This window comes from Entelurus aequoreus, linkage group LG08 (assembly GCF_033978785.1).
Source record: "Entelurus aequoreus isolate RoL-2023_Sb linkage group LG08, RoL_Eaeq_v1.1, whole genome shotgun sequence".
Lineage (NCBI taxonomy): Eukaryota > Metazoa > Chordata > Actinopteri > Syngnathiformes > Syngnathidae > Entelurus > Entelurus aequoreus.
This window is the reverse complement of record NC_084738.1, coordinates 70,163,251-70,235,339: the sequence shown is the minus strand read 5'-3', so window position 1 is coordinate 70,235,339 and position 72,089 is coordinate 70,163,251. Positions and strand designations below refer to the sequence as shown.

The following is a 72,089-nucleotide window of genomic DNA, read 5'->3' as shown; positions in this document are numbered from 1 at the left end:
ATTTTTAACACTTTTATGAGCGGGGCCCTTTTGGATCCCTGATAATTTGACTGTTTGTTTTGTTTTTTAACTTTATTTGCTCTAAAAATAAATAGGACTCAAAAAACTATCACATCAAATATTCCATATATTATTTATAAAAATTTTTTGGGTGGGGGGCATTGCATATTTTGTGTTTTTTTGCCATAAAACAGAGTTTTCTTGAACAAAAATGGCATTAAACATACATTTTTTTATTGTTTTTATTATATCGACAGACCGATCAAGTTGATCTACAGATTTAAGCGTTGACAAAACAAACAAAAAAAATGTAAACATATAATCGACACATAGATCTGAAATTGATATAGAGATTTAAGCGTTGAAACTAAAATTAATTTTAAAAAAAATAACGTATGACTTATTTTTAACACTTTTATGAGCGGGGCCCTTTTGGATCCCTGATAATTTGACTGGGATTTTTTTTTTTTTTTACTTTATTTGCTCCAAAAATAAATAGGACTCAAAATGTTGTTATGAATTATGAACTATCACATCAAATATTCCATTTATTATTTAAAAAAAATAAAAATAAAATAAAATTTGGGGGGGTTAAGCATTGCATATTTTGTGTGTTTTTTTGCCATAAAAACAGAGTTTTCTTTAACAAAAATGGCATTAAACATAATTTTTTAAAATTGTTTTTATTATATCGACAGACAGATCAAGTTGATTTAAGCAGATTTAAGCGTTGACAAAACAAACAAAAATAAATAAATCTAATAATCCACAAATAGATCTGAAATTGATATAGAGATTTAAGCATTGAAACTAAAATTAATTTAAAAAAAATAATGTATGACTTATTTTTAACACTTTTATGAGCGGGGCCCTTTTGGATCCCTGATAATTTGACTGTTTTGTTTTTTTTTAAACTTTATTTGCTCTAAAAATAAATAGGACTCAAAAAACTATCACATCAAATATTCCATATATTATTATTTTTTTAGGGGGGGTGGGGGGTGGGGGCATTGCATATTTTGTGTTTTTTTGCCATAAAAACAGAGTTTTCTTGAACAAAAATGGCATTAAACATACATTTTTTTATTTTTTTTATTATATCGACAGACCGATCAAGTTGATCTACAGATTTAAGCATTGACAAAACAAACAAAAAAAATGTAAACATATAATCGACACATAGATCTGAAATTGATATAGAGATTTAAGCGTTGAAACTAAAATTAAATTAAAAAAAATAATGTATGACTTATTTTTAACACTTTTATGAGCCTTTTGGATCCCTAATAATATGGCTGTTTTTTGTTTTTTTTAACTTTATTTGCTCCAAAAATAAATAGGACTCAAAATGTTGTCATGAATTATGAACTATCACATCAAACTTTCTATATATTATTTAAAATATATATTTTGAGGGGGGGATTGCATATTTTGTGCTTTTTTGCCATAAAGACAGAGTTTTCTTTAACAAAAATGGCATTAAACATACTGTACATTTTATTTATTTTAAATATATCGACACAGATCAAGTTGATCTACAGATTTAAGCGTTGACAAAACAAACAAAAAAAATGTAAACATATAATCGACACATAGATCTGAAATTGATATAGAGATTTAAGCGTTGAAACTAAAATTAATTTTAAAAAAATAATGTATGACTTATTTTTAACACTTTTATGAGCGGGGCCCTTTTGGATCCCTGATAATTTGACTGTTTTGTTTTTTTTTTAACTTTATTTGCTCCAAAAATTAAATAGGACTCAAAATGTTGTTATGAATTATGAACGGTCACATCAAATATTCCTTATATTTGAATTTTGGGTGGGGGGGGGAAATATTGCATATTTTGTGGGGTTTTTTGGCATTAAAAACTGGGTTTTATTTAACAAAAATTGCATAAAACATGAAAAAAAAAAACAACAACTTTATATCGACAGACAGATCAAGTTGATCTAAAGATTTATGCGTTGACAAAACAAACAAAACAAAAAAAACATTAAATCTACGAATAGATCTGAAATTGAAATCAAGATTTAAGCGTTGAAACTAAAATAGATTAAAAAAAAAAAATGTATGACTTATTTTTAACACTTTCATGGACCCTGATAAATATTCCATATATTAGTATTAGAATTTTTGGGGGGGTAGTAAATCTTGCATATTTTGTGTTTTTGCCACAAAAATTGCATTAAACATGAAAAAAACAACAACAAAGTATTTTGACAGACAGATTAAGTTGTTCCAAAGTAGGGGTCCCTAAAATTTTTGACCAGGGGGCGGCATTGGGTTAAAAAAATTTGGCCTGGAGCCGGCTATATATATATATTTTTTTATTTTTATTTTTATTTTTTTTATTTTTTTATTTTATTTTTAAAATTTTTTTTATTTATTTATTTTAATTTAAAAAAATAAAAAATAATTCATGTTTTATGCAATTTTTGTTAAAGAAAACCCTGTTTTTATGGCAAAAACCCCCCCACAAAATATGCAATATCCCCCCACCCCCCCAAAAAATTCAAATATAAGGAAAATTTGATGTGATAGTTCATAATTCATAACAACATTTTGAGTCCTATTTATTTTTGGAGCAAATAAAGTAAAAGCAAAAAATCCCAGTCAAATGATCAGGGATCCAAAAGGGCCCCGCTCATAAAAGTGTTAAAAATAAGTCATACATTATTTTTTTGAATTTCATTTTAATTTCAATGCTTAAATCTCTATATCAATTTCAAATCTATTTGTCGATTATATGTTTTAATTTTTTTGTTTGTTTTGTCAATGCTTAAATCTGTAGATCAACTTCATCTGTCTATCGATATAATTAAAATAATTTTGTTTTAATGTTTAATGCTATTTTTGTGAAAGAAGACCCTGTTTTTACGGCAAAAACATGTATATATACATATGTATATATGTATATGTATATGTTTATGTGTGTATAAATATACATACATAAATATGTATATATATATATATATATATATATATATATATATATATATATATATATATATATATATATACCTATAAACATATACATATATACATGTACATATATATACATATATATATATAAATATATATATATATATATATAGCATATTTTGTGTTTTTGTCGTAAAAACAGGGTTTTCTTTCACAAAAATGGCATTAAACATAAAAAAACAAACAAACAAAAAATATATACATAATATATATATATATGGCTTTTTTAACCCAATGCGGCTCCCGGGTCAAAAAATTTGGGGACCCCAAACATGATGACGTCACTTTGTCGATGGGAAAATGTATTTTTAGAGAATATGATTTGCCGGAGTGGCTAGAAGACCCCGAGAATAACAAGCAATAGAAAATGGCTAGAAAGGACAGATTAAAATAAAAAAATGTATTAAATAAATAAAATAAAATACACTTTTTTTTGTTTTAACTCAGGTCTACCAGCAGGGGACCCCTGATCTAAATATTTAAGTGTTAACAAAAACAAACAAAAAAATTATATAAGACCTTTTTTTTTAGACCATTCCGGTCCCTGGGACCAAACTTGAGAGGAGCCCTAGAGGTTAAAAAAAGTAATGAATTGCATTGTTTTTGAAAGTTGGGCACCCCTGATCTAGGGCAGTGTTTTTCAACCACTGTGCCGCGGCACACAAATTACCAAACCAGTAATTATAGTCTGCAAATGATGTGTTGTTGTTGAGTGTCGGTACTGTCTGGAGCTCGGCAGAGTAACCGTGTAATACTCTTCCATATCAGTAGGTGGCAGCCGGTAGCTAATTGCTTTGTAGATGTCGGAAACAGCGGGAGGCAGCGTGCAGGTAAAAAGGTGTCTAATGCTTAAACCAAAAATAAACAAAAGGTGAGTGCCCCTAAGAAAACGCATAGACGCTTAGGGAAGGCTATGCAGAACCGAACTAAAACTGAACTGGCTACAAAGTAAACAAAAACAGAATGCTGGACGACAGCAAAGACTTACTGCGGAGCAAAGACGGCGTCCACAACGTACATCCGAACATGACATGACAATCAACAATGTCCCCACAAAGAAGGATAAAAACAACTGAAAAAATGTTGATTGCTAAAACAAAGTAGACGCGGGAAATATCGCTCGAAGGAAGACATGAAACTGCGACAGGAAAATACCAAAACAAGAGAAAAAGACACCAAAATAGGAGCGCAAGACAAGAACTAAAACACTACACACAGGAAAACAGCAAAAAACTCCAAATAAGTCACGGCGTGATGTGACAGGTGGTGACAGTAGAGACCAGTTTTTAGACCAGTTGATCTGCCGTTTCTTTTCTTCTCTCCTCTTCTCCCCTGTCCCTTGCGAGGGGGAGTTGCATAGGTCCGGTGGCCATGGATGAAGTGCTGGCTGTCCAGAGTCGGGACCCCGGGTGGACCACTAGCCTGTGCATGGGTTGGGGACATCTCTGCGCTGCTGACCCGTCTCCGCTCGGGATGGTTTCCTGTTGGACTGGACTCCCGCTGATGTGTTGGATCCACTGTGGACTGGACTTTCACAATGTTATGTCAGACCCACTCGACATCCATTGCTTTCGGTCTCCCCTAGAGAGGGGGGGGGGGGGGTTACCCACATATGCGGTCCTCTCCAAGGTTTCTCATAGTCATTCACCGACGTCCCACTGGGGTGAGTTTTTCCTTGCCCGTATGTGGGCTCTGTACCGAGGATGTCGTTGTGGCTTGTACAGCCCTTTGAGACACTTGTGATTTAGGGCTATATAAATAAACATTGATTGATGATTGATTGACAGTACACCTACTTTGAGACAAGAGCTATAGTGATGCATGCTTGGTTATGCTTTAAATTCATATCCAACAATTGCGACAACGACTTTTTCTTGTCTACTGAGTTTCCGTTTTTTAATGATTTCTGCCGGTGGTGTGCCTCCGCATTTTTTCGACGCAAAAAATGGTTGAACGACAACTGATCTAGGGAAATAAAAACATCGGTTGTTTTTTTTGCGACTCACCCGTGTGTATGACGGACTTGAAGGTGAGGTTGCATCGCTGCGTGTCGAAGGGGAACTTGTAGATGTGCATCCGACAGGTGCAGACCAGGACTTGGTCGTAATGGACCTCCACGAAGCCATTAGCGCTGATGGTCACATAGGGAGTGGGCGGGGCTTTGTCCTTCTCCGTCCTGTTGGAAGACGTCCAACGGAGTGGGTGTTTATTCTGGCGGTTGCTGAGGGTGGGTGGTGGTTACTTTTCTAATGGCTTACATCTCCTCGATGGTGAGGTCTGGCTTCCACAGGACCTCAGCGGGAAGAGACACATTATCTATCCCGCAGAACTCTTGGGGATCCCAGGAAATGTAGTCATTGCGCCACCTCTGCGGGAGAATGAGTGGACGCTTCGAAAACGAACCAGAATGCTTTCAGATGAAAGTCGGAACATTACCGTGGCGGTCTGGACGTAAGGGATGAACTTCTGCTCCTTCTCCACCTGAGCACAAACACACGAAGAGATGCGGAAACGAGACTTTTGTTTTTTGAGGGTTTCCGCCACATTTACCACGTCCAGGATGGCGTAGAGTAGAACCTCCAGGGACACCTGGGTGCGTTGCTTGTAGTTTCTCACCGGCCGCGTCATGATGTACAGCTCGTTGCTTCTGGTCAGGTTCAGGTGGTCCAAGACGTCCTGGTAACTGCAGGCAGGCTCCGACACATCGCCGCCCGCTGCAACGTAAACGTTTTGATTGATTGATTGAGACTTTTATTAGTAGGTTGCACAGTGAAGTACATATTCCGTACAATTGACCACTAAATGGTAACACCCGAATAAGTTTTTCAACTTGTTTAAGTCGGGGTCCACTTAAATTGATTAATGATACAGATATATACTATCATATATACCAGGGGTCACCAACCTTTTTGAAAGCAAGAGCTACTTCTTGGGTAGTGATTAATGCGAAGGGCTACCAGTTTGATACACACTTAAATAAATTGCCAGAAATAGCCAATTTGCTCAACTTACCTTTAACTCTGTTATTATTAATAATTAATGATATTTACACTTAATTGAACGGTTTAAAAGAGGAGAAAACACGAAAAAAAATGACAATTAAATTTTGAAACATAGTTCAATTTCGACTCTTTAAAATTCAAAATTCAACCGAAAAAAAGAAGAGAAAAACTAGCTAATTCGAATCTTTTTATGGAACATCACTAGTAATTTTTCCTGATTAAGGTTAATTTTAGAATTTTGATGACATGTTTTAAATAGGTTAAAATCCAATCTACACTTTGTTAGAATATATAACAAATTGGACCAAGCTATATTTCTAACAAAGACAAATCATTAGTTCTTCTAGATTTTCCAGAACAAAATTTTTAATAGAAATTGAAAAGACTTTGAAATAAGGTTTAAATTTGATTCTACAGATTTTCTAGATTTGCCAGAATAATTTTTTTGAATTTTAATCATGATAAGTTTGAAGAAATATTTCACAAATATTCTTCGTCGGAAAAAACAGAAGCTAAAATGAAGAATTAAATTAAAATGTATTTATTATTCTTTACACTAAAAAAAAAAAATTTACTTGAACATTGATTTAAATTGTCAGGAAGGAAGAGGAAGGAATTTAAAAGGTAAAAAGGTATATGTGTTTAAAAATCCTAAAATAATTTTTAAGGATGTATTTTTTCTCTAAAATTGTCTTTCTGAAAGTTATAAGAAGCAAAGTAAAAAAATTAATGAATTTATTTAAACAAGTGAACACCAAGTTTTTAAAATATTTTCTTGGATTTTCAAATTCTATTTGAGTTTTGTCTCTCTTAGAATTAAAAATGTCGAGCAAAGCGAGACCAGCTTGCTAGTAAATAAATAACAAAAATAGAGGCAGCTCACTGGTAAGTGCTGCTATTTGAGCTATTTTTAGAACAGGCCAGCGGGCTACTCATCTGGTCCTTACGGGCTACCTGGTGCCCGCGGGCACCGCGTTGGTGACCCCTGATATATACTATCATCATAATACAGTCATCACACAAGATAATCACATTGAATTATTTACATTATTTACAATCAGGGGTGTGGAGGGGGGGTGGGTGGGGGTGGGGGGGGGGGGGGTATGGACATCAAGTAGTGGACATAGAGAGAGAGAGAGAGATCAGAAGGCATAAGAAAAAGAAAAAGTATCTGCATTTGATTGTTTACATTTGATTATTAGCAATCCAGGGAGGGTGTTAGTTTAGGGTTGTAGCTGCCTGGAGGTGAACTTTTATTGCGGTTTTGAAGGAGGATAGAGATGCCCTTTCTTTTACACCTGTTGGGAGCGCATTCCACATTGATGTGGCATAGAAAGAGAATGAGTTAAGACCTTTGTTAGTTCGGAATCTGGGTTTAACGTGGTTAGTGGAGCTCCCCCTGGTGTTGTGGTTATGGCGGTCATTTACGTTAAGGAAGTAGTTTGACATGTACTTCGGTATCAGGGAGGTGTAGCGGATTTTATAGACTAGTCCATCGTCATCGTAGCATCGTGCTACTCCTATTTTGACCTTCTTATGCATGCTTGTGCAAACCCCGTTTCCATATGAGTTGGGAAATTGTGTCGGATGTAAATATAAACGGGATACAATGATTTGCAAATACATTTTCAAGCCATATTCCAGTTGAATATGCGACAAAGACAACATATTTCATGTTCAAACTGATAAACATTGCAACACGTGACAAAGAAGTTGGGAAAGGTGGCAATAAATACTGATAAAGTTGAGGAATGCTCATCAAACACTTATTTGGAACATCCCACAGGTGAACAGGCGAATTTGGGAACGGGTGGGTGCCATGGTTGGGTATAAAAGTAGATTCCATGAAATGCTCAGTCATTCACAAAAAAGGACGGGGCGAGGGTCGCCACTTTGTCAACAAATGCCTGAGCAAATTGTTTGAGAACAACATTTATCAACCAGCTATTGCAAGGAATTTGAGGGATTTCACCATCTACGCAAAAGGTTCAGAGAATCTGGAGAAACCACTGCACGTAAGCAGCTAAGCCCGTGACTTTCGAGCCCTCAGGCGGTACTGCATCAAAAAGCCACATCAGTGTGTAAAGGATATCACCACACGGGCTCAGGAACACTTCCGAAACCCACTGTCAGCAACTACAGCTGGTCGCTACATCTGTAAGTGCAAGTTAAAACTCTCCTATGCAAGGCGAAAACCGTTTATCAACAACACCCAGAAACGCCGTCGGCTTCGCTGGGCCCGAGCTCATCTAAGATGGACTGATGCAAAGTGGAAAAGTGTTCTGTGGTCTGACGAGTCCACATTTCAAATTGTTTTTGGAAGCTGTGGATGTCGTGTCCTCCGGACCAAAGAGGGAAAGAACCATCCGGATTGTTCTAGGTGCAAAGTGTAAAAGGCAGCATGTGTGATGGTATGGGGGTGTATTAGTGCCCAAGACATGGGTAACTTACACATCTGTGAAGGCACCATTAATGCTGAAAGGTACATACAGCTTTTGGAGCAACATATGTTGCCATCCAAGCAACGTTATCATGGACGCCCCTGCTTATTTCAGCAAGACAATGCCACGTGGCTTCATAGTAAAAGAGTGCGGGTACTAGACTGGCCTGCCTGTAGTCCAGACCTGTCTCCCATGTGGTACATTATGAAGCCTAAAATAGCACAAGGGAGACCCCCGGACTGTTGAACAACTTAAGCTGTACATCAAGCAAGAATGGGAAAGAATTCCACCTGAGAAGCTTCAAAAATGTGTCTCCTCAGTTCCTAAACCTTTACTGAGTGTTGTTAAAAGGAAAGGCCATGTAACACAATGGTGAACATGCCCTTTCCCAACTACTTTGGCACGTGTTGCAGCCATGAAATTCTAAGTTCATTATTATTTGCAAAAAAATAAATAAAGTTTATGAGTTTGAACATCAAATATGTTGTCTTTGTAGTGCATTCAATTGAATATGGGTTGAAAATGATTTGCAAATCATTGTATTCCGTTTATATTTACATCTAACATAATTTCCCAACTCATATGGAAACGGGGTTTGTATATAGCTGTCTCTTAAAACTGCCGACCTATCGATTGACCCGTTAAGAGAGGGCTCGGGTTAGACCTGCGAGTCCCAGAGGATCCGACCCCAACGGACGACCAATCATTTTCAATTGCATCGCTACAATCAATCTATAGTTGCCTATTCATTTATAGTGAATACAATCAATTAAAAGAGAAGCTTGCCTATTAGATAATGGTACATTAAATTGCAGGTATTGGAAGCCTTAAGAGATCACTCTAGCAAATCAGACATGGTGAACCTGCACACTTCCATTCAGTAACTCAAACATGGATGATAGTAGAGATTTGTCCTATAAAATCTAGGGAGGTCACTATAAAATAACTATGTCCTCCATAATGCAATTTGACCTACTATACGGACTACGTTGACTCACGCTTCTTGACTCACGCTATAAGGCTACTTTGAATCATGGTGCCGTTTAAAAAGTCATACCCAGATTGCAGAGTGTAGACCATTTGGTAAAATGACTGTTTTGTTGTTGTAATTTTCCAACACACCACCAGGGTGTGCACATCAGGGAATCGGTTATTACCACTCTCTCATGCAGTGCGTATGTAAAATTGCTGTCCTCCTGAAGTCTTTATTAAAGCCAAGTTATTCCTGCAACTCGGCATGGTTCTTCCTCCTGGTAACCACAAACAACAACACAGAGGATTTCAAAGATGGCAACAGTCAACCCATAATGCATTGCTGCAGATAAATAATAGTGGAAACCATAAGGTTTGAGTTTGAGTTTGAGTTTTGAGTTTATTTGGAACATGCAAGCATACAACATGATTACAATGGTTTGTTGAATACTGACGTCCCTGGCTTGAAACAATATTATCACACTGAAGAAGCGTGAGTCAACGTAGTCCGTGTAGTACAGGGGTCGGCAACCCAAAATGTTGAAAGAGCCATATTGGACCAAAAATACAAAAACAAATCTGTCTGGAGCCGCAAAAAATTAAAAGCCATATTACATACAGATAGTGTGTCATGAGATATAAATTGAATTAAGATGACTTAAAGTAAACTAAATGACCTCAAATAGAGCTACAAATGAGGCATAATGATGCAATGTGTACATATAGCTAGCCTAAATAGCATGTTAGCATCGATTAGCTTGCAGTCATGCAGTGACCAAACATGTCTGATTAGCACTCCACACAAGTCAATAACATCAACAAAACTCACCTTTGTGCATTCATGCACAACGTTTAAAGTTTGGTGGACAAAATGAGACAGAAAAAGAAGTGGCATAAAACACGTCCGAGAAAGTCGGAGAAAGTTATACATGGAAACAAACTAAGGTGAGTTCAAGGACCGCCAAAATTAGTAGGACAAAACGGCGCTCCCCAAATACTCGAATCAGTGAAGCATGTTTAAAGGCCTACTGAAATGAATTTTTTTTATTTAAACGGGGATAGCAGATCTATTCTATGTGTCATACTTGATCATTTCGCGATATTGCCATATTTTTGCTGAAAGGATTTAGTATAGAACAACGACGATAAAGATTGCAACTTTTGGTATCTGATAAAAAAAAAAAAGGCTTGCCCCTACCGGAAGTAGCGTGACGTAGTCAGTTGAACATATACGCAAAGTTCCCTATTGTTTACAATGATGGCCGCATGAAGTGAGAGAGATTCGGACCGAGAAAGCGACGATTTCCCCATTAATTTGAGCGAGGATGAAAGATTTGTGGATGAGGAAAGTGCAAGTGAAGGACTAGTGAGGAGTTGAAGCTATTCAGATAGGGAAGATGCTGTGAGAGCCGGGGGTGACCTGATATTCAGCTGGGAATGACTAAAACAGTAAATAAACACAAGACATATATATACTCTATTAGCCACAACACAACCAGGCTTATATTTAATATGCCACAAATTAATCCTGCATAAAAACACCTAGGTGTTTGTTATGCTAGCTCCTAGCTCCTATGCTAGCTCCTAGCTCCTAGCTCCATATAAGCCGCCAATACAATTCAAACACCTGATCAACACACACAATCACTCAGCCCAAAAGACCGTTCACCTAACCCAAGGTTCATAAAGCTTATATATTTAAACAAAGTAACGTACGTGACACGCACGTACGGGCAAGCGATCAAATGTTTGGAAGCGCAGCTGCTACTCACGGTACCTGATATTCAGCTGGGAATGACTACAACAGTAAATAAACACAAGGCATATATATACTCTATTAGCCACAACACAACCAGGCTTATATTTAATATGCCACAAATTAATCCTGCATAAAAACACCTACGTGTTTGTTATGCTAGCTCCTAGCTCCTCTGCTAGCTCCTAGCTCCATAGAACACGCCAATACAATTCAAACACCTGATCAACACACACAATCACTCAGCCCAAAAGACCGTTCACCTAACCCAAGGTCCATAAAGCTTATATATTTAAACAAAGTTACGTACGTGACGCGCACGTACGTGCAAGCGATCAAATGTTTGGAAGCCAAAGCTGCATATTCACGGTAGCACGTCTGGGTCTTTGTCATCCAAATCAAAGTAATCCTGGTAAGAGTCTGTTTTGTCCCAGTTCTCTACAGGCGTCTGTGTATCGAAGTCAAAAGTCCTCCTGGTTAGAGTCTCTGTTATCCGAGTTCTTCCATCTTGACTGCATCTTTCGGGAATGTAAACAATGAAACACCGGCTGTGTTGTGTTGCTGCTGACTTCCCTCGCAAAATACGTCCGCTTCGCACCGACTTTGTTCTTTGCTTGCTCAGCTTCTTTCTCCATAATGCAATGAACATAATTGCAACAGATTCACCAACACAGATGTCCAGAATACATCCAGAATGAGATGAAAACAGAGCTATTTCGTAGTGGCTTCAATGTGGAAGCCACACCCGTGTTCCCCGGGCTACGTCACGCGCATACGTCATCCTCAGAGGCGTTTCGAACCGGAAGTTTAGCAGCAAATTTAGAATTGCACTTTATAAGTTAACCCGGCCGTATTGGCATGTGTTGCAATGTTAAGATTTCATCATTGATATATAAACTATCAGACTGCGTGGTCGGTAGTAGTGGCTTTCAGTAGGCCTTTGAATAGTGACGTCCCTGGCGTGAAACCGTCTGTGACCAGCAAAGACTCCACTTGCGGCCACCACCGAGAGGGAGGACACTCCACCTGGGGCCTGGAGGACAAAGACTGCTGTCTGTCAGCCAAAGAGAGCAAGATGGCTGATCCAAAGCCAACAGATGAACTGAAAGTGGAGAGGGCCACAGCTAAGAGACAGTTCTCCCGCCTTGCCAACAACATCACGAGAACCTACATAGAGATGTCTAAGGAGGAGTTACAGGAGAACTTCAAGAAGCTGATGCTAGAGAGCTCTCGTGTCTTCGAGGCAAACGAAGAAGTGGAAGCCGCTTACATGGCAGACGCTGAGGAGCTGAGCGACCCCCAGAAAGCCGACATAGCAAAGACGGAGAAAGAATGTGAGCAGAAGACGAAAGAAGTCAAACTCCTAATCCGAGAGACGCTCTGGACCACATATGGAGAAAAGGAACTTTCCCTGGCTCTACAAGTTGCAGAGGCCGAATTCAGGAACGTCTCCTTCCAGCCAGACACAACTCTGGAGGCTTGTGAGTTCATGCTGACCCACCTACAGAAGTTGGTGGACAAGGCAAAGGAAGCGCACCAGAACTGGAACCACTGGGCTCCGCTTGCCGAGAAAAAGGACTTTGATTACCGTTTAAGAGAGCTCGAGGTGGTCCTTCCCAAGCTGGTGTCACAGAAGGCCCCCCTCATCCAAGCAGCAAGTATAAAGAAAGACGCTGGACCCCAGCCCATCTCAGCCCGCAGCTCAGCTCCAGTGGCAGCGATAAAGCTAAAGGCCACAGCCTTACCAAAGTTTGCCGGCAACCAGCGAAACTACTACAGATGGAGGAAGGAATGGGAGGCTCTGCAGAAGCAAGGTGAACCAACCGGATCTTCAGAGGTTAAGAAATTCCAACTACTGGATAGCCTTGATGAAAAGGTGGCCAGGGAACTACGTCTGTCAACGTACAGCTCAGCAGATGAGGTCTTCAGAGTCCTGGAAAACCGGTTTGGGAACCAAGCCAGCATTGCTCTTGAGATCATAGAGGAGCTACAAGCAAGACCATCAGCCAGGAGCGGCCATCCAAGGAAAATCGTAGAGCTCATCCAAACTGTGGAAAAGGCCCTTTATGATCTAAACGAACTGGATAATGCAGACGCCTTAAAGAACCCACTGGTGATTAGATCCATCGAGATCAAACTCCCAGAAACTCTGAAGAAAGACTGGCTCACCTATGCTGCTGACAGAGGAAACACTGTTAACCCCCAGAACCGCTTCGACAAGCTCATCACATTCCTAAAGTCCCAAGAATCTATATATGAGCAACTAGATCAACTGAGCAACGTCTTTGAACCCGCCAAGGAGCAGACTAAGCTCATCAAGTATGCCAGAACAAAGTCAGCCAAGTCCAGCAGTGAAACAGCAGGCTGCATCATTTGTGGTGACCCAAAGCACAGAAGAAGACTCTATTTCTGCAGAAGGTTTAGGATCAACCTAAAGCCATCGGAGAAGAGGGATGCAGCACAACAGCTCGGTGCCTGCAAGAGATGTCTCGAGGTCCACAGCAGCGACCCCTGCAGAAACACCACGTATCTGTGCGGGAACCCAGAGTGCAAAGACCAACACCATTACCTTCTCTGTCCAGTTGCCAGACCCCAGTCCCAAAGAACACCTAAATCCAGTCCAGTGAGAGCTGAGGGGAAAAGATACACCGAAGCTCAAAAAGACTTCCTATCCAGGCTTACCCCTGAGCTGGCGCAGCAGTGTCGAGACACCTTCTGCAACGTCACATCCAGAGCATATAACACCACAGCAGTTGAAAGAGGTCTTCTAGAGGAAAATGGCTTGCATGAGTATCCAGTGATCCTGATGCTCTTTGATGTCACTGCCAACGATGGACAGAGAATTGGGACCCTCATCGACCTGGCATCAGACACGAACTATATAACACATAGAGCTGCCAGCAAGTTGAACCTGAGAGGTGAAGATGTGACACTGGTGGTTTACGGCGTTGGAGGGATGAAGGTGTCTGTTGCAACTAAGCGCTACCTCCTCAAGATTCGGGTCAACACTCCGAGAGGGACCCTCAGGTCACATCAACTAATCTGCTATGGCCTTGATAAGATTGCAGAGTTTCACAGACATGTTCCAGCTATTAAGCTACAGAAAATCTTCCCAGATGTTCCCCTAAGAGACCTTGCTAGACCCAAAGAGGTGCAACTCCTGATCAGCCACAAGGAAGGCCAGCTAGTACCCCAGAAGGTTCGTTCTGTTGGCAACCTTGTGCTCTGGGACGGCCCCCTCGGCAAGACGATCGGAGGCACACACCCGGACCTCTTTGAAGAAGTCACCTTAATGGCCCACACATCAAAGACACACTTCGCAAGATCCATGAGAACTGCAGCAGTCAAATACAGTGAACTCATCTGTAGAGATCCAATCTCCTGCCAGTCTCCCGACAAGCCCCACACCCAGTCCAATACAGCCACTAGCAGCAGAGACTTTCTGAAGTGGTGGAAGTGGGAAAGTATTGGAGCTGCTTGTGAGCCAAGATGTGGAGGATGTCGCTGTGGGAATTGCCAACCCGGGGGAAAAGAAATGACACTGGCTGAAGAAAGAGAGATGGAGATAGTGAAGAACGGGTTGATGTATGTGAATGGAGACCATCACAGCCCTGATCCCCACTGGCATGCCAAGTATCCCTGGACAGAAGATCCAGCATCTCTACCCAACAACAGGAGAGCGGTTGAAGCCACATTCCTCAGGACAGAGAAGCAGCTGGCAAAGGAACCGGAGTTGAAGACAGCCTACATGTCACAAGTCCATGAAATGCTTCATCGCAAAGCTGCAGTGAAGCTATCCAAAGAGGTTCTGCAGAGTTGGACTGGGCCAGTGTGGTACATAAGTCACCTGATTGCACCAAATCCACATTCAGTCTCCACCCCAGTGAGGCTAGTATGGAACAGCAGCCAGAAGTACAGAGGCCTGAGTTTGAACGACATACTAATCAAAGGTCCTGACGTCCTGAACCCAATCAGAGCTGTCCTACTGAGGTTCCGAGCTGGTGTCTTTGCTGCCCTCGGTGACATCCGCAAGATGTACAACTCTGTCTGGTTGGAAGAGAGAGAGGTCCACCTGCACAGGTTCCTGTGGCGTGACACTGAAAAGGCTGAAATAGAAGACTTCGCCATAACAAGGGTCAACATGGGAGACAAACCTGCTGGTTGCATAGCCCAAGTCGCCATGAGAGAGACCGCCAACTTGCCTTCATTCAAACACTTCAAAGAAGAGAAACGTGTGATAGAGGAAGATGCATATGTGGATGATATCCTGACCTCTCACAACAACCTCCAGCACCTCAAACTCCTCACATCCAACATCGAACAGATCCTTAAAGCTGGAGGATTCATCATGAAGCCCTGGGTCTACTCCGATCAAAGTGGGAGGAAAGGGCCGAGAGGTGAGAAGATGGAGTCAAGGACCATGATCCTGCCAAACCAGCTCACTGAAGAGGATAACAAAGCCCTCGGCCTTGGTTACACCATTGAGGATGACACACTACATGTCATGGTTGCAGTGAACTTCTCCAAGAAGAAGAGGAAAATGCGCCTTGGTCAGGACTTACTGAGAGATGAAGTAAGAAGACAAACCCCAGATCCATTCACCAGAAGAGAACTGTTGAGCCAAGTCTCTGGTCTCTATGATCCACTCGGCCTCGTGGCTCCTGCAAAGCAGAAGGGAGCCATCCTCATCCGAAGAGCTTTTCAAGAAGCAAAAGTCATGTACTGCATAGAAGACACCTGGGATGCCGCCTTGTCCAAAGGACTCAGAGAAGATGCCATAAAGCTCCTAGAAGACTATGCAGAGCTGAGCCAACTCAGATTCACCAGACCCCTGACACCACCAAATCCACGTGCAAAACCAAGTGGCATCACCTTCTCTGATGGCAGTGAGCACGCATATGGCGCTGTGCTGTACCTACGCTGGAGCTGCAGCCATGGTGTTGTTGTGAGGCTAGTTGAATCTAAGGCCAAGCTGACCCCTCTCGACCGCAAGGGTGACCCTGTGAAGGCGGAGATGTGTGGAGCAGTCTTTGCCGCCCGGTTGAAGAACTACTTCCAGAGACACTGCCGAATCGATGTTGAGAAGTGGTACCATCTCGTCGACAGTCAGACCGTCCTAGGCGCAATCCAGCGGGAGAGTTATGGTTACCAGACCTTCTTTGCCAACCGAGTCGGCGAGATCCAAAGCAGCACAAATGTCCAAGACTGGTGGTGGATTCCAGGGCCCGAGAACATTGCAGATATCATAACCAGAGGGGCCAGTCCAAATGACTTAACTGAGGAATCCGAGTGGCAGTCAGGTCCAAAGTTCCTTCGACTTCCTGAAAGTGAGTGGCCGAAGAAATCAGCCAAAGACGTCGCCGCACAAGCAAGAGACAATATCACAAAAATACAGAAGAAAACATTTGTCGCCGTACTCACCCGAAGTCAACAGAAAGCACAGGACCCAAAAAGAGTCCAAGAAACAGAGTCCAGATTCAGAAGACCACCTGCAGCAGCAGCAGTCCAAAAGCTACTGGACGAAAGGCGCTTCAGCAATCTAAGACGGCTGGTCGGGACAATAGTATGGACTTGGAGAGCAGTAAAGAAATTCCTGTGCCCCGGCGATAAAGAAAAGTGGGAGGCAGTACCTTCATCTGGTGTCATCACTGTGAACGAAAGAGAAGATGTGTTCAGAGACCTATGCTTGGCAGCACAGGAGGGCGTACACTTTCCAAACACAACAACAGACAGACTGGTTGTTTACAAGGACCAAACAAGCGGACTCCTGATGTGTGGTGGCAGGATCCAGACCTTCAGAGAAGAACACAGAGCTGTTCCCCTGCTACCGTTCCAGGCCTGGATCTCCACCCTCCTAGCCCGGGAAGCACACAGTGAGGGACATGAAGGAGTGGCAGGAACTACACTGCGGATGCGAAAGAAAGCATGGGTCATCAAAGGAAGAATTATTGCCCAAAAAGTTGTTGACAAGTGTGTCGTGTGCAAGAAAGCAAAAGCAAAGACCTGCCAGCAAATAATGGGAAACTTGCCTGAGGAGAGATCGAATCCGGCTGCACCATTTCAATTCACATCTGTCGACCTGTTCGGACCGTACCAAGTGAAGGATGATGTCAAGAGGAGGGTGAGCATGAAAGTATGGGGCGTGCTCTTCTGCTGCATGTCCAGCCGAGCCATCCATGTCGAACTGGCAAACACGCTAACAACGGAGAGCTTTCCACTTGCTTACCAGAGGTTCACTTCTGTCCGAGGCCATCCTCAGAAGATCTGGTCCGATCCAGGTACGAACTTTATTGGAGCAAAACCTGTCCTTGAAGAGATGTACAGTTACCTGAGACGACAAAACAAAGGATCACTAGAAGAATATGCTGCCAGGAATGGGACCGACTGGATGTGGAGAATCCTTCCAGCCGATTCACCTCACCGAAACGGTGCCGCCGAAGCTGCTGTCAAGATCACCAAAAGAGCTCTACAAAGCCTTGGTAGAGGAGAAGGCCTTGCCTTCAGTGAATTCCTGACTGTACTCAAGCTGGCTGCCAACCTTGCCAACGAAAGGCCTATCGACGCTAGAGTCCAGTGCCGTGAGGACGGCATCCAATACATCACTCCAAACACCCTGTTGCTTGGTCGAGCCACACAAAGTGGAGATTTCAAAACATTCGACTACACAACTTACCCCTTCAAAAGGCTGCAAGAGATTCAAATGCAAGTCAGCTACTTTTGGAAGTCCTGGAGCCAACTCGCAGGTCCAAACCTGTTCATCCGCAGTAAATGGCATACTGCTGAAAGAAATGCTGCCATTGGAGACATAGTGTGGCTCTGCGACCAAAATGCACTGAGGGGTCAGTTCAAGCTAGCAAGAGTTGTCAGTGTGAACGCAGATCCCAAAGGCATTGTCCGAGATGTCCACGTGAAAGTCTCTCCAAGTGGGTGCGTTCAGGTGAAGACTCCAAACCCTGTCGTTAAAGAGTCCAGGTCTAAGGAGAAGGACTTCCAGGGCACCATACTGCATCGAGACGTCCGACGCCTTGTCGTCCTCATCCCGGCGGAGGATCAGGTCAGGGGAGACCAGCTCGCCTGAGAGGTGCGATCTTTCCAGGTTACACTGCAAAGATCGAGTGGGAGGTGTTGCGGCGATCTGCCTGGAGGTGCGGCTGAAGGTGTGTGTGTGACAGCGGCTGTGCTGCTGCATGCGCGTCACAGCAGAAGCGCTGCATGCGTGTCACAGCAGAAGCGCTGCTCCGCGGCGCGCCTCACCAGGTGCGCTCTCCAGCAGGTGAGCGCAATCAGACTGATGAGCAGCGCAGACAGGACAAAGCAAACAAATGCACCCGTTTCATTCAGTGTGCAGGACGGAGCTGAGAGCAGCAGAGACAGAGACGATCACTAAAACCACGAAAGCACTTCACAAACGCATGGGAAAAAGGACTCAAACCAAACGGACTACCGGTGAGCTCACCTCTTTCCACTGGACTGTTTAATCATGATCCGACTGTTGAAGTTTATGCGCTGTGATTGATGGCAGAGCTCAACTTCAGAAGAATGTTTATTTAGATAATTGAACTGTTAAATAAGGTACAATTGGTGCTTATTTTGTTTCTTTTCTTTATCTTATTCACCACAAATATTTGTTTTACTCGTAGAGACAAGAAATGGGCAATTAGGGCGCTTAAAGCCTTGTAAATGTAATTTGAAGTATATTAATATAGAGAGTGGATTTTGCTTTATTAAAAGGCAAAGTAAAACATTTAATTCATGTATAAAAATAGTATTTCTGTTAAAAGTGTTTATGTTAAAAACTACAGTAATATTGGTTTAAAATGCTTGATTTCATATGAATTAATAGAGAAGTGTCAAGTTAAACTTGTTGTAGAAATTCATGTCTAAAGTCTGTATAAAATAATTTAGGCTAAAACTTAAGGTAAAACACGTTGCTTTAAAAGTAGATGGTTCTAACATGTGAACTATATTTCTGTTTATTTAATGCCTAATTTACCTTATTAATCTAAGTTAATTAAGTTAAGTGAAATGCTGGTTAATGTGTATTAATTAATGTTAAAAATGTACTTACCTTTATAAAATACCTGAGTTAATGTACTTACTTTGTTTGTTGCAAAATGCTGTATTTTATTTAAAAGCTTTTATTCTTGTGTGTTTAAAGGTTTTTCACCTTCCAAGATTCCAGTTAATAAACTGAAATACGAGTGAAATCCTGAGCCTCATCGAGTCCTTCCTTTTCAAGTGTGGGAAGCCATGTTGTTATAAATACACCTGACAATGTCACACTGAAGAAGCGTGAGTCAACGTAGTCCGTGTAGTAGGTCAAATTGCAGTATGGAGGACATAGTTATTTTGTAGTGACCTCCCTAGATTTTATAGGACAAATCTCTACTATCATCCATGTTTGAGTTACTGAATGGAAGTGTGCAGGTTCACCATGTCTGATTTGCTAGAGTGATCTCTTAAGGCTTCCAATACCTGCAAGTTAATGTACCATTATCTAATAGGCAAGCTTCTCTTTTAATCGATTGTATTCACTATAAATTAATAGGCAACTATAGATTGATTGTAGCAATACAATTGAAAATGATTGGTCGTCCGTTGGGGTCGGATCCTCAGGGACTCGCAGGTCTAACCCGAGCCCTCTCTTAACGGGTCAATCAACAGGTCGGCAGTTTTAAGAGACAGCTATATACGAGTCTACTTTTAATCATGGTACCGTTTAAAGCAGGGGCGTCAAACTCCTTTTAGCGTGGGAAAGTCTATTCCCACGTGGGCCGGACGGGTGAAATCCTGGCGTGATAACTTAAAAATGCAACCACGACAACGTCAGATTGTTTTCTTTGTTTAACTGTGGCCCAAAATTCTGAAAATGTACACTACCGTACAAAAGTTTGGGGTCACATTGAAATGTCCTTATTTTTGAAGGAAAAGCACTGTACTTTTCAATGAAGATGACTTTAAACTAGTCTTAACTTTAAAGACATACACTCTATACATTGCTAATGTGGTAAATGACTATTCTAGCTGCAAATGTCTGCTTTTTGGTGCAATATCTACATAGGCCCATTTCCAGCAACTATCACTCCAGTGTTCTAATGGTACAATGTGTTTGCTCATTGGCTCAGAAGGCTAATTGATGATTGGAAAACCCTTGTGCAATCATGTTCACACATCTGAAAACAGTTTAGCTCGTTACAGAAGCTACAAAACTGACCTTCCTTTGGGCAGATTGAGTTTCTGGAGCATCACATTTGTGGGGTCAATTAAACGCTCAAAATGGCCAGAAAAAGAGAACTTTCATCTGAAACTCGACAGTCTATTCTTGTTCTTAGAAATGAAGGCTATTCCACAAAATTGTTTGGGTGACCCCAAACTTTTGAACGGTAGTGTATATATCACAAATAATCCTCTTGACAAAACACCTCAAGTTCGTTTAAAATTCTGGGGGAAAAAAAAGTAGTGCAGATTCAGAAACTGTCATAACGAAGGGGTTTTTCGAAAACTTACTGCGAGGATTGTTCTCCCAGGAAGCAAACGGACCATTCCGGCCAGGACTTGAAGGTAGGAACATGATTTATTAATGAATAAGTCCTACACAGGACAAAAGTCAGGAAGTAAAACAAAAGGAAAGCGTGCCGATTGCATGAGAGGCTCAGGGACATCAAACTTAAAGCGGGAAACATACACTACCGTTCAAAAGTTTGGGGTCACCCAAACAATTTTGTGGAATAGCCTTCATTTCTAAGAACAAGAATAGACTGTCGAGTTTCAGATGAAAGTTCTCTTTTTCTGGCCATTTTGAGCGTTTAATTGACCCCACAAATGTGATGCTCCAGAAACTCAATCCGCTCAAAGGAAGGTCAGTTTTGTAGCTTCTGTAACGAGCTAAACTGTTTTCAGATGTGTGAACATGATTGCACAAGGGTTTTCTAATCATCAATTAGCCTTCTGAGCCAATGAGCAAACACATTGTACCATTAGAACACTGGAGTGATAGTTGCTGGAAATGGGCAATGTAGATATTGCACCAAAAACCAGACATTTGCAGCTAGAATAGTCATTTACCACATTAGCAATGTATAGAGTGTATTTCTTTAAAGTTAAGACTAGTTTAAAGTTATCTTCATTGAAAAGTACAGTGCTTTTCCTTCAAAAATAAGGACATTTCAATGTGACCCCCAAACTTTTGAACGGTAGTGTACGCTAACACTTAGCCTGAACTATGGACATGAAACAAACAAAACTTACTGTGGCAAGAAACGAGCAGCATGAACCAATAAATGACGCCAGCACGACTAACTGGCAAAGACAGGCTTCAATTGTAGTCTCTGATTAGAGCAGGTGCGTGTCCCGAACACACGAGGCAGGTGAAACTAATCAGTCGTCATGGAAACCAAAACAAGCAAGGACGCACAAAAACAGGAACTAATGGAGTCTTATACGAACAGAAAATAACAAAAAAAACATGATCCAGACCACAGATCGTGACGAAAACACCGTAAAGAACACAATTAACTTGAATTAATCTCAGTGTGTCTGCAAAGCAATGACATTTGAAGTCACAGCCCATTTAGGAATGAACAAAAACAGAATAAAACATGAATAAAAATGCTTCTAAGTATCAACTACCTCATTTGTGGTTCACACTGTTCAATTTCTTTAAATTTGCACGGAAGACAATACTTTCCACAGAACTATATCAATGTGCAGTGTCTAATGCGGCATTTTAAGTGGGATTACCATTTGTTTATTGTACTCCTGTTTGTTTTAAGTTGGGTCAAGTGGGAGGAGTCACAGCCCGCTTGGTATACTTGGTATTACCCATTTTCAATGCTACTGGGACCCCCAGTGGACACATTTAGAACAGCAGTTTTTTTTAGTTTAAAAATGCAGCTCAATTTTACACTTGGCAAACTCATCTCGCGGGCCGGATTGAACCTGTTAGCGGGCCCGATCCGGCCCGCGGGCCGCATGTTTGACATCCCTGGTTTGACGTACAACGTTGAAACAACATGCTGTTTGACGACGTTTAATAGATGTTGGGTTCTGACGTTGAGTTGACCATTGAAATTTGGTCATTATCCCAACCAATATTCTACAACTCAACCATAACGTTGAAACAACATGCTTTTTGACAACGTTTATTCAATGTCTGGTTGAGACGTTGTTTTGACCGTTGAAATTTGGTCATTATCCCAACCAATACTCTACAACTCAACCATAACTTTAAAACAACATGCTTTTTTGACAACATTTAATAGAAGTTGGGTTCTGACGTTGAGTTGAACATTGAATTTTGGTCTTTATCCCAACCAATACTCTACAACTCAACCATAACGTTGAAACAACATGCTTTTTGTCGACATTTATTCAATGTCAGGTTGAGACGTTGTTTTGACCGTTGAAATTTGGTCATTATCCCAACCAATACTCTACAACTCAACCATAACTTTAAAACAACATGCTTTTTTGACAACATTTAATAGAAGTTGGGTTCTGACGTTGAGTTGAACATTGAATTTTGGTCATTATCCCAACCAATACTCTACAACTCAACCATAACTTTAAAACAACATGCTTTTTTGACAACATTTAATATAAGTTGGGTTCTAACGTTGAGTTGACCATTGAATGTTGGTCTTTATCCCAACCAATACTCTACAACTCAACCATAACATTGAAACTACCTTGTTTTTGTCTACGTTTATTCAATGTCAGGTTGAGATGTTGTTTTGACCGTAGAAATTTGGTCATTATCCCAACCAATACTCTACAACTCAACCATAACGTTGAAACAACATGCTTTTTGACGACGTTTATTCAATGTCAGGTTGAGACGTTGTTTTGACCGTAGAAATTTGGTCATTATCCCAACCAATACTCTACAACTCAACCATAACGTTGAAACAACATGCTTTTTTGACAACATTTAATAGAAGTTGGGTTCTGACGTTGAGTTGAACATTGAATTTTGTTCATTATCCCAACCAATACTCTACAACTCAACCATAACGTTGAAACAACATGCTTTTTGTCAACGTTTATTCAATGTCTGGTTGAAACGTTGAGTTGACCATTGAAATGTGGTCATTATCCCAACCAATACTCTACAACTCAACCATAACTTTAAAACAACATGCTTTTTTGACAACATTTAATAGAAGTTGGGTTCTGACGTTGAGTTGAACATTGAATTTTGGTCATTATCCCAACCAATACTCTACAACTCAACCATAAATTTAAAACAACATGCTTTTTTGACAACATTTAATAGAAGTTGGGTTCTAACGTTGAGTTGAACATTGAATTTTGGTCTTTATCCCAACCAATATTCTACAACTCAACCATAACTTTAAAACAACATGCTTTTTTGACAACATTTAATAGAAGTTGGGTTCTAACGTTGAGTTGAACATTGAATTTTGGTCATTATCCCAACCAATATTCTACAACTCAACCATAACGTTGAAACTACCTTGTTTTTGTCGACGTTTATTCAATGTCTGGTTGAGACGTTGAGTTGACCGTTGAAATTTGGTCTTTATCCCAACCAATACTCTACAACTCAACCATAACTTTAAAACAACATGCTTTTTTGACAACATTTAATAGATGTTGGGTTCTGACGTTGAGTTGAACATTGAATTTTGGTCTTTATCCCAACCAATACTCTACAACTCAACCATAACGTTGAAACAACATGCTTTTTGACGACGTTTATTCAATGTCTGGTTGAGACGTTGAGTTGACCGTTGAAATTTGGTCTTTATCCCAACCAATACTCTACAACTCAACCATAAATTTAAAACAACATGCTTTTTTGACAACATTTAATATAAGTTGGGTTCTAACGTTGAGTTGACCATTGAATTTTGGTCTTTATCCCAACCAATACTCTACAACTCAACCATCATGTTGAAACTACCTTGTTTTTGTCTACGTTTATTCAATGTCTGGTTGAGACGTTGATTTGACCATTGAAATTTGGTCATTATCCCAACCAATATTCTACAACACAAATACAACGTTGAAACAACATGCTTTTTGACAACGTTTAATAGATGTTGGGTTCTGACGTTGAGTTGATCATTGAATTGTGGTATATGTCAAGAACAGTTTTTTGGTTAAACAGTATTTTTTTATTGCAGAAAATAATGTTTTTGTGTCTAAAAATGTTGTTTATATGTCAAGAAGATTCAGATTCAGATTCAGATCAGATTCAGATAGGACTTTATTGTCATTGCACAAGTACAACGAAACTTTGTTTTCAGCACAAACCCGTTCAAGATTAGACAAACAAACAGTGTACAGGGTTACAGAACAGGGACGCTGGTGGGTCGCCATAAGGCGCCCCGTAAAAGTTGGGAAAAAGGTAAAACGCTGGGGAAGAAAAAGAGTAAAAAAATACAATCTAGACTGGGCTAGGGGGCCTAGTCTGGAGTGGGAAATAACCTCCATGAAATGCACACATAAACACGTTACATTTAATCACGACAAACTCGCAACAGAGGGGGGGGGGGAGTTGGGGACCTGGAGGTCGACTGCTGCTATGAAGCGCTGCCATCCGACCATCACCCCGAGGGGAAAGAAGCGGTGGTGAAGACGTGAGGTGGGGGAGGAGGTGTGTTTTTGTCTTGGGTGTGATGATGTAATGTTTTTTATAGACTGAGGCCGATCTGCAAAAGTTCGACTCCAGGTGTCGTTGAGGAGGGAGAGAGGTCAAGTCAAGTCAAGTCAAGTCAAGTCAACTTTATTTATATAGCACAATTACGACAACTTTTAAATTGAACCAAAGTGCTTTACAGGTTAAAAAAAGCATAGAGCAAAAAACAAAAACAAAACAAAACAAAAGAAAAAACAAACAAACAAAGAACATAAACAATGAATGAGCTGAACAAGAGAGTGCAAAAACAATACGGTAAAAGGGGTCGAATAAAAGTAAAAATTTGCTAAATAAAAACAATAATAATAATAAAAGTGCGACAAATTGAAAAATAAAACTAAAGCGAAAGGGGTGGGGGGGGGGGACTAGAAATGGTGGCCAAGTGGGCGTACTCAGCTCAGGTCAAAGGCCAGCGAGAAGAGATAGGTCTTAAGAAGGGTTTTGAAGACCCCCAGGCTCTGGGCTGACCTAATGTGGAGGGGAAGGCTGTTCCAGAGCTTAGGGGCGGCAACGGAAAAGGCTCTCTCCCCTCTGGTCTTTAGCCTGGATCTGGGGACCGCCAACAGCATTTGGTCAGCTGACCGTAGGGCTCAAAAGCGTCCATCATTGAGGTGTCCTCGGGGGTGTTTTTCAGAACGGCCTGGTCCTGCTTTTCACAGCGTCAAGGCCATTCGAGGGAGTCAAATCGTAGATTAGGATGTTTGTTTTCCGCGAGCAGACAAACAATGACTTGTCTGTTCTATTCGTCCATGCTGGCTGCTCTCAAATTCAATTCAATTTTCCTTTTCAGCAACCTTCTCCATGATGTGATCCATCTTGCGATTCAGTTCAGAAATCGCCACAGTCTGTGTGCCACAGCCCGGCCCAAACCTTCCATTGCGACGAACAGCCTTTGGGCTCCTTGAGTAGCTGCCATCGTCATACGAATTTGACGATACACCAGAGCAATGCCCAGCCCAATCAGCAGGTGCCCCGCGATCACCGTTCCAAATAGGTAGATGTCTTCCACGTCCTTGATGGAAAGGACTGAGAGGCACATGATTCTCCATTTATCCCAGAAATCTCTCACGTACCCCGCAGCAATGGTTCCATCATGGCAGCCAGGCTCCCCAGAACCTCTTTTCCTCGTCGAAAAGATTTTGTCAATAGCGTCGAGAGTCCAGCTGATCATTTCCATGTCTGATGTTTAGATTTGGAGGGCAGCGTCAAATGCTGTCTTTTCCCCAAAAAGTGTTTTTTATTGCAGAAAATAATGTTTTTGTGTCTAAAAAAGTTGTTTATATGTCAAGAGCACTGTTTTTTTGGTTAAACCGTATTTTTTTATTGCAGAAAGTAATGTTTTTGTGTCTAAAAATGTTGTTTATATGTCAAGAACGCTGTTTTTTGGTTAAACCGTATTTTTTTATTGCAGAAAATAATGTTTTTGTGTCTAAAAATGTTGTTTATATGTCAAGAACGCTGTTTTTTGGTTAAACCGTATTTTTTTATTGCAGAAAATAATGTTTTTGTGTCTAAAAATGTTGTTTATATGTCAAGAGCACTGTTTTTTGGTTAAACATTGTGTTTTTTATTGCAGAAAATAATGTTTTTGTGCCGAAAAATGTTGTTTATACGTCAAGAGCACTGTTTTTTGGTTAAACCGTATTTTTTTATTGCATAAAATAATGTTTTTGTGTCTAAAAATGTTGTTTAAATGTCAAGAACATTGTTTTTTGGCTAAACAGTGTGTTTTTTATTGCAGAAAATAATGTTTTTGTGTCTAAAAATGTTGTTTATATGTCAAGAACGCTGTTTTTTGGTTAAACCGTATTTTTTTATTGCAGAAAATAATGTTTTTGTGTCTAAAAATGTTGTTTATATGTCAAAAGCACTGTTTTTTGGTTAAACCGTATTTCTTTATTGCAGAAAATAATGTTTTTGTGTCTAAAAATGTTGTTTATATGTCAACAACATTGTTTTTTGGCTAAACATTGTGTTTTTTATTGCAGAAAATAATGTTTTTGTGACAAAAAATGTTGTTTATACGTCAAGAGCACTGTTTTTTGGTTCAACCGTATTTTTTTATTGCAGAAAATAATGTTTTTGTGTCTAAAAATGTTGTTTATATGTCAAGAGTACTGTTTTTTGGTTAAACCGTATTTCTTTATTGCAGAAAATAATGTTTTTGTGTCTAAAAATGTTGTTTATATGTCAAGAACATTGTTTTTTGGCTAAACATTGTGTTTTTTATTGCAGAAAATAATGTTTTTGTGCCAAAAAATGTTGTTTATACGTCAAGAGCACTGTTTTTTGGTTAAACCGTATTTTTTTATTGCAGAAAATAATGTTTTTGTGTCTAAAAATGTTGTTTATATGTCAAGAGCACTGTTTTTTGGTTAAACCGTATTTTTTTATTGCAGAAAATAATGTTTTTGTGTCTAAAAATGTTGTTTATATGTCAAGAATGCTGTCTTTTGGCTAAAGAGTGTGTTTTTATTGCAGAAAATAATGTTTTTGTGTCTAAAAATGTTGTTTATATGTCAAGAACGCTGTCTATTGGCTAAACATTGTGTTTTTTATTGCAGAAAATAATGTTTTTGTGTCTAAAAATGTTGTTTATATGTCAAGAGCACTGTTTTTTGGTTAAACCGTATTTCTTTATTGCAGAAAATAATGTTTTTGTGTCTAAAAATGTTGTTTATATGTCAAGAATGCTGTCTTTTGGCTAAACATTGTGTTTTTTATTGCAGAAAATAATGTTTTTGTGTCTAAAAATTTTGTGTATATGTCAAGAGCATTGTTTTTTGGTTAAACCATATTTTTTTATTGCAGAAAATAATGTTTTTGTGTCTAAAAATTTTTATATGTCAAGAGCACTGTATTTTTGGTTAAACCATATTTTTTTATTGCAGAAAATAATGTTTTTGTGTCTAAAAATGTTGTTTATATGTCAAGAGCACTGTTTTTTGGCTAAACAGTGTGTTTTTATTGTAGAGAATAATGTTTTTGTGTCTAAAAATTGCATGAAGTGTTTGCAGAAGGCAGTGTTAAGTATCTAGAATATTATCAGCCTGCTAATCTTGCACTTCCGCTGACAACACACGGCATGCTTTTGTAGTCAAACAGACGTCAAAGCAACACCCGATCAATGAATCAATACCTTCATGCATGGTGAGGCTTACCTGAGAGGATGGGGATGAGGATGAGAGCAGCAAACATGACCATGAAGTCACCGAGACAAGCTGGTCTTCCCTCAACTTTTTCCAGCAAATGAAGCAACAGGGTTTTTTTTTCCCCCCACAGAAAATATTCTGTGGCGTCACATCCAGTCAGCAGTGATGAGGATGATGATGATGATGATGATGATGATGATGACGATGCTTTCCAGGGAACAGCGACGTCCCCGAATGACCCAAGTGTTCTAATTGAGTTTCATAGTGTAGTTGGTACATTATTCACACACAGAATGAAGCGGAGGGTACTTATAGTAAGTCGCACAAACAGGACACATTTATACTATTTATTGTCATTTTATTACAAACCCCCAAAAGCAGTGAAGTTGTCACGTTGTGTAAATGGTCAATAAAACCAGAATACAATGATTTGCAAATCCTTTTCAACTGGATTGAATGGACTGCAGAGACAAGATATTTAACGTTCCAACTGAGAAACATTGTTATTTTTTTGCAATCATTAGCTCATTTGCTGGCACAAGTGGCAAAAAAGACCGAGAAACCAATATTCTACAACTCAACCATAACGTTGAAACAACATACTTTTTGTCAATGTTGGGTTCTGACGTTGATTCGACCATTGAAATTTGGTCATTTCCCAACTAATATTCTACAACACAAATACAACGTTGAAACAACATACTTTTTGACGACGTTTAATAGATATTGGGTTCTGACGTTGAGTTGACCATTGAATTTTGGTCATTATCCCAACCAATACTCTACAACTCAACCATAACGTTGAAACAACATGCTTTTTGACGACGTTTATTCAATGTCTGGTTGAGACGTTGATTTGACCATTGAAATTTGGTCTTTATCCCAACCAATATTCTACAACTCAACCATAACGTTGAAACAACATGCTTTTTGTCAATGTTGGGTTCTGACGTTGATTTGACCATTGAAATTTGGTCATTATCCCAACCAATATTCTACAACACAAATACAACGTTGAAACAACATGCTTTTTGACGACGTTGGTCATTATCCCAACCAATACTCTACAACTCAACCATAACGTTGAAACAACATGCTTTTTGACGACGTTTATTCAATGTCAGGTTGAGACGTTGATGTGACCATTGAAATTTGGTCATTATCCCTACCAATATTCTACAACACAAATACAACGTTAAAACAACATGCTTTTTTGATAACTTTTAATCAATGTTGGGTTCTGACAGTGAGTTGACCATTGAGTTTTGGTCCAGTAAATCACCAAAATGATTCCCAGGCCCGGCTACCACTGCTGCTCACTGCTCCCCTCACCTCCCAGGGGGTGAACAAGGGAATGGGTCAAATGCAGAGGACAAATTTCACCACACCTAGTGTGTGTGTGTGTGACAATCATTGGTACTTTAACTTGTTCACTTTAACGAACATCTCCTTTTAGGGTCAAGATGTTCAAGTTAAGTTAAGTTTACCCATCACCCTTGATCACCCCCTGGGAGGTGAGGGGAGCAGTGAGCAGCAGCGGTGGCCGCGCCCGGGAATAATTTTTGGTGATTTAAACCCCAATTCCAACCCTTGATGCTGAGTGCCAAGCAGGGAGGTAATGGGTCCCATTGTTATAGTCTTTGGTATGACTCGGCCGGGGTTTGAACTCACGACCTACCGATCTCAGGGCGGACACTCTAACCACTAGACCACTGAGTAGGTCTAGTGTTTTCCTGACTTAGCACACACACAGAGAGACAGGAAGGAGGAATATAAAACTGATGGTTTGGCTTCTCCAAGTTAAGATTGCCTCATTTCCTCGACCTGACCTCCTCCAGGAACTGCAGTCCTGTATAATGACACTCGCTTGTAATAAAGCAACTTTTGGTTCAGTAAAGCGTCTCCGACGTCTCTTTTGATCCGGCCGCACTGCCGTCTCACCCTCCTGTCCGGACGAGGATGACAAGACCAGAAATACACAGCAAGTGTTACTAATATCATTAGTTAATTAAGACATTTTATTTTGCGCTTGCATTTTTTTCTGTGCCCCTAAATGTTTTCATTTCGGGGCACCTGTGCTGCTAGTGAAGAAGCTCAGCGTATAAATATCCTTAATCACTGGTCCATGCGAAAAAGAGCAGCGTTAAAAAGACGATGACTAGAGTCACGTAGAGGATGAAGAAGATCCTGTTGACCCTCCTGGCCAGTCGGCTCCAGTATCCCAACTCCTCTTTCTGGCCGCCGTGCAGCAGCCTCAGCGTTCTCTCCATGGCCTTCAGCTCGTCCGACAGCTTCTCCAGCGTCTGGCACAGCACGCCGCTCTGACTCTGTGGCGAGGTTTTCATTTGTCAATTGGAATCCTTTAACATCCACACGTGAGTCTCAGGCTCACCTCTCTGGCTCCGGATAACATCGCGTTTAGAGCTTCGTTGGCAGGCGTGGAGCAGATGCCTCCGCAGTCGTTCCCCAGGAGCATACCTGGAAGCAATATCGAAATTTGTGCAAGGGAAAAAGAAAACATCCCTACATGCAGCCAAGACTTCATGCACCTTCATTACGACAGTTAGGTTGTTGGTTGAGGCCGTGGTTTTCGTCCCCGTTTAAGTGGCTTTTGTCGTCCTTCTCCATCAGGTACATCACACAGATGGTCTCCAGTAGGCTGAGCAGCATCAGACCAAAGATTCCGATGCAGTAGAGGGCTGAGGCGGAGCAGAAGACCCCCCCGGTGAGCGCAATCGTTTCTGGGGAGGAAAGTCGTCGGGTCCTTACCGATGAGCGGAATCCTGTTGGTGGAGGACGGTAGGATTTCGTTGAGAATGAGCTGCATCACGGTGACGGCCAACAGCACGGTGATCTTGAAGCTCAGCTTCTCTCCGCCTCTGTCCGAGATCAGGAAGGAGGCCAAGTCCAGAGACAGGAAGAACAGGACGGGCAACACGAAGTTGACGATGTAGAGGATGGGTTTTCTGCTCATGGTGATCTGAGAGAAGGTGGGACCGCTTCCAATGATGTTGTGGTAAATTATACCGTGTACCATTTTCTCATTTGATTGTGAACTAGCATGCATTTGTATTTGGTCACACAATTTTTTAGGAAATATGCCCTTAGATAGATTCGGGTGCAGATGTCCATCACAGCTCATCCAGGGAGCGGTGGCTCTTGCCCCCAGGACAATTGGAATCCTAAATTAATGCAGGCTTGGATTTTAGGATTAATTATAAGCACATTAGCAACATCTGGTAGGAACCCACACAAGTAGGAGTAGAGATCAGGGGTCGGAGGAAACCCGACTCAAACTGAGCAGAGGGATAAGGTCAGGAAATAGATAGACTGGTCAAACAACAAACTGGGCTTTGTCCAGACTGAAAGAGTAAGTATTTAAGGACAGTGGTCCAGAGGACATCAAAAGAGTAATCTGGCCCATACTCTTTCTCCTGGAAGCTGCAGTTCCAGTCTAAGGCTCGCCAAAACAAATAAAGCTTTTTGTTCGACGATTCCTCGTTGCCGTCTTCTTGGCTCATCACACAGGTCACTCTGTCCTGGGAGAGTGACACCATCAACAAATATACAACAATGACATCATGTATAACTACTCTAACGACGTTTTAATACCATTATTTGTCTCATTCGTCCATTTTTGTGTTCAGATCAATTGGCTCTCTAGCGCCCCGTGTGGGAAGTTACAGTATGCTTTAGAACCCCACCTATTCGCAGTTTGGCATTTGCACAGAAAATTGTGTTTTTAGACAAAATATGTTCTATTTATTCCAAAGACATTGCGTTAAAACATGTTGTTTTTATTGTAGGTTCTGTGTCGATATATTGTGTTGGACATAATAGTGTGAGAGTCCAGTCCATAGTGGATCTAGCATAATAGTGTGAGAGTCCAGTCCATAGTGGATCTAACATAATAGTGTGAGAGTCCAGTCCATAGTGGATCTAACATAATAGTATGAGAGTCCAGTCCATAGTGGATGTAACATAATAGTGTGAGAGTCCAGTCCGTAGTGGATGTAACATAATAGTGTGAGAGTCCAGTCCGTAGTGGATCTAACATAATAGTGTGAGAGTCCAGTCCATAGTGGATCTAGCATAATAGTGTGAGTGTCCAGTCCATAGTGGATGTAACATAATAGTGTGAGAGTCCAGTCCGTAGTGGATCTAACATAATAGTGTGAGAGTCCAGTCCATAGTGGATCTAACATAATAGTATGAGAGTCCAGTCCATAGTGGATCTAACATAATAGTGTGAGAGTCCAGTCCATAGTGGATGTAACATAATAGTGTGAGAGTCCAGTCAGTAATGGATCTAACATAATAGTGTGAGAGTCCAGTCCATAGTGGATCTAACATAATAGTATGACAGTCCAGTCCATAGTGGATCTAACATAATAGTGTGAGAGTCCAGTCCATAGTGGATCTAACATAATAGTGTGAGAGTCCAGTCCATAGTGGATCTAACATAATAGTGTGAGAGTCCAGTCCATAGTGAATGTAACATAATAGTGTGAGAGTCCAGTCCGTAATGGATCTAACATAATAGTGTGCGAGTCCAGTCCATAGTGGATCTAACATAATAGTATGAGAGTCCAGTCCATAGTGGATCTAACATAATAGTGTGAGAGTCCAGTCCATAGTGGATCTAACATAATAGTGTGAGAGTCCAGTCCATAGTGGATCTAACATAATAGTATGAGAGTCCAGTCCATAGTGGATGTAACATAATAGTATGAGAGTCCAGTCCATAGTAGATCTAACATAATAGTGTGAGAGTCCAGTCAATTTCCCAGAGCTGACCAAACTAGTAACCCAGCTGGCTGGGTTACTGGTTGGGTCACAAAAACTAGCCAACTCCTGAGAAATAACCCATAAATACGACCCAACGGGCTCAACCTAGCATTTGGGTAGACTCAATAACCCAGCATTTCAAGAGAGCAATAATGCCAGACTACGTGTGCGGTAGAGTGTGACGGACCGTGTAAACGATCTCGTCGAAGTCGTCGGCGGCGGCGGTGTGGGCGGTCACGGCCATGTTGAGGAAGACCCACTCGTACTGCGTCCTCATCACCTCGTGGGCCTGCTTGGTGGCCTGTCTGGAGTTCTCTCTGGGCTGCAGTCTGATGGCTTTGGCTGGGCAGTGGAAATGGTGCAATTAATTAGCGCGGCTTCATTTCCCGGCGCTGATGATGTAACTCCTCCCGAGCGAACATTAGCTTGAAAGCCATTTGGATCGATGCAAGCTCATTAAGGAACATTTCGTATTTCATACAGATTAATCCAAACATGCGTAAGGGTGTCTGTTTGACTTCCTGTTCCCGCTGGCGCTCTTTTTAGGTCATTTGTCTATGGGGCATCATGAATTCTGTCTAGCAACAAGCAACACGTTTTTAGCATCTACAATGTAAAAGTTGTATTGGTAGTTTTCAACCCAGCTGCTGGGGATCTATTGGACCAAACCAATGCTGGGTTAATTTAACCCAGCAAGATGGGTTTCTTATCTAACCCAACTAGATGTGTAATATATTCAACCCAAATGCTGGGTTATTTTAAAGGCCTACTGAAATGAAATGTTTTTATTTAAACGGGAATAGCAGATCCATTCTATGTGTCATACTTGATCATTTTGCGATATTGCCATATTTTTGCTGAAAGGATTTAGTATAGAACAACGTCGTTAAAGTTCGCAACTTTTGGTCTCTGATAAAAAAAAACCTTGCCCCTACCGGAAGTAGCGTGACGTTGTCAGTTGTTCACTCCCTCATATTTTCCTATTGTTTTCAACGCAGCTAGAGCGATTCGGACGATTACCCCATTAATTTGAGCGAGGATGAAAGATTCGTTGATGAGGAACGTTAGAGTGACGGACTAGAATGCAGTGAAATACATATTTTTTTTCGCTCTGACCGTAACTTAGGTACAAGCTGACTCATTGGATTCCACACTTTCTCCTTTTTCTATTGTGGATCACGGATTTGTATTTTAAACCACCTCGGATACTATATCCTCTTGAAAATGAGAGTCGAGAACGCGAAATGGACATTCAGTGCCTTTTATCTCCACGACAATACATCGGCGAAACGCTTTAGCTACGAGCTAACGTGATAGCATCGTGCTTTAACTGCATATAGAAACAAAAAAAATAAACCCCTGACTGGAAGGATAGATAGAAAATCAACAATACTATTAAACCGTGGACATGTAAATACACGGTTAATGCTTTCCAGGCTGGCGAAGGTTAACAATGCTGTGCTAACGACGCCATTGAAGCTAACTTAGCAACTTAGCAACCGGACCGCACAGAGCTATGCTAAAAACATTAGCTCTCCACCTACGCCAGCCAGCCCTCATCTGCTCATCAACACCCGTGCTCACCTGCGTTCCAGCGATCGGCGGAAGGACGAAGGACTTCACCCGATGCGTTTGGCGGCCCGGAGACGTAGGAAGTCAAGGTGAGGTCGCCGGCTAGCGCGTCTGCTCTCCAACAAAGTCCTCCTGGTTGTGTTGCTGTAGTCCGCCGCTAATACACCGATCCCACCTACAACTGTCTTCTTTGCAGCCTTCATTGTTCATTAAACAAATTGCAAAAGATGTCCAGAATACTGTGGAATTATGAAATGATAACAGAGCTTTTTGTATAGGATTCTACGGGGTACCATAACTTCCGTTAAACTGACTTCGTCACGCGCATACGTCATCATACCGCGACGTTTCAGCCGGATATTTCCCGGGAAATTTTAAATGTTTTTCAAGAGAGAATCACTCCACAATCACTTTTTTGGGTTGTTACTTGAATTTTGGGCATGGGCAATTTCCCAGAGGTGATCTAACCAGTAACCCAGCTGGCTGGGCTACTGGTTGGGTCACAAAAACTAGCCAACTCCTTAGAAATAACCCATAAATACGACCCAACAGGCTCAACCTAGCATTTGGGGAGACTCAATAACCCAGCATTTCAAGAGAGAATCACGCCATAATCTCCTTTTTGGGTTGTTACTTGAATTTTGGGCATGGGCAATTTCCCAGAACTCGTCACAAAAGCTAGCCAACTCCTTAGAAATAACCGATAAATATGACCCAACAGGCTCAACCTAGCATTTGGGTAGACTCAATAACCCAGCATTTCAATAGAGAATCACTCCACAATCTCCTTTTTGGGTTGTTACTTGAATTTTGGGCATGGGCAATATCCCAGGGCTGACCTAACCAGTAACCCAGCTGGCTTGGTAACTGGTTGGGTCACAAAAATTAGCCAACAGCTTAGAAATAACCCATAAATATGACCCAACAGGCTCAACCTAGCATTTGGGTAGACTCAATAACCCAGCATTTCAAGAGACAATCACTCCACACTCTCTTTTTTGGGTTGTTACTTGAATTTTGGGCATGGGCAATTTCCCAGGGCTGACCTAACCAGTAACCCAGCTGGCTTGGTAACTGGTTGGGTCACAAAAATTAGCCAACAGCTTAGAAATAACCCATAAATATGACCCAACAGGCTCAACCTAGCATTTGGGTAGACTCAATAACCCAGCATTTCAAGAGAGAATCACTCCACACTCTCTTTTTTGGGTTGTTACTTGAATTTTGGGCATGGGCAATTTCTCAGAGCTGACCCAACCAGTAACCCAGCCAGCTGGGTTACTGGTTGGGTCACAAAAATTAGCCAACTCCTTAGAAATAACCCATAAATACGACCCAACGAGAGAATCACGCCACAATCTCCTTTTTGGGTTGTTACTTGAATTTTGGGCATGGGCAATTTCTCATAGCGGATCTAACCAGTAACCCAGCCAGCTCGGCTACTGGTTGGGTCACAAAAACTAGCCAAATCCTTAGAAATAACCCATAAATATGACCCAACAGGCTCAACCTAGCATTTGGGTAGACTCAATAACCCAGCATTTCAAGAGAGAATCACTCCACCATCTCCTTTTTGGGTTGTTACTTGAATTTTGGGCATGGGCAATTTCCCAGAGCTGATCCAACCAGTAACCCAGCATTTTTTAGGGTGTAAAAAAAAACATAGTTTTTTTGTGACTCACACGGGTGTATGATGGACCTGTAGGTGAGGTTACATCGCTGTATGTCGAAGGGGAACTTGTAAATGTGCATCCGACAGGTGCTGACCAGAATTTGGTCGTTAATAAACTCCACGTTGCCATTAGCACCGATGGCCAGATATGGAGTGGGCGGTGCTTTGTTCCTCTCCATCCTGTTGGAAGACATCCGTAGAGGAGGTGATTATTCTGGCTTAAAACAAAGGGGACCGCCTTTCTAATGGCTTACCTCTCCGTGATGGTGAGGTCAGGCTTCCATAGGACCTCGGCGGGAAGAAAGACATTATCTATTCCGCAGAACTCTTCGGGATCCCAGGAAATGTATTCATTGTGCCACCTCTGCACCGCGGCGGCAGGAGAATTAGTGGACGGTTCAAAAAAAATTAAAAAAAGGAGCAAAAAGCTTTTAGAGGAAAGCGGGAACCTCACCGTGACGGTGAAGACGTAGGGGATAAACTTCTGATCCTTCTCCACCTGCGCACAAACACATTCAGCGATGACAAAAACAAAACTTTTATCGAACGCGTAAAGCGGGTTCGCCACATTTACCACATCCAGGATGGCGTAGAGATGAACCTCCAGGGACACAGTAGTGCGTTGCTTGTAGTTTCTCACCGGCCTCGCCATGATGTACAGCTCGTTGCTTTTGGTCAGGTTCAGGTGGTCCAAGACGTCCTGGTAACTGCAGGCAGGGTCTGACACATTGCCGCCCACTGCAACATAAACACCATCATAATAATAACTAGAAAATTCCCGCGGAAATGTTTATGGGCCTGCTATCTGTGCCCTGGACTTCTGGCCGGGGGTTGTCGGAAGCCGCCGTACTTTTAAGATGGTGCGGGGTGTCTGAATCCGTGAGTTTTAGGTGTAACTGTACAAAATGAGCTACAGAGTTAGCCTAAAACATTAGCTTACATTAAAATGTAACACTTAGCATGTGTGCTAACGATGGCATGCTAACAGTTAGCATGTCTCACATATCAAGTAACACGGCTGTAAGGTGTATGGCTGCGGAAGTAAAGAAAAAAGTGAAAAAAAACAGCAAAAAATTTAGCATGCTAATATTAGCTTGCTAACGTTTGCATGCTAACAGTTAACAAGTGTCACGTACCAAGTTATTTGACTCTGGGGTAAACAGAATCAAATTTAGCTAAAAAAATATCATGCTTATGTTAGCATGCAAGCCAGCTAACGTTAGCATGCCATCAGTTAGCTTGTGTTGAAAGTAGACAAGTGTGTGAGTAAAATGAGACGTTAAGCACCGAGATACGTGAAGGTATGGCTGAGCTACAAGAGGAGGTAATCATGTCTTTTTGGTGTTTGTCTCAGAGCAGTCGTCCATTAAAAGGGTATTGTTGCGTCGACCAGCATTCCTCCAATGGGGAATTCAAATTGCTAGTCTCTCCCAGATTCTTTTTATGGCAATAAGCTGATGTTCAAATTCAATCTCCAGGCAGTAGTTGGTATTTTGTAGTTTATTCTCAAAGCTTAGAGGACAAACCTGAGACCAACCCAGTACACAAGCGTTCCCTAGTCCGGTCCAGATCGGTCTGCCGCACATCACGAAAACATTCTGTTCTTCAATCTCTCCCCCCGCCCTCACGCCCGCACAGATGCCCATTGTGTCCGTTATCTCAAGTCGGCCCGAGAAGGGAAGCAGGGAGGACTCCTCTTCTCTGCCTCCTACTTCAAGGCCGTCCACAGTGCAAGCACCTTGTCATGAGACGATCAAAACAAGGAAAAGAGTACAAGATGGAACATTAGCTATTTAAAATATGACTATAGAAATATAAAATAAGTAACTCTTAATTATGGATAAATGTGGATATATGTAGATATCTGCATCCGTCAGTATGTACCCATTAAATTGGCCCATTTTATTTTTTTTATTCGTGATTAGCGTCACCATGGTAACACGAAATGTTGCCAACTTAAAGCACCGCCGTAGGCGCGAGTGAGACTTTTCCGATGGTATAACATATGTGGGGGTTTGTTGGCCGATCCGTCTCGTATTAATCGTAAGAGAAACATATAATAATAAAAGTTGAAGTATGCTTGCAGTGCAGCAGGCCCATAATGTCGTCATCATACCTTATGCATAGTTCAATTAAAACCTCACTCTAGAGTGTTTAAGGTAATTATTTGCTTATGTTATCAACATATTTTGAACGGGCTTTTCAATTAAGTGTATTGACATATTCTTAATTATAATTAAGCAACCTTAGGCTCTTAGAAAGGTGTTTTCGCAGTGCTGTTTTATGCCTGGCTTTGCCTTCCTGCCGTCTATTTAGCTGATTGCAAATGTCCCAGCCTGCCGCACCTGGCAAGGTACGAAAGAGACTTTGGACAATGTCGACTGTTCATCCACCGGTGTTTATTCAGTTTTTCTCAGAAACCTCAATCAATCAATCAATGTTTACTTATATAGCCCTAAATCACGAGTGTCTCAAAGGGCTGCACAAGCCACAACGACATCCTTGGCTCAGATCCCACATCAGGGCAAGGAAAAACTCAACCCAATGGGACAATGAGGGGACGTCTCCACCCCCCTGGGTCAACCGGTGCAATGGGCGTCGAGTGGATCTAGCATAATAGTGTGAGAGTCCAGTCCATAGAGGATCTAACATAATAGTGAGAGTCCAGTCCATAGTGGGGCCAGCAGAAGACCATCCTGAGCGGAGACGGGTCAGCAGCGCAGAGACATCCCAAACCGATGCACAGACGAGCTTTCCACCCCGGGTCCCGACTCACACCTACGCCTCAATTACTCACTCTTACTCTTTCCAATGACTGTCAAGTCGTCGGGGGGAAGAAGCAGCCAGTCTGCGCCAGTTCCCGCAGTCCTTAGTGGCCGTCCATAGCTCTGGGGCCGACAGGTCCGTCCATGTCTTGATGTTGTGACTGTCTGTCCAGGATTTCCGTGGTCTTCCTTGCTTGCTTCCACCCTCTAGTGTGCCCTGCATGATGGTCTTGCACAGGGTGTTGTGGCGGCATGTGTGGCCGAACCAGGCTAATTTCCTTCTTTTGACTGTTGCAAGCAGGGGTTTTTGGTGACCGACGAGTCTTTCGACCTCACACTCATCGGTTTTGTGTTCGTGGTATGTTATCTTGAATATTTTTCTGAGGCATTTGTTTTCAAAGGCTCGTATTTTTCGTTCTGATTCTAATCAGAATCAGAATAGTTTTTATTGCCATTGTTTGAGAACGGGTTCACAAACTAGGAATTTTACTTGGTGCAATGGTTCAACATAAAACACATATTACACAGAATAGGTAATAACATGAGCTGTAACTGAGCTATCAGATCTTGTTATTGTTCATGTGCCTGATGGCCGAGGGGAAAAAACTGTTCAGGTGGCGGGAGGTGTGGGTCTGGATGGACCGTAGTCTCCTGCCTGAGGGGAGAAGGGAGAATAGTTTGTGTCCAGGGTGAGAAGAGTCAGCTGTGATCTGACCCACACAGAACAGGTCCTGGAGGGACAGTCGTTCCTTATCCTGGACTGTGGCGCCGGGGAACCATACGGTGATGGAGGAGGTGAGGATGGACTCGATGATGGCTGAGTAGAACTGCACCAGCATCTCGGTCGGCACTGTTGTCTCTCCAGGATTTCCGTGGTCTTCCTTGCTTGCTTCCACCCTCTAGTGTGCCCTGCATGATGGTCTTGCACAGGGTGTTGTGGCGGCATGTGTGGCCGAACCAGGCTAGTTTCCATCTTTTGACTGTTGCAAGCAGGGGTTTTTGGTGACCTGGGGCCGTACTTATCAAGCTTCTTAGAATGACTCCTAAGAAGTCTGCTAAGAGTTGACTTAAGAGTAAATAAATTATTCGCTGAAAGCTGCACTTAAAAGTTAGTTATCAAGCGTCTTACTCACACTTTCAGCGAAGTGTAGGACTGAATCTTAAGTGTCACACTCAGAGCTGAATTACGACATTACTATGTGCCGTAAATGGAATTTTAGGTGACGTCATTTCTGTGTCCATAGAAATGACCAATCACGGAAGGGAATCCGTTGTCTAAGAATAAAGAAATATCTTGGAAATATTTAAGTGGACAATGGGAGTGTATATTTTGACAATAAACTACAAAATAATACAAAACAAACTAGTCCCCGCCGGCACTCACGCTACCGCTCCCTCTCTTCTCTCGCCCACACACTCACTGACGTCACTCACCTCACGGCCACACACATACGCTACTGTCATAACATTTTCTTTCCAATTCATTAATTAGGCAACTAATTTGAAACTGGTGTGGGTGGCTCTATATATACTAGCCCACTGCAGACACATGCAGAAATCAACAAGGAATCGAAAAGTATTAAATCTGTGACAAAAATAATATCCGCTCTGTCTAAACGATACCGTTTGATCAGCTGCTCGTCATCAAAAAAAACAACATTGTTCCGTTCCCTGAACGTTCGCGCACGTCTCTCTCGCCTCAGTGCCATCCCCTGCTGGCAACTCCTAACCACTTAAGACACCTCTGAAGGTCTCTTAAATATCGTGGAGAGTAGGAGTGATTCTTAGACTTAAGAACGTTGATAAAAAGCTTTTATTCTTAAGTTTGAGAGTAAGACTAAATTTCGCAAATTCTCAGGACTTAAGTGTAAAATGGCACTCAAAGAAGCTTGATAAGTACGGCCCCTGGCACACACTCATCGGTTTTGTGTCCGTGGTATGTTATCTTGAGTATTCTTCTGAGGCATTTGTTTTCAAAGGCTTGTATTTTTCGTTCTGATTCTACCAGGAGTGTCCGAGTACAGTACAGTACAGTACAGTACAGTGATATTGATAATATTAGAGATTTGTAAAATTTGAACTTTGTTTGAACATCGTTTTTTGGCCAAACAGTGTGTTTTTTATTGTAGAGAATAATGTTTTTGTGTCTAAAATTGAAGTTTGCATTGCATGAAGTGTTTGCAGAAGGCAGTGTTAAGTATCTAGTATTTTATCAGCCTGCTAATCTTGCACTTCCGCTGACAACACACGGCATGCTTTTGTAGTTAAACAGACGTCAAAGCATCACCCGTTTATAAGTCAAGAGCACTGTTTTTTGGTTAAACCGTATTTTTTTATTGCAGAAATAATGTTTTTGTGTCTAAAAATGTTGTTTATGTCAAGAACGCTGTCTTTTGGCTAAACATTGTGTTTTTTATTGCGGAAAATAATGTTTTTGTGTCTAAAAATGTTGTTTATATGTCAAGAACGCTGTTTTTTGGCTAAACCGTATTTTTTTATTGCAGAAAATAATGTTTTTGTGTCTAAAAATGTTGTTTATATGTCAAGAACGCTGTCTTTTGGCTAAACATTGAGTTTTTTATTGCAGAAAATAATGTTTTTGTATCTAAAAATGTTGTTTATATGTCAAGAACGCTGTCTTTTGACTAAACATTGTGTTTTTTATTGCAGAAAATAATGTTTTTGTGTCTAAAAATGTTGTTTATATGTCAAGAACGCTGTTTTTTGGCTAAACCGTATTTTTTTATTGCAGAAAATAATGTTTTTGTGTCTAAAAATGTTTATATGTTAAGAACGCTGTCTATTGGCTAAACATTGTGTTTTTTATTGCAGAAAATAATGTTTTTGTGTCTAAAAATGTTGTTTATATGTCAAGAACGCTGTCTTTTGGCTAAACATTGAGTTTTTTATTGCAGAAAATAATGTTTTTGTATCTAAAAATGTTGTTTATATGTCAAGAACATTGTTTTTTGGCTAAACAGTGTGTTTTTATTGCAGAAAATAATGTTTTTGTGTCTAAAAATGTTGTTTATATGTCAACAACATTGTTTTTTAGCTAAACCGTATTTTTTTATTGCAGAAAATAATGTTTTTGTGTCTAAAAATGTTGTTTATGAGTCAAGAGCACTGTTTTTTGGATAAACCGTATTTTTTTATTGCAGAAATAATGTTTTTGTGTCTAAAAATGTTGTTTATGTCAAGAACGCTGTCTTTTGACTAAACATTGTGTTTTTTGTTGCAGAAAATAATGTTTTTGTGTCTAAAAATGTTGTTTATATGTCAAGAACGCTGTTTTTTGGCTAAACAGTGTGTTTTTTATTGCAGAAAATAATGTTTTTGTGTCTAAAAATGTTGTTTATATGTCAAGAATGCTGTCTTTTGGCTAAAGAGTGTGTTTTTATTGCAGAAAATAATGTTTTTGTGTCTAAAAATGTTGTTTATATGTCAAGAACATTGTTTTTTGGTTAAACCGTATTTCTTTATTGCAGAAAATAATGTTTTTGTGTCTAAAAATGTTGTTTATATGTCAAGAACGCTGTTTTTTGGCTAAACATTGTGTTTTTTATTGCAGAAAATAATGTTTTTGTGTCTAAAAATGTTGTTTATATGTCAAGAACGCTGTTTTTTGGCTAACCAGTGTGTTTTTTATTGTAGAGAATAATGTTTTTGTGTCTAAAATTGAAGTTTGCATTGCATGAAGTGTTTGCAGAAGGCAGTGTTAAGTATCTAGTATATTATCAGCCTGCTAATCTTGCACTTCCGCTGACAACACACGGCATGCTTTTGTAGTTACACAGACGTCAAAGCAACACCCGATCAATGAATCAATACCTTCATGCATGGTGAGGCTTACCTGAGAGGATGGGGATGAGGATGAGAGCAGCAAACATGACCATGAAGTCACCGAGACAAGCTGGTCGTCCCTCAACTTTTTCCAGCAAAGTTTTCCCCCCACAGAAAATGTTCTGAGGCCAGTCAGCACAGCAGTGATGATGATGATGATGATGATGATGATGATGATGATGATGATGATGATGCTTTCCAGGGAACAGTGACGTCAATAAGTGATTTGATTAGTGACATAGTTCCACACACATAGGAATAATAAGGAGAAGGGTACTTAGGTTGCACAAATCAGACTTTTATATACTATATGTTGTCATATTATAATATTGTTGATAATAACAGCAGAGGGACAAACGGTAGAAAATAGATGGATGGAGGGTTAACCAATCCCAGTGCTTAGTTATTCAGACTATCAAGGAGTGAAGTGCATAGCATTGAATCTTAATGCTTAGGCGCCATCTAGTGGCCAAAAATAAACATGACAAGTCTGATATTTTGTCACCAGTTGATGATGAGCAAACAGAAATAATCAATCAAGTTTATGATCAGTTAGATATACTATCTTCATATAAGACTGCTACATTGATCTTGTCAGTCAATAAAAAAAACGAATCGTTGATTACACAAAAAGTAGATATTTAATATTAATTGGATTTGTCTGGATTAAAAATGTTTAATTAAGAGAAGCATGCATTGTGTTGCGTTTATTATAAATAGAAGCAAAATATGTGTTATTGAAAGTCATGCAGCGATGAGAAGGAGGATGTTACTGCAAATATGAACTCGCATAAATATATTTTTGGCAAAAATATGTTGTTTAATATGTCTTATCATGATTGAATGTTAGCTTGATTAAAAAAATATACAAGTAGATTTATTTTGATGTTTCATTATTTTAAATACATACGATATATGAGCTATATTACTTACACTCAGTAAAATAATCTGGAATCCACACACCTGACGCTGATGAGGACTCCACTCCCTTCATAAACCAGATCGTTCTGCGTTCCAGTGCCAGAACGTAGCTACCTGTCTCAGCACTGTAATCCCACACGTCACATTATTATATTTTGAGCTATGACAGTTAAAAAAAAATAAATAAATATATATATATATATATATATATATATATATATATATATATATATATATATATATATATATATATATATATATATATATATATATATATATATATATATATATATATATATAAACACTAAAATTCTTGGGGACCCAAAAGGGACCCACTCATAAAAGTGTTAGAAATAAGTCATACTTTTTTTAAATGTATATTTTTACTTTCAAGGTTGAAGTCTCCAGATCAACTCAAGGTCTATTTTAGTTTTTTTTTTTATGTTGTTTGTTTGTTTGTTTTATGCCCATATTGTCAAAGAAAACTTAGTTTTTTTATATGGTAAACACAAAATATGCAATATTTTCACCAAAAAAATATTTCAAAGTAATGTAAAGTAATTGGAGCAATATTGATTTTGATTCATTATTATATTTTGAGCAATGACAGTTAAATATATATATATATATATATATATATATATATATATATATATATATATATATATATATATATATATATATATATATATACACATATATATATATGTATATATATATATGTATATATATATATATATATGTATGTATATATATATGTATATATATATATATATACATATATATATATGTATATATATATATGTATATGTATATATGTATGTATATATATATGTATATATATATATATATACATATATATATGTATATATATATGTATATGTATATATATATATATATATATATATATATGTATATATATATATGTATATGTATATATATATACATATATATATACATATATATATATATATATATATATATATATACATATATATATATATATATATATACATATATATATATATATATATATATATATATATATATATATATATATATATATATATATATATATATATATATATATATATATATATATATATATATATATATATATATATATATATATATATATATATATATATATATATATATATATATATATATATATATATATATATATATATAAACACTAAAATTCTTGGGGACCCAAAAGGGACCCACTCATAAAAGTGTTAAAAATAAGTCATACTTTTTTAAATATATTTTTTTACTTTCAAGGTTGAAATCTCTAGATCAACTTCAGATCTATTTTTGTTATTTTTTTTAATGTTGTTTGTTTGTTTTATGCCCATCTTGTCAAAGAAAACTTTGTTTTTTCAGTGGCAAACACACAAAATATGCAATATTTTCACCAAAAAATATTTCAAAGTGGAACTTTTGATGTCAAGTAATTGGAGCCTTGATTAATTCATAACAACACTAATTTTGATTCATTATTATATTTTGAGCAATGACAGTTAAAAAAAATATATTTATACAGTTTGTTTTTTTTAAATAAAAAATGATTGGGGACCCAATAAAGGTGTTAAAAATAAGTCATATTTTTCAAAATATATACTTTTACTTTCAAGGTTGAAGTCTCTAGATCAACTTTAAATCTATCCATTGATTAAACATTGTTGTTATTTTTTTTTTTTGTTTGTTTGTTTTATGCCCATCTTGTCAAAGAAAACTTTGTTTTTTATATGGCAAACACACAAAATATGCAATATTTCCCCCAAAAAATATTTCAGAGTGGAACTTTTGATGTAAAGTATTTGGATTCTTGATTAATTCATAACAACATTGATTTTGATTCATTATTATATTTTGAGTAATGACAGTTAAAAAAAAAAAAAGATAAATAAAAATTAAAAAAAAATATATATATATATATATTTATATATAAAAAAACAAAAAACAGTAAAATTCTTGGGGACCCAAAAAGGACCCACTCATAAAAGTGTTAAAAATAAGTCATACTTTTTAAAAAATATATATTTTTACACTTTAGGCTGAAATCTCTAGATCAACTTAAGATCTATTTTTGTTATTTTTAATGCTGTTTGTTTGTTTTATGCCCATCTTGTCAAAGAAAACTTTGTTTTTTTTATATGGCAAACACACAAAATATGCAATATTTTCACCAAAACAATATTTCAAAGTGGAACTTTTGATGTAAAGTAATTGGAGCCTTGATTAATTCATAACAACATTGATTTTGATTCATTATTATATTTTGAGCAATGACAGTTAAAAAAAAATATATATATATATATATATATATATATATATATATATATATATATATATATATATATATATATATATATATATATATATATATTTATATATAAAAAAAACAAAAAACATACTTTAAATATATATTTTTACACTCAAAACTGACATCTCTAAATCAACTTAAGATCTATTTTAAAAAATTTTTTTTTTAATGCTGTTTGTTTGTTTTATGCCCATCTTGTCAAAGAAAACTTTGTTTTTTTTATATGGCAAACACACAAAATATGCAATATTTTCACCAAAACAATATTTCAAAGTGGAACTTTTAATGTAAAGTAATTGGAGCAACATTGATTTTGATTAATTATTATATTTTGAGCAATGACAGTTAAATATATATATATATATATATATATATATATATATATATATATATATATATATATATATATATATATATATATATATATATATATATATATATATATATATATATATATATATATATATATATACCGTAATTTCCGGACTATAAGCCGCTACTTTTTCCCCTCGTTCTGGTCCCTGCGGCTTATACAAGGGTGTGGCTTATTTAGGGCCTGTTCTTCTCCGACACCGACGAAGAGGATTTCGGTGGTTTTAGTACGCAGGAGGAAGACGATGACACAATGATTAAAGACGGACTTTTCATATACCGGTAGGCTGGTTATTTTGATAACGTACATGCGAGCACTTTGTATTACTTTGCACTAGGGATGTCCGATAATGGCTTTTTGCCGATATTCCGATATTGTCCAACTCTTTAATTACCGATACCGATATCAACCGATATATGCAGTCGTGGAATTAACACATTATTATGCCTAATTTGGACAACCAGGTATGGTGAAGATAAGGTACTTTTTAAAAAAATTAGTAAAATAAGATAAATAAATTAAAAACATTTTCTTGAATAAAAAAGAAAGTACAACAATATAAAAACAGTTACATAGAAACTAGTAATGAATGAAAATTAGTAAAATTAACTGTTAAAGGTTAGTACTATTAGTGGAGCAGCAGCACGCACAATCATGTGTGCTTACGGACTGTATCCCTTGCAGACTGTATTGATATATATTGATATATAATGTAGGAACCAGAATATTAATAACAGAAAGAAACAACCCTTTTGTGTGAATGAGTGTAAATGGGGGAAGGATGTTTTTTGGGTTGGTGCACTAATTGTAAGTGCATCTTGTGTTTTTTATGCTGATTTAATAAAAAAAAAACACAAAAAAAAAACGATACAGATAATTTAAAAAAAACGATACCGATAATTTCCAATATTACATTTTAACGCATATATCGGCCTGCCGATATTATCGGACATCTCTACTTTGCACCGTTGTATTATTTGTACTCTGCACGAATGCTGTTCGCCATGTCAAAGATGTGAACGTTTGATTGAATGATTGAAAGATTTATAGTTAATAAATGGGACGCTTTGCGTTCCCAAACAGTCATCTCTGTCCCGACAATCCCCTCTGTGGTAGCAGGACCCCCTATATACTACGGTAATTACACATCAAAACCCTGCGGCTTATAGTCGGGTGCGGCTTATATATGGAGCAATCTGTATTTTCCCCTAAATTTAGCTGGTGCGGCTTATAGTCAGGTGCGGCTTATAATCCGGAAATTACGGTATATAAACACTAAAATTCTTGGGGACCTAAAAGGGACCTACTCATAAAAGTGTTAAAAATAAGTCATACTTTTTTAAATATATTTTTTTACTTTCAAGGTTGAAGTCTCTAGATCAACTTCAGATCTATTTTAGTTATCTTTAATGTTGTTTTGTTTGTTTTATGCCCATCTTGTCAAAGAAACCTTTGTTTTTTAAATGGCAAACACACAAAATATGCAATATTTCCCCCCAAAAAAATATTTCAAAGTGGAACTTTTGATGTAAAGTAATTGGAGTCTTGATTAATTCATAACAACACTAATTTTGATTACATTATTATATTTTGAGCAACGACAGCTATAAAGAAAAAACAGCCTGCAAGGCAGCTTTGTTTTATTAGCGTCAACATTGCAAGGTTACTTTCCACCTGTATGCTCTTTTATTCCACTACGATAGTTTCTCTTTTCTAATAGTACTTTTAGCATATGCCGCAAGCTGTTAAAATTCTAGCTGAGGGCCACGGCTGACCTAACTGGTCCACTCCAGGTAGAGCAGCGAGAGGAAGAGCACGGCGGTGAGCAGGTAGAAGACGAAGAAGACTTTGTTGATTTTGGCAGCCAAGCGCGCCGATTTCCCGCCGTCATTCCTGCAGCTGTGGTGCGCGCTCAGCGTCCTGTGGAGCTCCTTCAGCTCGGCCACCATCAGCAGGAGCGCCCGCGACTCGGCTCCGAGCACGCTGTTGTTCACCTGCGCACACACACACACCGTAACGTCGTCGGTGTGTAAAGGATATCACCACATGGGCTCAGGAACACTTCAGAAAACCCACTGTCAGTAACCACAGTTGGAAAACGTCGTTATTTTTTTTGCAAATATTAGCTCATTTGGAATCTGATGCCTGCGACATGTTGCAAAAAAAGCTGGCACAAGTGGCAAAAAAGACCGAGAAAGTTGAGGAATGCTCGTCAAACACTTATTTGGAACATCCCGCAGGTGAGCAGGCTAATTGGGAACAGGTGGGCGCCATGATTGGGTATAAAAGAAGCTTCCGCGAAATGCTCAGTCATTCACAAACAAGGACGGGGCGAGGGTCACCACTTTGTCAACAAATGCCTGAGCAAATTGTTTAAGAACAACATTTCTCAACCAGCTATTGCAAGGAATTTAGGGATTTCACCATCTACGCTCCGTGATATCATCGAAAAGTTCAGAGAATCTGGAGAAATCACTGCACGTAAGCGATGATATGACAGACCTCGGATACCTCAGGCGGTACGGCATCAAAAAGCGACATCAGTGTGTAAAGGATATCGCCACATGGGCTCAGGAACACAGAAAGCCACTGTCAGTAACTACAGTCGGTCGCTACATCTGTAAGTGCAAGTTATAACTCTACTCTGCAAAGCGAAAGCCGTTTATCAACAACACCCAGAAACGCCGCCGGCTTCGCTGGGGCCGAGCTCATCTACGATGGACTGATGCAAAGTGGAAAAGTGTTCTGACGAGTCCACATTTCCAATTGTTTTCGGAAACTGTGGACCAAAGAGGAAAAGAACCATCCGGACTGTTCTAGACCAACCTTGAGACCTCCAATATCGGGAGGTGGGGGGTAGGGGGGGGCTTGGTCGGATGGTTGGGGGCGGGGGGCGTGGTTGGGGCCGTGGTTATTTACAGCTAGAATTCACCAACTCGAGTATTTCATATATATTTCATATATATATATATATATATATATATATATATATATATATATATATATATATATATATATATATATATATATATATATATATGAAATACTTGACTTTCAGTGAATTCTACCTATATATATATATATATATATATATATATATATATATATATATATATATATATATATATATATATATATATATATATATATATATATATATATATATATATATATATATACATATATATATATATATATATATATATATATATATATATATGTATATATATATATATATATATATATATATATATATATATATATATATATATATATATATATATATATATATATATATATATGTATATATATATATATATATTTTATTTACATAGAAAAAAAAGAAAAATACTTGAATTTCAGTGTTCCAGTGGCTATCCATTAGATGGCAGTATTGTCCTGTTTAACTTCTCCGTTCATGATGAGTATATCATTTCGGCAAGCTGTTTATATTGTGGGAAAGCGGACGTGAGAACAGGCTGTCCCCACTCAGTCTCAGGTCCGCATTGAGCTGGAGGGGGCGTGGCCTCCAGCTCCGGCTGAATACCGGGAGTTTGTCGGGAGAAAATCTCTGCCGGGAGGTTGTCGGGAGAGGCGCTGAATACCGGGATTCTCCCGCTAAAAACGGGAGGGTTGGCAAGTATGGCAAAGTGTAAAAGGCAGCATGTGTGATGGTATGGGGGTGTATTAGTGCCCAAGGCATGGGTAACTTACACATCTGTGAAGGCACCATTAATGAAAACCCCTTAAGGCCCAAGCTGTTTGTTTACATGCTTTTTTTTTATTTCTCTTTGCTATTTGGGCTTATTGGACCCTAATTAGAATAAAAACTAAGAATCATCTTTTGATATGATGTACTTAGTCCATAAGTACACACACGTGTACTTCATGTTTAGTGACATGCTAATTCTTATTTTTACACTTTTTTTCCCCTCCAAATTCCAATGTATGTTATACTCTTCTGACACCACCAGATGGCAGTATAAGTGTCCACATAAGTGGCCATACGACCCCAATTCAGTAGTGTACACCACTTTGTGCCAACTTCACTGGTTTTAGGGTTTTGAACATCAGCAGACAAGAGGAACTTTTGTAACCTGCTACCTGTTTTGAAAACGTTTCACTGCCAATCGATTCGGATGGAGAACCGCGTTGAATCATGAATCATGAATCAGGTTATGAATCCATCCGTCACCCCAAGAATGGGGATCCAACCATTAACTGTCAGAAGATTCACATGCCTAATCATCCGCTCTCAAAGCGACGGATGCTTTACCTCCTGGAGGACGGGCAGCATCTCGTTCGGTTTCTCCCTGCCGGACGTACACGTGCCCAAAGATCCCACCTCTTGTCGCTCTTCTGAACAGGTCAAACCGGTTAGAGTGACGGGATCAAGTCCTTCTAGTACAAACTTGACGTCTTACCGGTCATGTTTCCATCCGGCGGGATCCTCTCGGCTTTGTCGGTGCACCGAGCCAGCTTCTCCAAGGCGTGCCCCTCCATCAGGTGGGTCACCAGGATGGTTTCCAGCAGGCTGAGCAGCATCATGGCGAAAATGACGATGCAGTAGGTGGCTGAGAGGAGACAGAACCATACAGGATCGTAGCACAGATGGACGGAAATGTGGAGAGTAAAGAAGGGGTGGAGGTAGAGGTGGGGTTGCAGGTTGACGGTTAGGGTTTGAGAAGGGTTGAGGGTTGGGGTTATAGGTTGAGGGTTAGGGTTTGAGAAGGGTTGAGGGTTGGGGTTATAGGTTGAGGGTTAGGGTTTGAGTTAGGGGTTAGGGTTACAGCTTGACAGTTATGGTTTGAGTAAGGGGTTAGGTTTATAGGTTCAGGGTTAGGGTTTGAGTAAGGGGTCGGGGTTAAAGCTTAACGGTTAGGGTCACAGGTTGATGTTAGGGTTGGGTTTGGGTTATAGAGTTCATCAATCAATCAATGTTTACTTAAATAGCCTTAAATCACGAGTGTCTCAAAGGGCTGCGCAAGCCACAACGACATCCTCGGCTCAGATCCCACATCAGGGCAAGAAAAAACTCAACCCAATGGGATGACAATGAGAAACCTTGGAGGGGACCGCAGATGTGGGCCACCTGGGGTAACAGTGGTAAAGGGGTTAACTTCCTAGTGCTCCAAGACCTCATAGAGGAGCCTCCACTGCCGGATGCACTTTAACGCCATGCCCAGGACGGAATATGTACTGTACTGTGCAATCTACTAATAAAAGTTTCAATCAATTAATCAACAGGTCAATGGTTAGGTTTGGGTTAGGGTTATAGGTTGAGGGTTATTGTTAGATTTAGCGATTAGGATTATAGGTTGATGGTTAGGGTTTAAGTTAGACTTTAGCTAACATTGAGGAGGGGGAGTTTTTGCATGTAGTGTGCAAACAAATAGTTGTCGGGTGAAGTAATCAGGTAGGTTGAGAGCTGCAGACTCCATCCAATGGTTCCAACACACCCAACCGGGTCTTCTTTTCCCATTGAAATTCTGGCGACAGTTGTCCTTCCACAAAGTTCCCTAAGTTTTCAGCTGGCGGCGTACCTATCAGCGGGGTCTTGTTGGACATGGAGGGCAGGATGTCGTTGAGGATGAGCAGCAGCACGGAGATGGCGAGCAGCACGGTCACCTTGAAGCTCAACTTCTCGCCGCGGTGGTCCGGGATGAAGTAGGAGGCCAGGTCCAGGCACAGGAAGAAGAGGATTGGCAGCAGGAAGTTGATGACGTGCAGGAGGGGGCGCCTCTTGATGACGAACTTGGAAGGACAAGACGTTCAGTGTTAAGTTTTATCACCATTTTTTTTTGCTGAGGTCCCCTCTGAGAGTAACTTCTTTCTGTCACTTCCTCTCTTAGTTGTCTCCTGTCTCTGCAATATTTCCCACAATGAATGTTCCACTTATAGACGCAGTCACATAATCCTGTTGGGTGTTTACTTATGAGGTGCAATGTCTTATTCAGTCTAGTGATATGATTCCTTCCTTTTTTGTGCTCCCCCTTACAGTTCTTCCCGCTCCTACTGTATTGCATAGAAGTGTCTTCCTGTTGTACTCATGTCTCTTCCAAAAATTGTTAGTGTCTGCTTTGCCAGCTGATCGGCCAATTCATTGCCCTTTACGCCTGTGTGAGCTGGAACCCACAGGAACCTTACGCTGGTATTCATCCTTTAAGCCTGAACAATACTTCATATATTTCATTAACTATATTTTGTAAGGGTGTCACACACAAAAAAAAGATTTTCGAATGCATCACGACTATTATTTTTACCCATTATTATTCAATTAAAAAATATTATATTTTTTATTTTTATTTAATTATAATGATCTTTTTTTTAAAATGTGTTCTGTCCAGCCATTATTAATGTATAAGCCCATATCTGCTGCAGATTTACATTAGAAAATAAAAGTGTTGGATACTCCTCCTGTTTGCCCTATTACAGGGGTGTCCAAAGTGTGGCCCGGGGGGCCATTTGCGGCCCGTTGATCATGTTTTAACGGCCCCACGGCACATTTTAAAAATACGATTGAAAAATTTTTAAAACATAAAAAGTGGTATATTAGAGCAAACAGGTGAAATGTACCAAGAAAATGTTGCAATGTTTACTCTAATAACACAAAGCTGCCATGCAGGCTGTTTCTTTCTTTAAAAAAAAAAAAAAAGATTCAAAATCAATGTCATTATGAATTATTGACCTATTCAAAAGGCTCCAATTACGTCACGTTAAATATTCCACTTTGAGATATTTTTTGGGGGAAATGTAGCATATTTTGTGTTTGCCATATAAAAAAACTGAGCTGTTTTTTTTAAGAGAAAAGCCTAAAACGAACAAACAAAAAACATAAACAACAATAAAACTTATAATTGACGGATAGATCTGAAGTTGATCTCGAGATTATTGTGTTCAAAGTAAACAGTAAAAATTTTTATAATTTTTACACTCTAATGAGTAGGACCCTTTTGGATCCCCAATAATTTTAGTGTGATTTGTTTTTAAGTGTCATTGCTCAAAAAATTATAATAAATTAAAATGAATGGTGTTATGAGCTATTGACCTTTTTAAGGCTCAAATTATTCTATAATCTCAAATATTCCACTTACAAAATGTATTGGGTGAAAATATTGCATATTTTGTGTTTTTTCCCATAAAAAAACAGGGTTTTCTTTGACAAAAAGAGCATACAACTTAAATGGTTAAAAATATTATATTGACAGATAGACCTAATGTTGATCTAGAGATTTAAAACTTGAATAATAAAAATAATAATACAGAATAATGACACATTTTTAATATTTATTTGACCTAAACCCTTTGGGGTCCCCGGGATCAAGCCTGAGTGGAGGCCTACATGTATATTTGTTATACATATATTGTATTGGTTTTTAAAATAAAAAAAATATCAAAATTCAGTGTGCGGCCCTCAGTGGAAAAAGTTTGGACACCCCTGCCCTATTGGTATTTGACTTTATTAAATGTTTGGGTAAAACTTAATAAAACATAACCAATTTTCTTTTGAGTTATATCAAATAGTATCAGAGCTGTTTATCTGTGTTATGAAGGAATGTAGTTAGTCAAAGAACTGGCAACCATTGTTATTTGACCTCCCTCCCTCCTCAACGACACCCGGAGTCGAACTTTTGCTTGCATGCAGAACCGCCCCAGGCCTATGGACATGAACACTACATCAACACACCCAAGACAATGGGTGTGTTGATCCACCCCACGCCTTCACCACTGCTTAATTCCCCTCCGGGGTGACGGACGGCTGGCAGCGCTTCATAGCAGCAGTCGACCTCCAGGGCCCCAACTCCCCCCCACTCTGTTGCGAGTTGTCGTGATTAAATGTAACGTGTTTATGTGTGCGTGGCATGGAGGTTTTTTCCCACTCCAGACTAGACCCCCTTAGGAGCCCAGTCTAGATTGTATTTTTTTACTCATCTTCTTCCCCAGCGTTTTACCTTTTTCCCACCTTTTACGGGGCGCCTCGTGGCGACCCGTCAGCGTTCCTGTTCTGTAACCCTGTACACTGTTTGTTTGTCTAATCTTGAACGGGTTTGTGCTGAAAACATAGTTTCCTTGTACTTGTTGCAATGACAATAAAGTCCTATCCTATCCTATCCTATTCTAAAAAAGTATTTCTTTAGAATCCAGAATCGTTTTGAATCGAGAATTGACTCTAAATGGAATCGTTACATCCAAGAATCGAATCAATTCGAATCGTGTGATGCCCAAAGATTCACTGCCCTAATATTTTGTCTAATCTGCGACCTAAAAAATATTGACTAGAGATTAATGCTGGCCTTGACTCGGTGCAGACTACCACCATTTTTCACTGCGCTTAACAGGGAACAGAACACAGAAGAGCAGGAAAACACCCACAAACCCAAAACAAAACAGGTCATGACATGCTGTACATTATTATTACATGACTTCCTGAAACTACTGCACTTATTTGTACTACAAAACACCAAAACAGGTGAAGTTGGCACGTTGTGTAAATGGTAAATAAAAACAGAATACAATGATTTGCAAATCCTTTTCAACTTATATTCAATTGAATAGACTGCAAAGAGGGGGCGGGGGGGGAGTTATCGTATTCTTTTTATTTTATTTTTGTTGTTGTCATTAAGAAATACAATCATGTGTGCTTACGGACTGTATCCCTGCAGACTGTATTGATCTATATTGATTAGAGATGTATGAATGTAGATATATGCGTTAAAATGTAATATCGGAAATTATCGGTATCTGGGTTTTTTTTTATCGGTATCGGGTTTTTTTTGTTTTTTTTTGTTTTTTTTTAATTAAATCAACATAAAAAACACAAGATACACTTACAATTAGTGCACCAACCCAAAAAAACTCCCTCCCCCATTCACACAAAAAGGGTTGTTTCTTTCTGTTATTAATATTCTGGTTCCTACATTATATATCAATATATATCAATACAGTCTGCAAGGGATACAGTCCGTAAGCACACATGATTGTGCGTGCTGCTGGTCCACTAATAGTACTAACCTTTAACAGTTAATTTGACTAATTTTCATTCATTACTAGTTTCTATGTAACTGTTTTTATATTGTTGTACTTTCTTTTTTATTCAAGAAAATGTTTTTAATTTATGTATCTTATTTTACAAATTTTTTTTAAAAGTACCTTATCTTCACCATACATGGTTGTCCAAATTAGGCATAATAATGTGTTAATTCCACGACTGCATATATCGGTTGATATCGGTATCGGTTGATATCGGTATCGGTAATTAAAGAGTTGGACAATATCGGAATATCGGATATCGGCAAAAAGCCATTATCGGACATCCCTAATATTGATGTATAATGTATATATTGTGTTTTTATGTTGATTTAATAATAATTTTAAAAAAAAATATATATATATTTTTTTTAAATATTTTTTTATTTCTTGTGCGGCCCGGTACCAATCGGTCCACGGACCGGTACCAGGCTGTGGCCCAGTGGTTGGGGACCACTGGTCCAGAGGACACCACGTCCACAGTTTCCAAAAACAATTTGAAATGTGGACTCGTCAGACCACAGAACCCTTTTCCCCTTTGCATCAGTCCATCTTAGATGAGCTCGGGCCCAGCGAAGCCGGCAACCATTTCTGGGTGTTGTTGATAAATGGCTTTGCATAGTAGAGTTTTAACTTGCACTTACAGATGTAGCGACCAACTGTAGTTACTGACAGTGGTTTTCTGAAGTGTTCCTGAGCCCATGTGGTGATATCCTTTACACACTGATGTCGTTTTTTTTTATGCAGTACCGCCTGAGGGGTCGAAGGTCCGTAATATCATACGTGCAGTGATTTCTCCAGATTCTCTGAACCTTTTGATGATATCACGGAGCGTAGATGGTGAAATCCCTAAATTCCTTGCAATAGCTGGTTGAGAAATGTTGTTCTTAACCCTTGTTAGTCTATTTAATTGAATATAAGTTGAAAAGGATGTGCAAATCATTGTATTCTCTTTTTATTTACCATTTACACAACGTGACAACTTCACTGCTTTTGGGTTTTGTACATTAGAATTTATAATAAAGAAGTAAAAAAGGGGGAAAGAGTCGTACAGTGAACACCAGCTGGTCCCACAGACGGCCATCATGGCTGAAGTTCTTGTTGCTGACGGACAAATGCAGGAACTCCCACTCTCCCTGAGATTGCAGATTCTCTTTGGTGGACTCGGTCGCCCGTGACGAGTTGAAGACGGGTATGACTCTCATCTGATAGGCTGGGACAGGGAGAGAACGAGTCAGGAATGAGAGGTTGATGGTCCGACACCGAGCGGTTACGAGGCTTACAGTCGTGAGCCATGGAGCCGAACGTCATGTTGCACTGCTGCGTGTCGAAGGGGAACTTGTGCACGTCCAGTTTGCACGTGCTCACCACCCGCATGTCCTGCTCCAAGCTGGCGACCCCGTTGTGGCGTAGGACGATGTAAGGGTTGGGCGGGGAGTCGTCCTTCTCCGTCCTGACAAACCACACAATCATGCATTGTCCCAGTGATGATACTGTTTACATACGCTATATTGCCTAAAGCAGGGGTCACCAACGCGGTGCCCGCGGGCACCAGGTAGCCCGTAAGGACCAGATGAGTAGCCCGCTGGCCTGTTCTAAAAATAGCTCAAATAGCAGCACTTACCAGTGAGCTGCCTCTATTTTTTACATTTTATTTATTTACTAGCAAGCTGGTCTCGCTTTGCCCGACATTTTTAATTCTAAGAGAGACAAAACTCAAATAGAATTTGATAATCCAAGAAAATATGTTAAAGACCTGGTCTTCACTTGTTTAAATAAATTCATTAATTGTTTTACTTTGCTTCTTATAACTTTCAGAAAGACAATTTTAGAGAAAAAATACAACCTTAAAAATGATTTTAGGATTTTTAAACACATATACCTTTTTACCTTTTAAATTCCTTCCTCTTCTTTCCTGACAATTTAAATCAATGTTCAAGTAAATTTATTGTTTTTATTGTAAAGAATAATAAATACATTTTAATTTAATTCTTCATTTTAGCTTCTGTTTTTTCGACGAACAATATTTGTGAAATATTTCTTCAAACTTATTATGATTAAAATTCAAAAAAAATATTCTGGAAAATCTAGAAAATCTGTAGAATAAAATGTAAATCTTATTTCAAAGTCTTTTGAATTTCTTTTAAAATTTTGTTCTGGAAAATCTAGAAGAAATAATGATTTGTCTTTGTTAGAAATATAGCTTGGTCCAATTTGTTATATATTCTAACAAAGTGCAGATTGGATTTTAACCTATTTAAAACATGTCATCAAAATTCTAAAATTAATCTTAATCAGGAAAAATTACTAATGTTCCATAAATTCTTTTTTTAATTTTTTCAAAAAGATTCGAATTAGCTAGTTTTTCTCTTCTTTTTTTCGGTTGAATTTTGAATCTTAAAGAGTCGAACTTGAAGATAAACTATGTTTCAAAATTTAAATGTCATTTTTTCGTGTTTTTTCCTCTTTTAAACCATTCAATTAAGTGTAAATATCATTAATTATTAATAATAACATAGAGTTAAAGGTAAATTGAGCATATTGGCTATTTCTGGCAATTTATTTAAGTGTGTATCAAACTGGTAGCCCTTCGCATTAATCACTACCCAAGAAGTAGCTCTTGGTTTCAAAAAGGTTGGTGACCCCTGGCCTAAAGTATCAGAATTATGGTGTGGGGTTGTTTTCCAGGAGCTGGGCTTGGCTCCTTAGTTCCAGTGAAAGGAACTTTGAATTCTCCAGCATACCAAAAACATTTTGGACAATTCCATGCTCCCAACCTTGTGGGAACAGTTTGAAGCGGCCCCCCCCCCACATCGGCAGTGAAGTGTATATACTCACAAGAAACCGAATAGCTTTGTCTTTGACCTTTTTCTTTACTTAAAGAAAGCAAATTAACATATGAAATGAGAATGTTATGTTATGATTATCTTTAACCGAATCACAGCAGTGCTCAAATTAAAAAACAGCATTCCCTCTCATGTGATATTGCTTAATTAACATTAATGATGTGCACTTTAACAACGAGGCTTACAACTATACCTGATATATAAAGGGGTGGAAAAGTGACTATTACCTGCAGGGCAAACATTAGCTAACCAGAAGGCAATAACAATGTCAACAAAAAACGCCTGCTTAAAAGATCCAATACAAATGTCCCTGAGGAATGTAAGGTGGGAGTACTGTAATTACCTAACGTTACATTATTATTTTCCATAACAATTTAGCCCGCTCCACAATATTAACCCGACGTTAAAACAGAACTAGCTATTTATTGATTAGCAATTGCCTAATCATGTAGCATTAGCTTAATGCTAAAAAGCCAGGTTACTATCACATTCTGTAACAGACAAATAATTTCATGTACGCTAACGTTACCTACCTGCTACCTCTGTCTTTTTCTCGTTTCTCCTCCTCTTCTTTTCTACTTTTTCTTCCCTGGGCACCTGACAGTTTTGGCCGTTTTGACATCTTGTGTTGATTTTTTGACGTGGTGAGTCCAAAAAGAGTCATGATACGGGAAGGGAGGGGGGGGGGGGCGTAATGTTGTAACAAATAATATTTCTATTAAATAGGCTTTACTTTGCATTTTAATTCACGTGGGATTATTTTTTGTATTTAGAAATAATAGTACCAACTTTTATTTATTTTTTATTTTTTTCTCCAACATTTGTGGCACTGGCGTGGCGCCCCCTGATGGACGGCGCCCTTAGCATTTGCCTATACGGCCTATGCCACGGGCCGGCCCTGCTGGTGTGGATGTACTTGACTGGCCTGCACAGAGTCCTGACCTGAACCCGATACAACACCTTTGGGATGAATTAGAACGGAGACTGAGAGCCAGGCTTTCTCGACCAACGTCAGTGTGTGACCTCACCAATGCGCTTTTGGAATAAATCAAGCTTTTTAGTCTTCACTTGCTTTCATGACTTAAAAAGATCCTATAAATGCTACGTTGCTACCAGTGAAACATTTTACACGTCTGTCCACTTTCAAGGCTCAGTAGTATAAACATGTTAAATATTCTTTAATGTTGTACTGAGAAGAAGTAAACAAAGCTTTTTAGACTTTGCTATTATGACTAAACATCACTGGTACTTTAATTTAAAATGACTAAATATATTCGACATTAGCATGCATGCTAAGTTGCTACCATAACAGCAGCTACACTAAAATGTCTTGCAAGTATGTCCGCGTTTATTGCTCTCAGTAGTATATACGTGTTAATTATTGTTGGATACGGTACTGAGAAGAAATAAATAAGGCTTTTGAGACTTAATTTGCTTTTATAACTAAACAGATTCTACATTAGCATGCATGCTAAGTTGGCGCTATAACAGTAGCTACGGTAAAACAGTTTACACACGTGAATTATTACTTAGTACAGACTGAGGATGAGTAAATAAAGCTTATTAACTTCTGCCTGATTTTATGACTAAACAGACGCTTGTATTAGCATAAATGCTAAGTGGCCATTATAACAGTAGCTACAGTAAAACGTACTGCAAGTGTGTCCACTATTATTGCTCAGTAGTATAAATAAATGTATACTATTAATCAATATAGTACTTGTGGAGAATACATATATTTTTAAGAGTTCTTTCTTTAATCATAGTCATGTTTAAAGCAGCTAATATTTTCGCATGTGTACTCTTTTTGCTTGTATCTTATGCCCGCAAGTAAACTCTGTGCTTTACCTTGAAGGGGTTGGAATGTGGGAGTATAGCATACTCCCTTTTCACCTTATCAGTATTAGAACAATGAGGCTGTATTCCTTTCTGAGCAGGGTGGGGGCTGTTTTCGAAATTCAATAAGTTGTCTCTTTCCGTTTGGCTTTCAGACCGCTTCTAAATGCCGCTATTAACGGACTGTAGGACTGGTCTCTTAAAGCTTTAGTAAAACTTGATAATATTCCTATTCTGTCTTGATGGTCCTTCTTACTCAACGTATATGTCATCTGAAAGAACTTGGGATTGACTAGTGACTTTAATTCCCTGAGAGGAAGACTGGTCAGACGCAACATACTGAAAGGGAATAAATCAAGTTTTTGTTGAATTAATTTGTTTTTATAAATAAACAAATTCTACATTAGCATAAATGCTAAGTTGCGACTGTAACAGCAGCTACGGTATGTTTTACAATTGTGTCCACTTTTATTTCAAAATAGCATAAAAATGTAAATTATTCGTTAGTCCAGTACTGAGAAATGAAAAAAATAAATCTATGTGGACTCTGTAACCCTGAATTAGCAACATTAATACTTCAGCGAACGTTAGCCTCTGCTTACCATTTATCGGGTGTCGTATAACACTGAGCCTTTTGTGTGCACTTTAGACTCACATTTCCTCGATGAAGATGTCCGGTTTCCACAGCAAGCCTTCGGGAAACGTAAAATCCGTGATTCCGCAAAACTGAGCGGGGTCCCAGAAGATGTGGTCATTGTTCCAAACCTGTAAGTTGACCACACGTTCAAATGCACAACAACAACAACACTCCATTGTTCTCCTAAGCCAGGGGCTATTTTTTGGTCCTGAGTATTGTCTAAAATGATATCAATTCATTGTGGTAGTAGGTATTGTACAAATTAGCGAAAACGTAAAGCCAAAATGCGGGTGTTAAGTTCAAATAGCTTTGAATATGTTGACCTACATCTTTCGATACTTGATGCATTCTGACTGTTAGCATGCTAGCCTTTTAGCCAATTTTACAGATATACGTCTCAGAGTCAAATATTTTTGCATTTTGTATGCTATAACATACAGCATGCTAATGTTTAGCATGAAATTATTTGGCATGCTAACGTTAAAATGTTAGCATACTAGCTTTTTTTGCTCATTTTGTAGACAGTTACTTGACGCTATCTCGACTTTTATTAGTAGATTGCACAGTACAGTACATATTCCGTACAATTGACCACTAAATGGTAACACCCGAATACGTTTTTCAACTTGTTTAAGTCGGGGTCCACGTTAATCAATTCATGGTATCAATTCAGGGGTGCTCAGAAAAATGGATTCAAATCTGAAATGCGATTCGTTTTACATCCGAATGTAAATTGATTCCTACTGTAATTTCAACAATCGAGTACATTTGTTCGTGTTTTTATTTAACAATCTATTTTTTTAAATACTTTTTTGAGGTATTGTCTGTGCTCACTCGCTACTTGTAGCCTCTAACATGTTTTGAAAAAAAGTTGAATAATTTTCCTACCAAATAACATATAGCGAGAATCTCTTTGAATCGAGAATTGTGTTGAATCGAGAATCGATTCTGATTCGAATTGTCACTAATGATAAGTACCGGTTATATTAGATCCGATAATCGGTACCGATTTATCGGTGCCTGCGAATCGACACCGATTACAGTTGCAAATCCAAGACGTTAGATTGCAGTAGTGTATAGTTTCCGATGTGTTGGTCAATTAAATCGTTGCTGTCTGTTGCGCCCTACAAAGTGTTAATCCTGTAAGTATTGTACCAATTAAACACTAGCTGTTTGATTGTAACGTGCATCTTAGTTGTAGTTTCTACTAACAAATTTGAAGGTGTCGAAGTCGCTACTGCTAATCAGTAGCAAAGCCAATCCGTGTTAGCATCAAGTTAGCGCATTTCCGGAAAAGTGGAGCCTCACCTAACTTACGTTGAAGCGTTTTTTTGAGTCGATTTCATTACGGCCGAAATGATATACTCATCATGAACGGAGAAGTTAAACAGGACAATACTGCCATCTAATGGATAGCCACTGGAACACTGAAATTCAAGTATTTTTTTTTTTTTCTATGTAAATAAAAATAAAAATAAAAATATATATATATATATATATATATAGCTAGAATTCACTGAAAGTCAAGTATTTCATACATATATATATATATATATGAAATATATATGAAATACTCGAGTTGGTGAATTCTAGCTGTAAATAACCACGCCCCCAACCACGCCCCCCGCCCCCAAACAACCCCCCCACCCCCCCCCACCCCCCCATATTGGAGGTCTCAAGGTTGGCAAGTATGATTTTAGTTGTAGTTTCTAATACCAAAGTTAAAGGTGTCTAAGTTTCTACTGCTAATCAGTAGCAAAGCCAATCCGTGTTAGCATCAAGTTAGCGCATTTCCGGAAAAGTGGAGCCTTACCTAACTTACGTTGGAGCGTTTTTTTGAGTTGATTTCTTTGTTGGCATTGAAAATTGCAACATTACGTAAAGATAGTTTGGCTGAGTCGTAGTCTGAAGAGGAACTGAGGTCCCGTAACATGTTACCGTTGGATTTTACATGAATAGCGGGATTTGGTTCTGTGGCAAAAACGTACTGGATTCGGTACCCATCCCTAATTGTCACCCCAAGAATCGTTATCCAATAAAATGGTGAGTTAATGCATACTTGCCAACCCTCCCGTTTTTAGCGGGAGAATCCCGATATTCAGCGCCTCTCCCGACAACCTCCCGGCAGAGATTTTCTCCCGACAAACTCCCGGTATTCAGCCGGAGCTGGAGGCCACGCCCCCTCCAGCTCAATGCGGACCTGAGACTGAGTGGGGACAGCCTGTTCTCACGTCCGCTTTCCCACAATATAAACAGCTTTCCCGCTCAAAGACGTCATAACATCCAGGGCTTTTATAGAGTGCACAACTGCGCACACAACAAGGAGACGAAGCAGAAGAACGAGGAAATTACGGACATGGCGGCCGAAATGATATACTCATCATGAACGGAGAAGTTAAACAGGACAATACTGCCATCTAATGGATAGCCACTGGAACACTGAAATTCAAGTATTTTTTTTTTTTCTATGTAAATAAAAAAATTTAAAAAAAATATATATATAGCTAGAATTCACTGAAAGTCAAGTATTTCATACATATATATATATATATATATATATATATATATATATATATATATATATATATATATATATATATATATATATATATATATATATATATATATATATATATGAAATATATATGAAATACTCGAGTTGGTGAATTCTAGCTGTAAATAACCACGCCCCCCGCCCCCAAACAACCCCCCCCCCCCTCCCCCCCATATTGGAGGTCTCAAGGTTGGCAAGTATGATTTTAGTTGTAGTTTCTAATACCAAAGTTAAAGGTGTCTAAGTTTCTACTGCTAATCAGTAGCAAAGCCAATCCGTGTTAGCATCAAGTTAGCGCATTTCCGGAAAAGTGTAGCCTCACCTAACTTACGTTGGAGCGTTTTTTTGAGTCGATTTCTTTGTTGGCATTGAAAATTGCAACTTTACGTAAAGATAGTTTGGCTGAGTCGTAGTCTGAAGAGGAACTGAGGTCCCGTAACATGTTACCGTTGGATTTGACGTGAATAGCGGGATTTGGTTCTGTGGCAAAAACGTACTGGATTCGGTACCCATCCCTAATTGTCACCCCAAGAATCGTTATCCAATCAAATGGTGAGTTAATGAAAGATTCCCATGCCTACTGGCTAGCATGCTAACTGTTAGCATGTCAATTCGACTTCAGCTTTTCAATATCCACACACAATCTCTACCAAAATTGCATTTCCTGGTTGGATTTACATTATTTATAAAGTTGCTTCGTTTTTCTGTACGATCGGACCTTTTGGTAGACCAAGGTCTGCGTGAAAACGTCAAGACAAAAACCACAATCGGCACTCACCATGAACTTCCAGATAAACGGGATGAAGGTTTGCGTTTTCTCGTTCTGCGAACACACAGCAGTCCAAAAAGGTCGCCACAAAGTTTTAGGACGAATTCTACCCTCGAGCTTCCCCCGGAAACCTACCACGCCCAGGATGGCGTAGAGAACGACGGCCAGCTCCACGGACGTGGGCCGAGTGTGGTCCAGAACGGGCCGGGTCAACTTGTAGGCTTCCGTGGTCAGGTTGAGGTGGTCCACGATGTCCTGGTAGCTGCATGTTTGGCCACGGGCTGACCCTACCACGGCTACGGCGAGTACTCAGTCAAGCTCTACCAATCTAACGCGTATTCCGGTCTTACCTGAGAGGACGAGGACAAGGAGCAGGGCGGTCACGGTCATGGTCATTGGTCACTGCGCGAGGCGAGCGGCACTGTGGCTTACCCTTAAAACGCCGAGACGAGAAGCCCCTCCCACCGAGAACACGTTATGACATCACGAACTAAAGTGGAAATGCATCAAGCGTTGCTTTGGCTCCCGGGCAGGACCGGATTGTGGTTTTATTGCTTTAAAGGCATAAAGACCAGAAGGAACACCTGATTGGGGGATGACGGAGGTGTCCGAGAAGAGAAAATGTTTTGTTTTTCTTCTCTCCAGTCGCAGCTGTGCACATTTGTCCTGTAACACTAGAACAAAAACCATCACTTAGAGCAGGGGTCGGCAACCCAAAATGTTGAAAGAGCCATATTGGACCAAAAATACAAAAACAAATCTGTCTGGAGCCGCAAAAAATTAAAAGCCATATTACATACAGATAGTGTGTCAAGAGATATACATTTAAAGGACTTAAAGGAAACTAAATGACCTCAAATATAACTACAAATGAGGCATAATGATGCAATATGTACATATAGCTAGCCTAAATAGCATGTTAGCATCGATTAGCTAGCATTAATGCAGTAACCAAATATGTTTGATTAGCACTCCACACAAGTCAATAACATCAACAAAACTCACCTTTGTGCCTTCACGCACCACGTTAACAGTTGGGTGGACAAAATGAGACAGAAAAAGAAGTGGCATAAAACACGTCCTAGAAAGTCGGAGAAAGTTATACATGGAAACAAACTAAGGTGAGTTCAAGGACCGCCAAAATTAGTAGGACAAAACGGCGCTCGCCAAATACTCGAATCAGTGAAGCATGTTTAATATAAACACTGTGTTATAACAATTAGTGTCATGTTTGTCCTCCTACAGAAACCATATTAAAACAAAAAATATATTTTTTCCCCTCATCTTTTTCCATTTTTCATACATTTTTGAAAAAGCTCCAGAGAGCCACTAGGGCGGCGCTAAAGAGCCGCATGCGGCTCTAGAGCCGCGGGTTGCCGACCCCCGACTTAGAGGGACACTCGATCGGCAAAATCTAATGAGGTGGCGCACACGGCTCCCGGTTGAAACCACTCGTCGTCATCTCCGGGTAATTATTCCACGACGGCCGACTCGCAACAATTCCATGTGCGGAAAAAAAAACCCACTTACTCGCGAAAACCACATTAGCAACTAGAAGAGCACTCGCGTGTTAAAAAAAAGTCCTGAATCCAGACAGTGATCCGGATCACTCTAAAAATCCCTTGTTCCCAGTGGCCCGGCCGTGGGTTTCTCACCTAGGCCTTCAGTGACGTCCTACTTAGTCCTCTCAGAATACCATAGTTGATGTCACCACATGGACACTACACTGCAAAAACTGCAATCTAAGTAAGATGAAATATCTCAACTAAGGGTGATATTTGCTTATTTTCTGTCTGATAATATCATTCTTCTCACTAAGCAGTGTTTTACTTGTTTTAAGTGTGTTGCTCCTAAATGATCTCAGTAAGATATTACTATCATTATGACCTATACTCTCGGCGGGGTCCTTGAGGGTGCATGGGAGTTTGCCAAACCAGTCTACGTCATACTTGCTAACCTTGAGACCTCCGATTTCGGGAGGTGGGGGTTGGCGGGGGGCGTGGTCGGGGGGGTAAGGCGGGGGCGTGGTTGGGGCGGGGGCGTGGTTAAGAGGGGAGGAGTATATTTACAGCTAGAATTCACCAAGTCAAGTATTTCATATATATATATATATATATATATATATATATATATATATATATATATATATATATATATATATATATATATATATATATATATATATTAGGGCTGCAACAACTAATCGATTAAATCGATTAAAATCGATTATAAAAATAGTTGCCGATTAATTTAGTCATCGATTCGTTGGATCTATGCTATGCGCATGCGCAGAGGCTTTTTAAAAAAAATAAAAAAATAAATTAATTTTTTTTTTTTAATTTTTAAAAAAATAAATCTTTATTTATGAACTGCAACATTTACAAACAGCTGAGAAACAATAATCAAAATAAGTATGGTGCCAGTATGCTGTTTTTTTTCAATAAAATACCGGAAAGGATAGAAATGTAGTTTGTCTCTTTTATCCGATTATTAATCGATTAATCGAAGTAATAATCGACAGATTAATAGATGATCAAATTAATCGTTAGTTTCAGCCCTAATATATATATATATAAGAAATACTTGACTTTCAGTGAATTCTAACTATATATATATATATATACACACTACCGTTCAAAAGTTTGGGGTCACATTGAAATGTCCTTATTTTTGAAGGAAAAGCACTGTACTTTTCAATGAAGATAACTTTAAACTAGTCTTAACTTGAAAGAAATACACTCTATACATTGCTAATGTGGTAAATTACTATTCTAGCTGCAAATGTCTGGTTTTTGGTGCAATATCTACATAGGTGTATGGAGGCCCATTTCCAGCAACTATCACTCCAGTGTTCTAATGGTACAATGTGTTTGCTCATTGGCTCAGAAGGCTAATTGATGATTAGAAAACCCTTGTGCAATCATGTTCACACATCTGAAAACAGTTTAGCTCGTTACAGAAGCGACAAAACTGACCTTCCTTTGAGCAGATTGAGTTTCTGGAGCATCACATTTGTGGGGTCAATTAAACGCTCAAAATGGCCAGAAAAAGAGAACTTTCATCTGAAACTCGACAGTCTATTCTTGTTCTTAGAAATGAAGGCTATTCCACAAAATTGTTTGGGTGACCCCAAACTTTTGAACGGTAGTGTATATATATATATATATATATATATATATATATATATATATATATATATATATATATATATATATATATATATACATATATATATATATATATATATATATATATATATATATATATATATATATATATATATATATATATATATATATATATATACATATATATATAAAAGAAATACTTGAATTTCAGTGTTCATTTATTTACACATATACACACACATAACACTCATCTACTCATTGTTGAGTTAAGGGTTGAATTGTCCATCCTTGTTCTATTCTCTGTCACTATTTTTCTAACCATGCTGAACACCCTCTCTGATGATGCATTGCTGTGTGGCACGCACAAAAGTGCTTTCACCAAATGCCCGGTAACAATCGGCGGCCCGATTGTTACCGGGCCGCACAAGAAATTAAAAAAAATAAATAAATACATTTTTTTTTTTTTTTTTTTAAAATTAAATCAACATAAAAAACACAATATATACATTATATATCAATATAAATCAATACAGTCTGCAGGGATACAGTCCGTAAGCACACATGATTGTATTTCTTTATGAAAAAAAAAAAATATATATTTTTTTAATTTTTTTATTTTTTTTTATTTCACCCCCCCGGTCCGTGGGACAAAATTTTCAAGCGTTGACCGGTCCGCAGCTACAAAAAGGTTGGGCACCACCGCACTAGAGTCTGGAATCTTCCATCTCTCCCTAGCATGGCCCAAAACCGGTCAAGATCTTCACTGCCAAGCACTTGGTAGTCCACTACTTCTTCCCGGAGGCTATCCAGGTCCAATCGCAGCTGCGGCTTGGAACTTACAAGCGTATTTCTTCATCTTACTCGTCGTCGGCATCGCCGCGGCTGTATCGTCCTCGTTCTTCTGCTTCGTCTCCTTTTTGTGTGCGCAGTTGTGCACTCTCTAAAAGCCATAGATGTTATTGTCACGTATGCATGTCCAGTAGATGGCAGGATTGTCCTCTTTAAGAGTGTCACATCATTGCTGTTTACGGCAGACGAACTGCTTTACGGCAGACGAAAACGTGACTGCTGTTGTTGTGTGTTGTTACCGCGCTGGGAGGACGTTAATGAAACTGGTTTTCGAGAGAGGCGCTGAATTTCGGGAGTCTCCCGGAAAATCCGGGAGGGTTGGCAAGTATGGTCTACATGTGCTTTGTGGACTTGGAGAAGGCATTCGACCGTGTCCCTCGGGAAGTCCTGTGGGGAGTGCTCAGAGAGTATGGGGTATCGGACTGTCTGATTGTGGCGGTCCGCTCCTTGTATGATCAGGGTCAGAGTTTGGTCCGCATTGCCGGCAGTAAGTCGGACACGTTTCCAGTGAGGGTTGGACTCCGCCAAGGCTGCCCTTTGTCACCAATTCTGTTCATAACTTTTATGGACAGAATTTCTAGGCGCAGTCAAGGCGTTGAGGGGATCCGGTTTGGTGGCTGCAGGATTAGGTCTCTGCTTTTTGCAGATGATGTGGTCCTGATGGCTTCATCTGGCCAGGATCTTCAGCTCTCACTGGATCGGTTCGCAGCCGAGTGTGAAACGACTGGGATGAGAATCAGCACCTCCAAGTCCGAATCCATGGTTCTTGCCCGGGAAAGGGTGGAGTGCCATCTCCAAGTTGGGGAGGAGATCTTGCCCCAAGTGGAGGAGTTCAAGTACCTCGGAGTCTTGTTCACGAGTGAGGGAAGAGTGGATCGTGAGATCGACAGGCGGATCGGTGCGGCGTCTTCAGTAATGCGGACGCTGTATCGATCCGTTGTGGTGAAGAAGGAGCTGAGCCGGAAGGCAAAGCTCTCAATCTACCGGTCGATCTACGTTCCCATCCTCACCTATGGTCATGAGCTTTGGGTTATGACCGAAAGGACAAGATCACGGGTACAAGCGGCCCAAATGAGTTTCCTCCGCCGGGTAGCGGGGCTCTCCCTTAGAGATAGGGTGAGAAGCTCTGTCATCCGGGAGGAGCTCAAAGTAAAGCTGCTGCTCCTCCACATGGAGAGGAGCCAGATGAGGTGGTTCGGGCATCTGGTCACGATGCCACCTGAACGCCTCCCTAGGGAGGTGTTTGGGGCACGTCCGACCGGCAGGAGGCCAAGGGGAAGACCCAGGACACGTTGGGAAGACTATGTCTCCCGGCTGGCCTGGGAACGCCTCGGGATCCTCCGGGAGGGGCTGGACGAAGTGGCTGGGGAGAGGGAAGTCTGGGCTTCTCTGCTTAGGCTGCTGCCCCCGCGACCGGACCTCGGATAAGCGGAAGAAAATGGATGGATGCAACACGGAACGACACAGGAAGTCCTTCATACCGACAGCCATCAGACTGTATAGTGCATATGTTCCTTTTTGACTGTACTTGAATGTATAATAGACTGTATTTATATTATTCACATGTGAATAATGCTGTATAATAGACTGTATTTATATTATTCACACGTGAAGAATGCTGTATAATAGACTGTATTTATATTATTCACATGTGAATAATGCTGTATAATAGACTGTATTTATATTATTCACACGTGAATAATGCTGTATAATAGACTGTATTTATATTATTCACACGAGAATAATGCTGTATAATAGACTGTATTTATATTATTAACACGTGAATAATGCTGTATAATAGACTGTATTTATATTATTCACACGTGAATAATGCTGTATAATAGACTGTATTTATATTATTCACACGTGAATAATGCTGTATAATAGACTGTATTTATATTATTCACACGTGAATAATGCTGTATAATAGACTGTATTTATATTATTCACATGTGAACAATGCTGTATAATAGACTGTATTTATATTATTCACATGTGAATAATTCTGTATAAAAGACTGTATTTATATTATTCACATGTGAATAATGCTGTATAATAGACTGTATTTATATTATTCACACGTGAATAATGCTGTATAATAGACTGTATTTATATTATTCACACGTGAATAATGCTGTATAATAGACTGTATTTATATTATTCACATGTGAATAATGCTGTATAATAGACTGTATTTATATTATTCACACGTGAATAATGCTGTATAATAGACTGTATTTATATTATTCACACGAGAATAATGCTGTATAATAGACTGTATTTATATTATTAACACGTGAATAATGCTGTATAATAGACTGTATTTATATTATTCACACGTGAATAATGCTGTATAATAGACTGTATTTATATTATTCACACGTGAATAATGCTGTATAATAGACTGTATTTATATTATTCACATGTGAACAATGCTGTATAATAGACTGTATTTATATTATTCACATGTGAAGAATGCTGTATGATAGACTGTATTTATATTATTCACATGTGAATAATGCTGTATAATAGACTGTATTTATATTATTCACATGTGAAGAATGCTGTATAATAGACTGTATTTATATTATTCACATGTGAATAATGCTGTATGATAGACTGTATTTATATTATTCACATGTGAAGAATGCTGTATAATAGACTGTATTTATTTTATTCACATGTGAAGAATGCTGTATGATAGACTGTATTTATATTATTCACATGTGAATAATGCTGTATAATAGACTGTATTTATATTATTCACATGTAAATAATGCTGTATAATAGACTGTATTTATATTATTCACACGTGAATAATGCTGTATAATAGACTGTATTTATATTATTCACATGTGAACAATGCTGTATAATAGACTGTATTTATTTTTATTCACATGTGAAGAATGCTGTATAATAGACTGTATTTATATTATTCACATGTGAAGAATGCTGTATAATAGACTGTATTTATATTATTCACATTTTAAGAATGCTGTATAATAGACTGTATTTATATTATTCACATGTGAATAATGCTGTATAATAGACTGTATTTATATTATTCACATGTGAATAATGCTGTATAATAGACTGTATTTATATTATTCACATGTGAATAATGCTGTATAATAGACTGTATTTATATTATTTACACGTGAAGAATACAGCAGACAGACAGCAGCTTTATTATTGTCCATTCTTAACATGTACAATACACATAAGAACTGAAATTACATTTTTGAATTACATTACATTTTTATGATGCTGTATAATAGACTGTATTTATATTATTCACACGTGAATAATGCTGTATAATAGACTTTATTTATATTATTCACACGTGAATAATGCTGTATAATAGACTGTATTTATATTATTCACACGTGAATAATTCTGTATAATGACTGTATTTATATTATTCACATGTGAATAATGCTGTATAATAGACTGTATTTATATTATTCACACGTGAATAATGCTGTATGATAGATTGTATTTATATTATTCACATGTGAATAATGCTGTATAATAGACTGTATTTATATTATTCACATGTGAATAATGCTGTATAATAGACTGTATTTATATTATTCACATGTGAATAATTCTGTATAATAGACTGTATTTATATTATTCACATGTGAATAATGCTGTATAATAGACTGTATTTATATTATTTACACGTGAAGAATACAGCAGACAGACAGCAGCTTTATTATTGTCCATTCTTAACATGTACAATACACATAAGAACTGAAATTACATTTTTGAATTACATTACATTTTTATGATGCTGTATAATAGACTGTATTTATATTATTCACACGTGAATAATGCTGTATAATAGACTTTATTTATATTATTCACACGTGAATAATGCTGTATAATAGACTGTATTTATATTATTCACACGTGAATAATTCTGTATAATGACTGTATTTATATTATTCACATGTGAATAATGCTGTATAATAGACTGTATTTATATTATTCACACGTGAATAATGCTGTATGATGGATTGTATTTATATTATTCACATGTGAATAATGCTGTATAATAGACTGTATTTAAATTGTTCACATGTGAACAGTTGTTTTACCCTAAATTTTTTATGGTAAAGTTTTGGGGAATGAGCGGACAGTTTTTACCCAAAATCTATGATATTTTTTTACAGTGCATTATAGTAAAAGGAAAAACGATAC

The 72,089-nt window shown here is 39.0% G+C and overlaps 3 protein-coding genes across 8 annotated transcripts in view; all 3 read right to left on the bottom strand.

Annotated features, from left to right (window-relative positions):
- The window catches only part of LOC133656251 (5-hydroxytryptamine receptor 3A-like), a 31,005-nt gene extending 20,641 nt beyond the window's left edge, over positions 1 to 10,364 (bottom strand). The window contains exons 1-6 of one of the 4 annotated variants that reach the window (XM_062057212.1): positions 10,233 to 10,331; positions 9,489 to 9,681; positions 5,539 to 5,702; positions 5,425 to 5,469; positions 5,247 to 5,356; positions 4,995 to 5,164 (exon numbers count right to left, since the gene is read on the bottom strand). In XM_062057212.1, coding sequence (XP_061913196.1) covers positions 4,995 to 5,164; positions 5,247 to 5,356; positions 5,425 to 5,469; positions 5,539 to 5,702; positions 9,489 to 9,570 — 571 coding nt within the window. In that variant the 5' untranslated portion in view covers positions 9,571 to 9,681; positions 10,233 to 10,331. Of the gene's footprint in view, positions 1 to 4,994; positions 5,165 to 5,246; positions 5,357 to 5,424; positions 5,703 to 9,488; positions 9,682 to 10,232 lie in introns of all 4 variants that reach the window. The other 3 variants (XM_062057211.1, XM_062057215.1, XM_062057213.1) reach the window with 3 other exon arrangements.
- A 19,568-nt stretch (positions 10,365 to 29,932) lies between these two features.
- On the bottom strand, positions 29,933 to 42,745 carry LOC133656253 (5-hydroxytryptamine receptor 3A-like). The gene is made up of 10 exons (XM_062057218.1): positions 42,625 to 42,745; positions 36,581 to 36,744; positions 36,461 to 36,505; positions 36,261 to 36,370; positions 36,017 to 36,186; positions 32,950 to 33,104; positions 30,744 to 30,954; positions 30,524 to 30,673; positions 30,367 to 30,452; positions 29,933 to 30,301 (listed from the first exon to the last, which is right to left on the bottom strand). The coding sequence occupies exons 1-10, from the start codon at positions 42,665 to 42,667 to the stop codon at positions 30,086 to 30,088; spliced, it is 1,350 nt and encodes a 449-aa protein (XP_061913202.1). The 5' UTR covers positions 42,668 to 42,745; the 3' UTR covers positions 29,933 to 30,085.
- Positions 42,746 to 47,805: 5,060 nt separating this feature from the next.
- Positions 47,806 to 65,099, bottom strand: LOC133656250 (5-hydroxytryptamine receptor 3A-like). Of its 3 annotated transcripts, none has more exons than XM_062057208.1 (11): positions 64,912 to 65,099; positions 64,257 to 64,580; positions 64,042 to 64,202; positions 63,916 to 63,960; positions 60,602 to 60,711; positions 56,548 to 56,717; positions 56,317 to 56,477; positions 51,781 to 51,991; positions 50,662 to 50,811; positions 50,514 to 50,596; positions 47,806 to 48,231 (listed from the first exon to the last, which is right to left on the bottom strand). In XM_062057208.1, the coding sequence occupies exons 2-11, from the start codon at positions 64,300 to 64,302 to the stop codon at positions 48,013 to 48,015; spliced, it is 1,356 nt and encodes a 451-aa protein (XP_061913192.1). In that variant the 5' UTR covers positions 64,303 to 64,580; positions 64,912 to 65,099; the 3' UTR covers positions 47,806 to 48,012. The 3 variants fall into 3 exon arrangements, with proteins under 3 accessions (XP_061913192.1, XP_061913194.1, XP_061913193.1); XM_062057210.1 differs by having other exon boundaries at positions 64,042 to 64,256; positions 64,339 to 64,580; XM_062057209.1 differs by lacking the exons at positions 63,916 to 63,960; positions 64,042 to 64,202 and having other exon boundaries at positions 64,491 to 64,580.
- Positions 65,100 to 72,089: the final 6,990 nt, after the last annotated feature.

What these genes read in the sequence shown, in the direction of transcription:
- LOC133656253 (XM_062057218.1), bottom strand. Translation starts at nt 42,667, where the DNA reads ATGGTCATGTTTGCTGCTCTCATCCTCATCCCCATCCTCTCAG. An exon ending in CAACAGGATTCCGCTCATCG is followed by an intron (nt 30,674 to 30,743) that starts GTAAGGACCCGA and finishes GCTCCGCCTCAG; the next exon opens with CCCTCTACTGCATCGGAATC. An exon ending in ACCTAACTGTCGTAATGAAG is followed by an intron (nt 30,453 to 30,523) that starts GTGCATGAAGTC and finishes TATTGCTTCCAG; the next exon opens with GTATGCTCCTGGGGAACGAC.
- LOC133656250 (XM_062057208.1), bottom strand. Translation starts at nt 64,302, where the DNA reads ATGACCATGACCGTGACCGCCCTGCTCCTTGTCCTCGTCCTCTCAG. An exon ending in CGGCTCCATGGCTCACGACT is followed by an intron (nt 56,478 to 56,547) that starts GTAAGCCTCGTA and finishes TCCCTGTCCCAG; the next exon opens with CCTATCAGATGAGAGTCATA. An exon ending in GCCGGATGGAAACATGACCG is followed by an intron (nt 50,597 to 50,661) that starts GTAAGACGTCAA and finishes TGACCTGTTCAG; the next exon opens with AAGAGCGACAAGAGGTGGGA.